The following is a 67,363-nucleotide window of genomic DNA, read 5'->3' on the forward strand; positions in this document are numbered from 1 at the left end:
AGAGACCATAATGTTCTATGTTCTGCTTCTTATAAGTGGCAAGAGGAACATTTTTTCCATAGAGAACATCTCTCTAGAAATTAAACAATAAAGCAAACTGTTTCTGTTACTTGGGTAGTCCTGGAGTGCCCTTCCTGGGGGAGAGGAGACCTCAGCCCTGAGCCCGGTTCCTCCCGCTGCGTCCAGAGCACCCAGTCTTCCTGTGGACAATGGGGGCTTGGATGCCTTAATGGCCTGGTCACAGCTGATGCGGCAGATCCATGGAGTACAGAAGCAACACCTGGATTGCAACTCCCAACCGAGAATTCCCACCTGCGCCCAGCTCCTGATCGGCATGTGAATTATATCTCAATAAAGCTACTTTAAAAATCAGAGATTCCCTAGAGTTCGTAATGACAACTTATTTTCACTTATTTTCCTTTTAAGACCCCACCTGGAGTCTGGGTTCCAGCTACAGGGCACAGCCATGGTGTTTTCTGAAGGTTGTAGAAGGGGAAACCTCTCTCCAAGAGACAGAAAGCATTTGCCTCCTCCTGCTGGCCACTAAGAGAACAATCTAAATCAGATTGAAAAATAGATTGTCAACTGCTAAGCATTTATCTAAAAAAAAAAAAAGAGAGAAAGAAAAGAAAAAGAAAAAGAAGACATGCATGCGATTTAAAAGACACTTCACAAAGCTCAAAAGGGCTTTACAGGGAAAAGCAAGTCCCCCATCCACCCCGGTCCCCACAGCTACTCAGAGGCGAATACCCTTCTCCTGCTTCCTTCCAGAGATACCCTACACACCACACAGGTGCAAGTGTGCCACACTGTCTCGTACCTTGCTTTTATTCTCTTAATATATCTTGAAGATTGTTCCATATCAGTAAAACACTTTTCTCTTTCCAAAGGCTGTGTCCAACTACTCTGAGATCCAACTAATGGGAAATTGAGTTGGACATACATTTAGTCTGAGTTTAGTAGATTATAGTTATAAGGTTCACAGTCAACTTCTAGAATAGTTAGGTGATTGCTAGCATCCTAGTGTAGGGACTGGTTCCCAGAAATACTCCAATCACCCATACCCAGTCACCATGTCAATTCACCTGGTGTCCTGACATAAAGGTGCAGGGACAGAGGTCACATCACTACGTCACCATGACACCTAGGCACCTGACGTGGGAAGAATGTGGGCAGTGGAGGAGAACCCAGGACTGCGTTGTATAGAGCCAGAAGCCAGTCTATGGAAAACTCTTCCAGTTCTCAGACATGTAAAATTACATGTGGAGGATCGAGTTCCCAGTGATCTAGTTACAGCAAAAGTCCACGCCATTGGGAACACAATTAATAGCACAGCGTATCTAATTATAAATGCACCACATGCTACTCTCTTTTTGGGGCGGGAGAATCATGTGCAATAGAATTAACCAGGATGCCTCTGTTGTAGGACACCAACCCATAACAGTACTGTACATAGCAAGTACATCTGTGTGTATCTTCAAATGTTTTATATATCATGACTCATGGGCTTCTGTCTCATACACACCACATTTTGTTCTGACAAAGTCTGCGGCTCCTAGTGAAACCACACAGAAAATTTGTCTTTCCCAAATTTGACAAAATTAAACATTTTAGGTTTACATGACATTACCAAAAACTGATTGCAAAGCTGAGAAAAACTTTTCTAAAATAATAAAACAAAAAACATTTTGATCAAACATGCTAGAAGCCTGACTGTTCTTTCTCTTTATAGAAAATATAAGAAAGTCACTGCTATATGAAAAGCATGCATCCTCAAATTGCAGGAACAAAGGTAGTAAAGCAATACGTCAGGTAGTTTAGTGAAAATTTCTTATTGTTCTGACTTTATGATTATGGTGTTTGTCAGACTCTTTTTTTTTACTTTTTATTTTTTGTTCGTTTGTTTTGGCCACGCCACACGGCACACGGGATCTTAGTTCCCTGGCCTGGGATTGAACCTCCAATCCCTGCAGTGGAAGCTCAGAGTCTCAACCACTGGACCACCAGGGAAATCCCAGTCAGACTTTTAAAGTTTGTAATTTATAGGAATTTATTTTTTTGCTCTAAATAAATACCTGATTTTGCATACATAATTTTATATTCTTTTTTTTTTAAAGAGGTCCCTAAATTTTACAAACTTCAGCCTCCATAAAACTTGAGTTCAGCTGGTCCTGATGTAAAGTGCATTTCTTACATTGGATATCTGTCAAAAAAAAAAAAAATTGAAAAGCTCTGGACTAGGGACTTCCCTGGCGGTCCAGTGGTTACACCTTACAACGCAGGGGGTATGGGTTCGATCCCTGGTCAGGGAGCTAAGATCCCACATGCCTCGTGTCCAAAAACCCAACCCAAAACATAAAACAGAAGCAACATTGTAACAAATTCAATAAAGACTTTAAAAATGGTCCACATCAAAAAAAATCTAAAAAAAAAGAATTAAATTAAAAAAAAAAAAGCTCTGGACTATATATGTTATCGCAAACCTTTCTTCCAGCTCCAGAAGTTTCTAAATCTGTGGGAAATGCACGCTGTCCCCTCCTCTGAGCAGCTGCAACTCTGACAAAAAGAGAAGGAAGTCCTTTCTTGGAGCTTATCCAAGTCTTTCCTGCTCTACTTGGAGTCCTTGTCCCCTAGGGAGGCAGGAAGACAAAATGCCAGTGTGCTAAGTTCCAGGGGGAGAAGTGAAGACAGAAGCCCTGAAGGTATAAGCTTTGGGGGAAAGGGAAGAGAGAGGGGTAGGACCAAAGCCCTAAATCTAGGGAACACAATTGAGGGGCTCTCCCAGTATGACAGTCGTGGTCACCACCTGGAGCTTTCTTTATTTAGCATTTGTTGAGTGCACATATATACTATATGTTCTATATTATCTTTAATCCTCTGCCAACTGAGGCTCAAGTGGTAAAAGACTTGCCCAAAGTCACATAACTCTGCTCTCTCCTGCCCTGCACATTCTTCCCTCCATCTACCTCACAGTTCCTGGGGTTCCTAAAGTTCAGTATGTACTTCCCACATACTGCCCCCTCAGCTAGGGGAGGAAATTCCTCCTCCTTCTTTAGCTCCATGCTCAAGGGCACCTCCTCTTTCCACCTCTCACTCCACCACCAGGGTAATTGGTCTTGCCCTCCTCTGCTGCTCTTAGAATATACCCTTGCAGGACTTGTTACAGCATCGCTGGTGTTACAGCTCCCTGGTGCATTGTCTTCGTGGCACCACCCAGATCTGAAATTTAGAAAACAAATTGTTCATTTATTTATGTTCTTATTAGTTTACTAGAATGTAAGTTCCACGAGGGCGGTGCCTTGCCGGTCTTATTCACCCCTGTATGCCCTGACACAGGACTTGGCACAAGGTGGGCGTTCAATAATTGCTTCCAAGTGCAACCTCTACCTCAGAGTTGTGCTCCACGCTCCAAGTCTCAGAGCACAAGAATGAATGGCACGCAACTGTCCACCAGCCAATTAACGCTGGGCAATATTTGCATATTGCCTTCCTATTGGTGAAATCCGTGGTCTCTAGTTTCCTTCCAGCCAGTGGAAGGAGGGTCATAATATCGGCCTCTGTGGCCACACCCTTCTGTAAAAACCAGATCTTCCTACCCGCTGGAAAGGGGTATGGATGGGGGTGGGGGGCGGAACGGGGTTGCTCAGACCTTTCAGTCCCCAGCCCCTTATCCTCCAACCCCGTTGGCACACAACTCAGTCACACAGCGAGTGTGACCCTACCTGGTATACCTGAGCACCGAGCTGGGAGAGGCTGATGTTACGAAGAGCTGGGGCAGAGGGAGGTCGGACACCAGGATCCCGCTAAGCTGCAGTGATCATCCACACCGCGCAGTCAGACCATCGGGTGGGTCTGTATTACCCCAGACGTGCACATCTCGGATCTAAGGTCTTTGAGGAACCAGAGCAGGCAAAGGAGGTTCAGGGAGCTGGGGGTGGACTGAGCATAGGATAACGCTAACTTTGGACTGCAAATTCCTGGGCCACATCCCGGGAGTCCTACTTGAATATGAGGTTGCCCAGGAGCCTGAATTCTTCATTAGTTCCCCAGGAGATTTTGACACAGGTAGCCACCTCAGAGAAAACCAGCAGTTGGATTAGTTGATTATAGCTGCTTCAAGGACAGCTCAGCTCTACTTGCCCACCCCCTCCTAGGGGTTCCCCAAGTCACTCAGAGGAACACATTTGCAAATGGTGGAGAAGGGAACAGCTGCCAAAGGCCCAATTCCTGCATTTCCTGTTTCCTGTGTTGGTCCTCCTTCCTTTCAGCATCCTCACCTTTGTCACCATCCTCAGATCCTTCCTTCCACACCTTCTACCCTGACACCCAGTTTGGGCCAGGCCCTACCTGCAGAGCCACCTCCTGACTCCCTCACCAATCCCTGCTCTCCAGGACTCAGTGAGGCGAGCCTAGAGCCTTCACTAAAACTATGATCTGGCTCCCCTCCCACACACACTCGCTGTGCAATGTTGAGCACATTCCTGCACCCCTTCATCCATAAAGCTTATGAATAATAGTTTCAACTCATTCATTTATTCAATCCATGTCGATTGAACACCTATGTGCCAGTTACTCTTTCAAGTCTTGAGGATACATCGGTGAACCAAATAGCTGAAATTCCTCATCCTCACCGAGCTTACATTCCAGTGGGGGAGGAAGACAGAAAACACGATGAAGAAAGGAAATAGACAGTGCTAAGATAGATAAGTGCTAAGGAGAAAAGTCCAGCAGAGAAAGTGGGTGGAGAGCATTTATTGGGGTTCACTTTGCAGACACCCTTCCACTGAATTCTCACAACCGTGTTTCAGATGAGAAGCCTGAGATAGAGAGTGTCTAAGTGACTTGTCCTAGGTCATACAGTTTAGAAAGAAGTCAAGTCAGAATTTGAACCCTGGTCAAATCTATGCCGTCTTTAAAAAGTGAGTCTTGACAGTGTGTATATGCCCCTAAATCAATGCGGTAAATGCGGTTGCATTTTATTTCTGTAATAATTCATTTCAGTAATAAAAGAAACAAAGGAAAAGAGCTCTAAGTACATATTATGTTACAGCTTTTATTGAGGAATGCAGTAAACATACATATCACTTTCCTGTATAATTTTAATGGCCTGTGGGGGAGAATTTAGAAAAGCGTCCCAGCTGGCTGAATGATTGAGTTTAGGGAAAAACGGACCCAGCACATGCCTCTCAACTCCCTAATGAGGTCAGTTCCGTTCTACAAGGTGAATCGAGGTCGCTTGCCAGGGCGACGGGCGAGCAGAACCAGAATCGCCAGATTCCCTGTCTCGGTCTCGCTTTAACCCTCCCGGAGACCAAGAGGCTCGAGAGGACACCACGGACCAGTTCCCCGGCGGACCGCCAGGGGGCGACAGAATGCAAAGGACCCGGGTAAGCCGGTAACCGGGCTCCCCCGGGCCGCGGGTGGGAAAACAGATGAAAAGGGTCTGTAATAGAAGGAGAAACGGCAGGAGAAAAGGCAGAGGCTAGGAAGTCTATTCATTCTGCCCTGCCTGACTTCAGTCTGGCACCCAGCAGTATCTTCCGCCCACTGTTGCCGCCTGGACCTCTCTAAAACAAAAGCCTGACTTTGTCACCACTACGCGTGAAACTCTTTAAGGACATCTCCAACATAGTTCACAAGAAAAAAAGCTAAACTTGCAGGACTTGCTTGATCTTGCCCCAGCGTATTTCCAGGCCTACATCCTCTGAAGCGTAATTGAAATACTTTCAATTATCTGACCTCATCATACTCTTTCTCTCCTGTGAGCCCTGAAACGTTTGGTTCCCTCTACCTGGAATATCTTCTCACACCAGGTTTACCTGGAGAATTCTGACTGTCTTTCAGCTAAATATCACCTCCCCTGTGAAACCTCCCCTGACAAGAGAGCACCTCCCTCATACCCACCCCAGTTTGGGGTAGAGGGCCCCTCCTGTGTTGCCATTACCCCGTGGGCTTCCCCTACCACGTTGTGTAATAAATATCTGGACTTGCCTTTCTCTTCCAGCGCCTGTCCCAGAGCAAGGCGAATACAGAGTGCATGAAATGATTGCAGAATGAATGCAGAAAATAGTACAGGGTTCCGGCTCTGCCACTTGTGTGACCTACGACAAACTACCTCGTTCATGTTGTGAGGAGTAAATAGAGAAATGTATAAAAAGTGCTTAAAACAATACTTGGAACACTGTAAGCACTCAAACTTTGACTTATTTTCACAGCTGCCAACGTACGTCATTGCCCCTTTAAGGGACCCTCCCACTTTTGCATCTAAGCGGAAATACCCGCTCAGGGATACGGAAGTGACCTAAGAGCCCCTCAAAAACATGGCCGCGGAAAGTTCTTCCGGAAGCGATCATAAGCATCGCCGTGACGCAGAACGATTTAGAGCGTCCCGCAGGGTTTCCATGGTGCAGCCCTCAGCCCCGAGTTCCTCGGCTTCCTTTCCGGCCAGAGCGCTGTGAGCAAGGCAGGCGGCGAGTCCCTCCCACGATGTTGACGCCGCTTGGGGGAGGGGTTGGGAGCGCAGGTGGCGCTCTAGGCGAGTTCGTTCGCGTCTCTATGGTGCCGAATGCTCTTCGGCTCCGCGCGTCGGGACGGACGTTGCCCCTTTAACCGGCGGAGGGTGGTGCCGACGAGGTCCCGCGAGAGCACCGGGCGGCGGGGGGCGGTGCCGAGGCTGGGGGCCCGTGGCCGATGGAGCCTGCGATGGAGCCGGAGACTCTGGAGGCGCGAATCAGTGAGTGTCCGGGAGGGGCGCGGGCCGGACCGGAACCGGAACCGGGGGCACTAGGCGGGCCCCTTCCCGGCGGGGGCGGGGTACGCAGCGCCCCCTCCTCACGCCCTGCCCCGGCCCGGTAGGGGCGGTGTCCCAAGCCCATACCTCCGATCCTGGGGTTAAGGGAGACCCCACCAGCTGCGCGGACCGGCGATGGGAGCGGGCGCCGCCCACCCTTCCGATTCCTGGGCCGCGACCCAGGGAGGAGTGAGCTGCGCCTGGCTCTGCGCCCAGAACCCCCGGGACAGAGCACCCTCCAACTGTCTCGGGCCCAGACTTTTCCGCGGAGCGGACACCCAAGTCATTCCCTGGACTCCGGGAGGAAGCAAGCGAGCGGCCCCGAGAGCTGCACCTCACACCCGGGAGCGAGGGACCAGGCTCCCCTTGAGCCCCGAATCCTCCACTCACTGGCGCTGCATGGCGTGACTCTCTCCTATCCCTTTCTTGAGCTTGCAACTCAGATTTGCTCGTTCCCCCGCCCAGGAAGGTAGGACCCACTAACCCATCGAATCCCCCCGCGCTCTGGCCACATAGTGAGAAACCCCCAAACCCCACAGGCTTGGGAGGGTCCTGTCTCAGATTCCAGAAGTGATTTCAAGTTCTCTATCACTACCCTCAGTCCAGGCCCTGAGATTCTGCACCCACTACCAAAGACTCGTTTCCTAGTCCTTGCTAAGTTTTCTCCAAAGGGCCCTGCATCCCCTCCTGTGTCTCCTCAGACACGATTTCCTACTACTTAGGCTTGAGTACTAGCCCTCACACTGTCTACCTGACCTCCATGTCCCACACTGCAGAAGATCCTCGGCTCTCATAACCCACTACTGGACTCTGCTCCTGAGAGCACGGCTTGCTTCCCCCTGGACTAGGGACAGCTCCCTCCCAAGTCTTTGCTCCCGTTCAGGTCACATCTGTACCAGGGCCTCAGAGAGTCCTCTGGGTCTACTTTCATCTCAGCCCCTTGACTCCAGGCACACCAGGGAGCTGCACAGGATGATTTGGGATTATGACCAGCCCCTTTTAAGCCAGTCTTGTGCAGAGTTGAATCCTGAGGATGGTCCCAGAAGTACACCGTCTCCAAGGATGTTTCAGAGTCCGTCTGGCCAGTGGAGGGGGAGGGCATGGATGGAAAGGAAGCACTCAGTGGCCATCGAGACTGTTCTGGAACGCCACAAGTGTCCAGGTCTCAGCAATAACTTAGGGGGGATGGGCAGGGCCCTCACTGACAGATCTGACAGGCCGCAAGCCTTGAGCCGTGGGTGCTACGGAACAGTGTCAGGTTTAGCAACGGTGGGGATTTTCTGAGCGGCCAAAGAGTCTGATCTGAAAAACAGACAGGAGTCAGGACACTCAGGTTTGGCAGGAGGCTAGACTCTGATAGATGGCGGCTGAGGTGGTTTTCTCTTTTTCTTCCCCTTTGTGCCCTAGCAAAATGGTAAGCTCTTACCTTGCAGTGACTGGAGGTGAAGAGTAGCTTTTGGTGGGTAACTGATGACATTGTCACCACTGTAGAGTGACAGGGTGGAGTCATGCCCTGTTGTGAAACAAGTCCCTCCTTCCCTGTGTGTTCTACCCTGCTGCCTGCTGGGGAAAGTGCTCCCCCCAGGTAGAGGTAAGAGGGCTGGGAGTTGGGGACCAGGGCCAGAGAGGTTGGTCAGATCTCCTTGGACCCAGAGGCCCTCGCTCTGAACCAGATGCAGACATGTCTCATGATGCCACTACTTCTTCCTCACTGGCTTCTGACTTAGGAGCGGGCTCTAGAACCAGTTTCTCTGTCCTCACTCAGACTCACGTGTCTCTGACACTCTAAGGGACTTCCTGTTTTAGGGTCCCCCGGCTGGATGTCATTGAGTAAGCAATATCCAGCCCCATTCTAGTTTTCTAAGCAGCCTCTGGCCGTGCTGGGGGGCTGGGAGGCTGGGAGGCAGAGTAGATGGGGGGCACCTGTTTCTGGTGTTCCTGGGTGGTCAGCAGGGGCTTCATTTCTCCCAGGGGCTGGCGGGCTCTGCAGGGCTCCTGGAACAGAGATTTGTATGCACAGAGGAAATGTTTCTTTCAGATCTCTGCTCAGCTGTACCTCTGAGAGCCCTCCCAGAAAGCAGCACCCCACACATACTTCTTTATACCTTCTCCCTGCTATGGTTTTCTTTCTTTCTTTCTGTTTTTTTTTAATGCTTTATTTTTCTTTGTAGCACTCTGCAACAGTGTACAGTATCCTGTGTTTGTTTGTTTATCTGAGTAGTCAGTGTTTCTTTTGCTGGGCGATGAGCTCCAAGAGGGCAGGGATTTTGTCTTGTTCACTGCTGTGGTCCCACACTCAGAATATTTATTGAATAAATATGAATTAAATGATTGGCTGCCAGGCACTGGGATCCTAGGACTCCAGGCCTCCCGCCAGAGCACAGGGCCCCAAATAGGCAGGGCCACAGGCCGAGTCCCCAGCCTCCTCCTGACCACAGATCCTTCTGTGTCCCACCTCCTGGGCTGTGCCCTCCACACCCTCGGCTCCATCCTCAGGTTTGGGCAGAACTGACCAGCACAGGGTGACGCTTGGAGATAGGCTGTCGAGAGGTGATGAAGATCCAACTCTGGCTGCCCCACGCCTTACCCTGGGTAGAGTATGCTGTCACCCCAAATCACTTCTTATTTTGCTCCAGCTTTACAAATGGGGAAATGGAGGTTCGGGGAAGTGAAGTGACCTACTTAATCGTTGGGGTTGTTTAAAAATTTTATTGAAATAGAGTTGATTTACAATGAGTTAATTGCTGCTATACAGCAAAGTGACTCACTTTTACACATACATACGTTCTCGTTTTATACTCTTTTCCATTATGGTTTATCCCAGGATATTGAATATAGTTCCCTGTGCTATACAGTAGGACCTTGTTGTTTATTTCTAGCTGTTGTCTCACCAACGGTGGGGGTCGGGGGGTACTGTCTGGCCTTGTTTACCACCCCTTCCTGTTGGCCCTTTCCTGGCCACTACCTACTCCTGGATTCGGATTCCCCCAGAACCTCCCCCTGCCTGCCTGCAGCTGAGCCCGCATCCATTCACTCATTTACTGGCTGTGCATTTGCGGGCGTGTGCAATAGTGGCTGGGATGCGGTGCAGTAGCAGACTTGGGCCCACGATGAAGGTCGGGTCTGGGGGACGCAGCAGAGAGCTGCCTCGGCAGTGCTGCCCCGGGCAGGTGGCGCTGTTAGGGAAGGAGGAAGCGATACCTGAGCCGCACTCCTTCCCAAGGCCCCCCATGCCCTGAGCTGTTATCCACAGCTCTTCTCACCCGCAACCCTTGAGCTGTTCCGAGGCACGTCATCCCCAGCCTGGTTAAGTCCCTCCAGTGCTTCTTGTGTTGCCTCTTCCAGGCAGCCTCCCCTGAGTCCCCTCCTCCTGTTACCAGTTCCCACGGCTCCTTTGCCTCCCTCTGTCACATTCTATTGAGAACCTAGCTGACCTTGGCCCACTTCCCAGCTGCAAAGCTCCTTGAGGTTGGAACTACTGCTTTTTTCCCTTACCTCTGAATCTCCTCTGAGAGTAAATTCCGTGAGAATTACGGGGACACTTCAGGAGCAGAATCAGAGGAGGTGCAGACACGCGTACAGCAGCAGGGGTTGGGACAATGGCGGGAGGGGAACGACCCCTGAGCACAATCTCTAGACGTGGGGCCCTTCGGGGAGAAGCTGCGAGGAGAAGCCCGCAGACGACGGCTCATCTGTGCATTGACTTGACGGACGTCAGTGCTGGGGTCTCGGGGCCGTCGGAGCAGGGAGTCCAGGGGAGGCCTTTTCGCACGCTCAGCCATACGCCCGGGCAGGGAGTGGGAGAGGCAGGGATCCCTTCACCAGGCCACTGGCCCTCTCTTCTCCTCCAGACAGAGCCACAAACCCCCTGAACAAGGAGCTGCACTGGGCCAGCATCAACGGCTTCTGCGAGCAGCTCAACGAGGACTTTGAGGGGTAGGTGGCTTCCCCGTCTTTCACTCACATACTCAGCACCTGCCGTGCACACTCCAGACCCTGGCCTTGGGCAGAGACGAGGATGAGTTGAGACCCAGTTTCCATTCTTAAGTGCTCCCAAATTAACAATGGCAGCGCGCACTTTGTACTCAGTGCCACTGTGTGCCACCCTCTGAGGTGGGTCTTGCTGGGCCCATCTTACAGGTGAAGAAACCGAGGCTCAGGGAGCTCAGCAGTTGCCCCAAGATCTCGTAGAGAGAAGGAGGTAGTCCCGGGCTTGATGAAGCACCCATGCTTTGTTGGGGAGGGCCTCCCAGAGAACTGCGTGCTCCCCAGCTGGGAGGGGCCAGCAGGCCCTTTGCTCAAGGAAGAACCAGAACTGTCTGCATTAGAATCACCTGGTGTGTTTGTCAAAAATGTCCATTTGTGGGCTGCACCCAGACTTGGACTAGACTGGCCGGCAGGGAGCTTGGGGGGGGACGTTGTTAGCAGGCTCTCCCCAGGTGGCACTGAAGTTTGGGGAGCACAGCTCAGTGTGCTTCGCTCCCGCCACACCCCATGAGCATAGGCGCTCCACTCGGGATGCCGTGCAGACAGCGTGACGTGTGTGCTCCCCAGTCCAGCTGCTCAGGGGGGAGTCCCATCCCTTCTGTTAGCTGAGTCTCCTGGACGAGTAACTAGATGCCTCTGAGCCCCCATTTCTGGGACTGTAAAGTGGAGGTGATAGTGCTGCCTGCCTCGGGGGGCTCTCATGGAGGTTAGGCAGGAAAATGGACGTGAGGTGCCTCGCACATCGTAAGTGCTCCGTATGTGTTAGCTGTTACTGTCACTGGTGACAGGTCTTTCATGATCTGGTAGATGATGTCACCATTGCCACCGTGACTTCTCGCAGCAGAATATTCTGTGCACGTTGTCATGTTCTGCTCCCAGGCTGGGCCCTTGAAGGCTGTGGGCATCTCTCCGTACTTGTCCCTACGGCAAGCCAAGGACACGGCAGGTCATAGTTCTCAGTAAAGCCGGCCAACGGGCTGAGCTCACGCCTTTCAAAGGTCCCCGGCCTGCGCTCCCTACCTGCTCCTGCCCTCTTGTGCCACAGTCTCCAGCCCCAATCTGGAGAGGGAGCTGGGCCTTTGCATGTGTCCTGGAGAAGCCGCTGCCGGCTGCAGTTCCAGCGGGGAAGCGTGGCCGCCCTCCCTGGGGTGCCCGGGGCTCTGTGGCTAGTCTGGCTCTTTGCTGTTCCTCTCACCCAGGCCTCCACTTGCCACCCGGCTGTTGGCCCACAAGATCCAATCCCCGCAGGAGTGGGAGGCGATCCAGGCCCTGACGGTGAGGAGAAGGGGAAGCACGGTGCCATCTGTCCCCTGACCATGTGGGTGGCACCGGGGGGGGCCAAGACTGGGGTTTTTGGGGTCCCAACAGGTTCTTCTTTAGAGCCCAAGGGAATTGTGCCCAGATGGCCTAGAATGGGGGTGTGGCCCAGCCCCTGAGGGTCCCATGGCAACCAATGAACCAGTGGGCTGGCCTCCCACCCCAGACCCTGCACAGTTAGGTTTCTTGTGGGGAGGAAGCCCTAGGTCATTCGGCCCAGGGATTCCCAGCTCCAGCTGTGCCTCCGACCTTCAGGAGGCTGAATCAGGGCCCCACCCCAGGCCCGCCGACCAGAACCCCTATAGTATATGCCTCCAGGAATCTTCGTGTTTATAGAGCTCCGTGTTTATAGATGCATTGCGGGGCCGGGCCGGGCCAGCCCATCGATGGCCTCCAGGCACAGGACAGCACAGGGGTGCAAGGGGTGACAGCTGGGCTCAGACCAGAGGTTTCAAAGCTGAGCCAGTAGCAGAAGAGCAGGGAGTGCACTGTTGTGGCCCCCAAGCACGGGTCAGATAGCAACAAACCATACAGCAAAGCTGATTTTAGACAGTGGTAGATAAACAGTTTTCCTTTTAATAGTTATGTATTTGTTTTAACATGTTAGAGTTTGGGTGGGTTTTTTTTCCCTGAAATACATATTAGTCCTCTGATTTCACATACATCTAGCTTAGGATAAGGCTGAGTTTGATGGTGCCTATTTACGTTTCAAAAAATCATCAAAGGAAAATAGTAAGAAAATAATTTATAAGTGGTCCTCAGATGTGGCCAAGCCATGGAGGGACTAAGTCGGTGCTGCGAGTTGGGCATCGCCAGGCTCTCGGGGTGGCCCAGCCCTGTCCCCCAGAGGGTGGTGATCAATCTCAGGGGGTCTCTGAACTTCAGAATCCTCTTTTTCTCAAGAGTCATTTTCCCCCTTCTCACTGCCGGTCCCTGGGCTTCTGGGCCCTGGCTGAGGCGTGGGAGGGAGGGTACCTCCTCTGATCCTCCCTGGGAGTCCCCGCACCTCACACCACCCCCCCCAGGTGCTGGAAACATGCATGAAGAGCTGCGGCAAGAGGTTCCACGACGAGGTGGGCAAGTTCCGCTTCCTCAACGAGCTCATCAAGGTCGTGTCTCCCAAGGTGGGTGCTCCTAGCGCGCGCTCCGACCTGCGCTGTCAGATGGCGGTTGAGGAGGGGTGACTGGCCTCATCCTGACCCGACACAAACACAGACCCTTTCTCAGGGTTCCCTTCATGGCTGAGTCCGGGACGGCTGGGTTTCCAGGAAGAATGCTTCCAGGCTGCCTGGTGGCCGGCCAGCTCTGGAGCTGCTTGGCACTTAGGGAGGAATGATTGCAGTGAACACAGAACACTTCCCCAGCGCGGGCTGCTCGGGCTCTGAGATCTCTCCCTGCAGACCTGGCCACAGCACCCCACCTAGGTGTCTAGTGGAGGGTCTCCCTGTCTACACCTCACAAGAGTGGCCTCCTTGAGGCCTTGGATGCTGAGGCCCCAAACCTGAGTGATAGAGCCTCTGATGGGCCTGAGGAGTCCTCCCCTAGGGCAGGAACATGTTTGATGCCCTTTGGGTGAGAGCCCACCCCTTCGCCCATCCTTGCTCAGACCCATCCCTTGACCAGAGCAGCTGAATGACCCAGCAGCTCTTCTCAGGAGATGACCGGAGTGAGAGCCGGTTCCCTCTGCCGAGTTTGCTGCTGGGAGACTGAATGGAGCCCAGGGCCGAGCGGTTCCACACCTGCTCCTTCCCTGGTCAGCCCGGAGCCTGGTGGCTCCTCCTTGCTGAGGTCACAGTTAAGGTTTCCACGAGCTGGCCGAGAGCAGGCGCCGGGCTCTGGGCCTTACCTGTGCCAGCTCTGCGTCCCCAGCACGGTGCTACTGCTGTCATCCCCACTTAACAGGCGGGGCACTGGGACACCCAGGGCTGGCACAGCTGGTGAGCAGCAGGGCTAGGAGGTGAGCTCAGGCTGGTCAGGTGGGAGGGTCGTGTAGGCTGAGGTTTCTGAAGGAGTCCTGGGGAGGCAGCCAGGTTTAGGCTGGGGTTGGGACTACAGTGAGTGGGGCCGGGCAATGTCAAAGCCTCCTCTCCCTTCCGTCCCCGAAGTACCTGGGCTCTCGGACGTCGGAGAAGGTGAAGAACAAGATCTTGGAGCTTCTCTACAGCTGGACGGTCGGCCTCCCTGAGGAGGTGAAGATCGCAGAGGCCTACCAGATGCTGAAGAAGCAGGGTGAGGCACCAGAGGTGGGGTGTGGCCACCTCCTCCCCTCCTCCCTGGGGCTCTGGCAGCTTCAGGGCCTCTGGCAGCAAGGTCCTAGGTCTGCCCTTTAACTTATCAAGAACATAGAGCCAGTGGGGCCTCTTTATGGTTCTGCCTGAGGCCAGCTTGGATGGAGAAAAGATGGGGTTGAGTCAGAGACCTGTCCCCATGGTATGGCCTCAAAATACAGGTTTCTAACTGCCCCCGACCCCGCACACACACTATTTGACATGGTAGTTCAGGAGCAGGCCCTGACCCCCCAAAGTCCAGCGCCAGCATGCTGGAGAAAGCCTGCCCTCCACCTTCCATCCTACCCTTGCCTGCCCCCATCCCCCTCTCCCCTCCACCCCAGCCCCTGAGACGGTCTCCCCACCGCCGTCCGCTGCAGGGATTGTGAAGGCCGACCCCAAGCTTCCAGATGATGCCACCTTTCCCCTTCCTCCGCCACGGCCCAAGAATGTGATCTTTGAAGACGAGGAGAAATCCAAGGTGAGGCTTCAGGGAGGGCCAGATGAGGACTCCAGGCCCAATGGGGGTCAGCGGGTTCCAGCCCCTGGCGGCCCTGTCCCTGGAGCAGAGGCTACTCTGAGCACGGCCGCTGTGGTGGGTGACGGGTGCCGGGTGTTGAGCCCTTACACATGCTGAGTGCTGCGCACGCAGTGCCCTTCACTTAGTAAACTCAGGCCTGAGGCTGGTGGCCCTGGGGTTGGTTTGAGGGCATTTCATAGGTTGATCAGGAAGGAGCTTGCCTGTTTTTATGTCTGTGACCTTCTCAACAATAATTTTACTAGCTTGTTGTTAAAGAAGCATGTGGTCATGGGCAAGAACTTAAACAGCACGGGAGGTAGGATAAAAAGTAAAAGCTCCTCTTCTACCCAGTCTAGTCCCAGGGGGTAAACGTTGTTGAGTTTCCTGTACATCTTTCCAGAAGAATTCTCTAGCAATAGTAATGTAATGTTTCGCACCATTTGTGGAAAGCTTATTTCTGCTGGGCGCTGCGGAGAGCGCTTACGTGCAGTGTGTCACTTATCCCACGGCCACCCCGTAAGGTGTCAGTAGGTCCTTGCCATCCCATGGAGAGCTTAGTAACTTATTCACATCCCACCACCAGGAAAAGGAGCCAGCACGGGACCCCAGGCCCAAGGACTGCTGTCACAGCCATGTCCCTCTGTCTCCACAGATGCTGGCCCGCCTGCTGAAGAGCTCCCACCCCGAGGACCTCCGAGCAGCCAACAAACTCATCAAGGAGATGGTGCAGGAGGTGATGGCCAAGCCCAGAGTGCAAGGAGGTGGCGGGATGGGATGTTGAGCTGGGCCACTGAGGGAGGTCGTGTGTACGTGTGCGCAGTGGCCCGACTAAAGGGCTGTGACAGCAGAAAAAGAGCTGACCGAGTCAGGGGGACCCTGCGGGCAGAGCCAGGATCAGCATGTGGAAGGAAGAATTTCCCAGCAGCCGAGCTGACCTGCATTGGCTTCTGTGAGGCTGAATACCTCTTCTGTAAAAGTTAGAGGGAAATTAGGCCTTACTATGTTCAAGATATAGTATATTTTACATACATATACGTACAGAGAGAATAATATACATGTATTTTATAAGTATGTATACCTGTGTTGTGGGTGCATGCTGAAATCTTTTTTATTTATTTTTTTATTTTTTTATTTTTTTATTTTATCTTTGGCTGTGTTGGGTCTTCATTGCTGCACGCGGGCTTTCTCTAGTCGCGGTGAGCGGGGGCTACTCTTTGTTGCAGTGCGCAGGCTTCTCATTGCGGTGGCTTCTCTTATTGTGGAGCACGGGCTCTAGGGTGCGCGGGCTTCAGTAGTTGTGACACGCGGGCTCAGTAGTTGTGGCTCGCGGGCTCTAGAGCGCAGTCTCAGTAGTTGTGGCGCACGGGCTTAGTTGCTCCGCGGCATGTGGGATCTTCCTGGACCAGGGCTCGAACCCGTGTCCCCTGCGTTGGCAGGCAGATTCGTAACCACTGCGCCACCAGGGAAGGCCTGAAATCTTTTTTATTGATGAGGGTATGTCATCAAAAAAGTGCAGTCCAGAGACCCAGAGGGCAGACACTGTGGGCTGTCTTAGGGCAGACTGTGTGCTCTGACAGCCCAGAGAAAGGGCAGCCCCTCTCAAGGAGGGCGATTGTATCAGACGGCACAGCACAAGCCCACCTTTCATTCCACAAGGGAGGAGCATGCATGGTGAGCAGAGTGGGAGAGGGATAGCAGGGTCACTGCTGCAGTGGCCTTTCAAGGGGGTCACGGCACTAGTTTCTCAGTTGTACTTGGTGACCGCTAAGGTCCCCTTTCACTCTCAAGTACGGGAACCTCCTTTCAAGGGACAAACACAGAGAGGGGGAGGGTTATGTAGAACCACAGGTGTAAATCTAGCTCCCGGCCCTCCAGAATCACCTGGTGAGTGTGTTGGAAACCCAGATTCCTGGGCCACCCCTAGAGATTCTGATGGGCTCGTGCAGAGGCCTGGGTCCAGGGGGCGTTGGCAAGAGGAGAGGAAGTGAACACAGGGTTGGTCAAGGGCTTCTTGGACCAGAGTGCCCCGTCCTGGGCCCAAGGGGCCCTTAGCAGGGGCTGATCTCACACCCAGCAGAGGGTGGTGTGGGACAGTGCCTGGCTCAGGTCCAGGCCTGACTCGGGCGCTCCGGGGCCGTTTGCCGATGCCTCCCCAGGACCAGAAGCGAATGGAGAAGATCTCAAAGCGGGTGAGCGCCATCGAGGAGGTGAACAACAACGTGAAGCTGCTGACGGAGATGGTGATGAACCACAGCCAGGGCGGCGCGGCTGCCCAAAGCAGTGAGGACCTCATGAAGGTGCGCCCGCCCCCACCCACCCCCCACGCACTGCAGGGCCCCCGCCGGCCCTGACCTGCCCGCCCTGCTGCCCCCAGGAACTGTACCAGCGCTGTGAGCGCTTGCGGCCCACGCTCTTCCGACTGGCCAGCGACACGGAGGACAATGACGAGGCCTTAGGTGAGCTGCAGTTGGAAGGAGCTGCCACCAGGGGGCCCCGTTCTCCAGCAGTGACCTTGGGTTTCTCCACTTTGAGGAAGAAGGAAGCAGAGATCAGGGGCTGATGTGCTTTAGAGACCCTTTGGGTCAAGCCCCTTCGCGGACACCTTTTTTACTGCCCGTAAGCCGCACAGGAGGGAGAATTGTCCCTATTTCACAACTGGGGCTCAGGGAGGGAAGTGACCTGTCCAGAGAGCAGAACGGTGGCAGAGCCAGGTTGGACCGGAGGCTCTCTCCTTCCAGACACTGCCTCCCCAGTAAGAGTGAGCTCGAAACCTAGAGCAAATCCCTCAGGCCTGAGCGCTTCCAGAGCTGGGCCCCGTGGCTCCTGCTAGGGCCACACATCAGGGTCTCGTCCTTGTTTTGTGCCCCCACATCAGCCAGGGCCTCTCGGGCAGCAGTCTAGGTACCATCTCAGCCTCCATTCATCAGGAGTTCCCTGAGCGCCTCCCATGTGCCAGGCACCTGGTCCCCACCCAAGAGGCTTGCTGCTCAGATCCCTCTAAGCCTTGGCCCCCAGGAGGTAACATCGATGAGGGCCTAGTTTGTGCCGGGCACTGTTCTGGGCCCCGGGGGGTATGGCAGTGATCAAAATCAACAGAGCCAAATCCTCATGGAGCTTGTAGCCTGATGAGAGGAGACAGACAGTAAAGCAAGGGTGTGAGCGGGGCAGTTTGTCAGGCAGTGGTAAGGGGCGTGGAGAAAAACAGAGGCGGGACTGGTGGTGCGGGCTCGGGGTTAGAGAGGGCCTCCTGAGGTGAATTGGAAGAAGACCTGAAGCAGGAAGGGGTGAAGCCATGCAGAGATCTAGGGGTCTCCAGACAGCAGAGCCAGCGTGGAGGCCTGGAGGCCGGGGCACACCTGTGTGTTCGGGGGCTGGCACGGGGCAGCGTGGAGGAGACTGGGCGAGGGCAGGTCGCAGAGGGCCTGAGTCTGAGGAGTCGAGGTGGGCTGCCCCCAGGCCCCTCCCACGAGGCTTGAGATGGCCGCGGGGTGCTCATCTCCCCCCCGGAGGCCCCCACATTCTTTCAGCCTGGCCTCTCCCCTCCTGCCTGTTCCAGCGGAGATCCTGCAAGCCAACGACAACCTCACCCAGGTCATCAACCTGTACAAGCAGCTGGTGCGGGGAGAGGAGGTCAACGGCGATGCCGCAGCCGCCTGCATCCCTGGTGAGGAGGTGGCAGGAGAGCTGGGAGGGCCCCCGAGTCGGAGAGGCATGGGGTCCCGGGTAGGGTGCTGGTCACAGAGCTTGGTGGCCCCTTAATATGTGGGAGGCCCTCGCTGGGAGAGCTGGGGGTGGAGTCTGTGCCAAGCCTGCAGCTGCCGGGGAGGCGGGGGAGGAGGTCTGGATGAGGGTCGGAGGGGAGGGAGCCGAGGGTTTGGCAAGGACAGGCAGGAGAAGGAAGGCCTTTCTTTCATTTGACCAGTCTGGCACCTGTTGTGTGGGGCTAGGTCACACCCCCGAGGCTTAGTTTAATTATCAGAAGTGGGCACGGAGGGTTTGATACATCAGCATTACAGGCTCGGCTCCACTCAGGGTAAAGTGACAGCCCTGGGGGACCCCGGGAGAGGTTAGAATTGGCCCTGTTTGGGAGAGGTGGGGGTGGGGTACTACACAGAAACATCGGAGTCTAAGAGGGGCCTTAAAGGATGGGAGGCAATTGGCCAAGAGGGAAGAAGGAAGTACATTCTGTGAGGAAGGGACACTATGTGCCAAAGAAGAGACCTGGCAAGCAGATTCGGGGCAGAGGGAATGTGGCCAAGGAGGGGAAGCTCGCTGCTCCCAGACCCCAGGGACTCTGAGTGTCCTCCGCCCAAGTCTGGCCTGACTCTCCTTTCCCACCCCAGGGAGCACCTCGGCCTTGTTGGACCTCTCAGGTCTGGATCTCCCTCCGGTGGGCACCACTGACCCAGCCACACCCACCTGCCCTGGTGACCAGGCCAGCCTGGAGCAGCCCAGCACCTCAGTTTCCCTACTTGACGATGAGCTCATGTCTCTGGGTGAGGAAGGGACGGGGCCCAGAGCAGGGCAGGCTCTGCTGCAGGTGGGGGGTGATGCCCCCAGCACACGAGGCGGCTTTCAGAGCGCAGTCACGTCAGCGTGTTCCTCCTGTGACTCCTCTGGAGGATGGGGCATAGGCACCAGGCCCATTTGACAGCTGAGGAAGCTGAGGCTCAGGGAAATGAAGGAGCTTGTGCCAGGTCCTACAGTCAAAGGGTGAGGCTGGTGGGACTTCCCTGGTGGCGCAGTGGTTAAGAATCTGCCTGCCAATGCAGGGGACACGGGTTCGAGCCCTGGTCCGGGAAGATCCCACATGCCGCGGAGCAACTAAGCCCCTGCGCCACAACTGCTGAGCCTGCGCTCTAGAGCCCGTGAGCCACAACTACTGAGCCCGCGTGCCGCAACTACTGAAGTCTACACGCCTAGAGCCCACGCTCCGCAACAAGAGAAGCCACCACAATGAGAAGCCCACGCACCGCAACGAAGAGTAGGCCCCGCTCACTGCAACTAGAGAAAACCCGCGCACGGCAACGAAGACCCAATGCAGCCAAAAATAAATAAATAAATAAGTTTATTAAAAAAAAAAAAAAGAATCCACCTGCCATTGCAGGGGACACAGGTTCGAGCCCTGGTCTGGGAAGATCCCACATGCCGCAGAGCAACTAAGCCCGTGCACCACAACTATTGAAGCCCACACACCTAGAGCCCGTGCTGTACAACAAGAGAAGCCACCACAATGAGAAGCCCACGCACTGCAACAAAGAGTAGCCCCTGCTCATCGCAACTAAAGAAAGCCCACGCGCAGTAACAAAGACCCAACGCAGCCAAAAAAAAAAAAATTAAAAAAAAAAAAACAAAAAAAAAAACGGTAAGGGCTTCCCTGGTGGCGCAGTGGTTAAGAATCTGCCTGCCAATGCAAGGGACACGGGTTCGAGCCCTGGTCTGGGAAGATCCCACATGACACGGAGCAACTAGGCCCGTGCGCCACAACTACTGAGCCTGCGCGTCTGGAGCCTGTGCTCCGCAACAGGAGAGGCCGAGACAGTGAGAGGCCCGCGCACCGCGATGAAGAGTGGCCCCCGCTTGCCACAACTAGAGGAAGCCCTCGCACAGAAACGAAGACCCAACACAGCCAAAAATAAATAAATTAAAAAAAAAAACCAACGGTAAGGCTGGCATCACCTCTGATAAGCCAGCCACACCTAGGCTCTGGCGGCCTGAGGGAAAACAAAGGGATTTCCCTGTAGCAGGTTAGAGCCTAGAACTGGGAGCTCCCCAGGCAAGTCAGCATTTCCTCGCCACTGAGAGAAAGAGGTGGGGAGCTCTGGAAGCTCCAGGGAAGCCCGTGCAGGAGTGCAAGGCACTCTGTGAGCCACGCTGGTCCCAGGCCAGGCCCGCGGTCACTCTGGCGGGGTCGGGGCTCCAGAGCCCAGTGGGGAGCAGGCTGTCCCTGGGGAAGAAGCAGAGGGCACCCCGCCGGCCAAGCAGTTTTACAGTTTCCAGCTTTCAGGCGCAGCAGCGCCCGCTGGGAGCGTAGCAGCGGGAGGGCCTCAGAGCCTCCTCACAATGGCCCCGAAGTTGTGAAGGAATAGAGGTGATCGGGCTCTGTCAAGGAGACCTTGCCCTGTCACAGGAGTCTCGGAGGATATGTTGGGAAACTAACTTGGAAGCCAAGTCAGACTGTGTTCTCCTGAGTTAGTTCTGAGGTGAAAACTGTACCTGACGGACCCCGAGAAGCGATGGTGTGCCGGGGTCCCGGCGGGGGCTCCCCTGACTGCGGCCACCGAGCGCTGCTGTGTCTTAGCCCACCCTCCACTCAGCCCAGAAGACGGTGCTGGCGACGTCCCTGGTCCACAGATGCCAGAGCAAGGCTTAGAAAGGCTGAGTGACTTGCCCGACGGGGCACCAGGCTTTGCACGAGGCCCTCAGATTCTGAAGCCTCGCTCGTAGCTGCTTTGACTCGGCTCGTCAGCCGGAAACGGGAAGTGAGGACCTGGAGTGAGGAGCAGGAGACAAGGGGGACAGCGGACCGGGTCAAGCTCCCCTGTGTGGGCCCGTCAGCCAGCACCCCGGAGGAGGCCCTGACCACAGGGTGCCCGGGGGCTTGCCGAGGAGTCCCACCCACCTGCCCCCTCTTCATTCAGAGCCCGGGGTGACTCAGGGAGAGAGGACCCTGGCCCCGCTTGAGAGGTAAAGATGGGCCAGTGACCAGAAAGCGCACACAGGCTCGTCTTCCCCAGCAGGGCCTGCGCCAGCTCCCGACCCCGACCCCCGCAGTGGAAGCGTGTGGCCCAGCCCCCAGCGAGGCACTGTGTGCTTCGCACTTCCTGTCCCCGGTCGCTTCAGCAGAGCCCTGAGCCTCCAGCTTCCTCTGGTTGCTACTCAAAGCAAAGAAAATGTGGGAACCAGAACCAGAAGTGGCAGGGCAGCAGCCGCCCAAGCTCCCCGCCTCGGGGGAGTGGAGGAAGCCTCGGGACCACAAAGGGGGCTCATCCTAAACGGTTCTCTGCGGCAGGAAGGGGGAGGGGGAGGGTGGGGTGAGCAAAACGCACTTCCCGTCGGCCAGAGAGGGCGTCCCCGCGCCGGGCAGGCACCGCATTCAGTAGTGACAACAGTCCTCTGATGCAAATGCTACTGTTGTCTCCGTCTTACAGACGAGGCACAGGAAGGTTGCCACCAGCCCATGGTCACACAGCTGGGTGGCAGAGCTGTGTTTGAGCTCCAGCAATTAGGCCTTGCTCTGTCCACGTCCACCTTGTAAGGCTGTGTGAGGACTGAGACCCATGTCTGCAGTGCCTGACCCGGGGCTGTTCGCAGCCTCCACTGTGCTGTCCTTGCTCTCAGAGAGGCATGTCCAGAGGTGGAGACCCAGCAGTTACAGCCTCCCGTGCCTCACTCTTGCCTGTCAGGCTAGACCTCACTTATTCAGGCTTTGCTACAAACAGGATAACTTGGCTTTTCTTTAAAAACCAGGGTGAACTTGGCTGGGGGTGTGCTTCAGGGCGGGCAGAGGTCAAACTGGCTGGTGACCTAATGCCCTCTACCGACCAGCAGGCGATGAGCACGCCTCTTCCAGAAGCGCCACTGCCCTCCTTTGCACCAGTCAGCCAGCCTTGGCCTGTGCCAGGGCAGACAGGGCCTTTAGAGTCTGCCCAGGCCATCCGCGTGGTGTGCTCAGGGGCCCTGCGGCCCAGCCGGCACCTTGCCCACGGTTCCGCAGATTCTGGGCCGGGCCTGGGCCCAGGGCCCTGTTCACTGCACCGCAGTGCCCTTGTGACGCTCAAAGGGTGTCCCTCCAGTCAGTTTGGATGGGCACAGGATGCTGACCCCAGCCTGCCTGGATCTGTGAGTTTACGAACCTCACGTGGTATCTCCCATGCCCTCTTCCCCTCCCCCCCACCCCACCCCCACTGGCTCCCAGCTGCCCGCTAATGAACGAAGGTGAAGGTCCTGACCTCAGTAGTTGAGTTGTTTTCTGAGTGGCAAGAGAGGAAGTGTGTTTGGGCCCAGGGAATGGGCTCTCGGTGTCTTTGGTTTCTACTGCTCTGCGGCTGGTTCCCTCTAGGGGGGAAGGGGGTGTGTCCCCTTCGAGCTGAGCCTGTCGGAGGAGGGGGTGCAGGGGGAGGGTAGAAATCAGGGAACCCTGACTCAGCACATAGCCGCCCCGGCTCTCTTGCCTTTGCTCACGAATCCAGCTACTTTACCTCGGTCTTGCTTCCCTGCAGGCCTAAGCGACCCCACACCCCCTTCAGGCCCAGGCTTGGATGGTGCTGGGTGGAACAGCTTCCAGGTAGGATGGGCCCATCCCAGGGTTAGAGCAGCTGGGACAGGCAGCCTGAGGGGCAGTGAAGGGACGGGTGGGCAGGAGGGCCGGGGGAAGGGGTGGCCCGGGGGCGGAGGCACCCATCCCAGGATGGAGGAAGGTGGGCGGGCCTCTCCTCACAGCGCTTTTCCCTGCATGTCTCAGCCTTGGGTTTCCCTTGGGTTGAGATGGGGGTTCCCCGTTCCTTTTCTCTTGAGAGTGACTCCGAGGTCCCTGGAACGGGATGGTTTCTCGAGTAGAATCCCAGACCAGGCCTGGCCCACCGATGGCCCTGGGGTGAGAGGGGCGCAGGCCGGTGGGAATGTTGTCCACACCCCTGCTGCTGCTTCTCCAGACGTCTCCTGCCGGGAGGGGCAGGGGCCTCAGGGCAGTGCCAGGTGACCTGCCAGGTGACCGGACGCCTTCTCAGCACAGCCTCACCCACCCACATCCTTTGTATGCCCGACAGTCGTCTGATGGCACTGAGCCCCCCCACCCCACTCCGGCCCCCAGCGTGGACAGTCGGCCCCCGGCGCAGACGTCCCTGCCCACGAGCAGTGGTCTGGATGACTTGGACCTCCTGGGGAAGACCCTCCTGCAGCAGTCGCTGCCCCCGGAGTCCCAGCAAGTGCGGTGGTGAGGGCACGCCCTGCCCGGAGTCTGCCCCTGCCCCAGGCCCATCAGGGAGAGGCCCGGTGCTGGTCTGTCCCCGTGAGCAGCACTGCCAGAGCACCACCGTGTGCCAGGTGCCGTCCTGGGCTCGAGGGACACAGCAGTGACCGCAGCAGGTGCAGGGCCCATCCAACAGGGCGTGGAGAGTATGAGAGGGGACCATGCCCCACTCAACACGCCCTCCCCTAGGCTGGCCTGCCAGCACCTGACAAAGACTGAAGGCCCAGAGGGCTGCCAGGGACGAGGGCATTGACCCCGAGTGGGTGGGGTGAGCAAGAGCTGCCCATTCCAAGGTGAGGAGACCAAGGCCAGAGAGACAGGGGGTGTCTGAGCCAGCCGTCAGGGACAGCCAGGAAGCCCAGCCTTTCCTGTGCCCCTCGTCTCTTGGCCACCGAAGCTTCACCTCTCAATGCACCGCCCTCCAATAAGGGAGAAGCAGCAGCCAGCGCCCCGGCTCACACTCCGGGACCTGCAGAATAAAAGCAGCTGCAGCTTGTCCAGCTCCGGCGCCACCAGCCTCCTCCACACCGTGTCCCCCGAGCCCCCTGGGCCCCTGCAGCAGCCCACACCGACGGAGCTCTCGCTGGCCAACATCACTGTGCCTCTGGAGTCCATCAAACCCAGTGAGTAGGGCGGGGGCACAGCGGGTACCAGCTGGGCTGGGTCAGCTCGCAGCCCCACCCGCCTTGCCTGCTGTCAGGAGCTGGATCTGGGGCAGCAGGTGGGAAGGCAGGGCTCCCCTCCCAGCCCTGCCCGACTCAGCAGGGGGCTCTGGGCAAGACCCTTCCTCTTCCCAGGACTCAGTTTTCTCACTGGTCCCAGGGTGTCACAAAACTACGTTCTAAACTCCAGGGTGACCCAGGCATGAGGACTTCTCATGGATGGCCTCTGTGCCCCTCCCCGGGAAGGCAGGGCCAGGACAGGGGAGGTTTGGGGGGGCTCCCCAAGATCATAAAACCGAACCAGGATAAAGATTGAGGTCCAAGCCTAGGCTTCTCCTGCCCAGGAGCAAAAGGGCCGCTCACGGCACCAGGCTGTGAGCAGACTGATGAAGACAGGCTAGTCTTCTCGGCACTGTCCATCTTGTGAGCTCACTGTGACGAGGGTGTCACACCCCTGGTGTCCCCAGGAGCTAGGTAGTGGTGCCACCGTCTTAGCAGTATGGAGGACCCTGAGCTCAGAGAAGCAGAGTGGCGGTACCAGGGTCACACAGTGAGAGCATGAGGGAAGCTCAGGCACAGCCCTTCACTCGAGCACTCTGGGAGCAGCCGCCCGGCACTTCGGGAGCCCGGTTGGGACTCAGTTCCAGGGTGGGCATCCTGCCTTCACCATCACACTAGAAGTCCACCTGCCTGTCTGGGCCCCGGACTGTACCCCTGACTGCACTGCTGCCCAGGGTCAAGGCAACAGCCTGGGTCTGGGTCTGTTCATTCATCCCCAGCAGAGCAGCAAGTGCCTGGGGTCAGCCGGGCGTGGGGAGCTGGTCGGATGCGCTTGGGCTCAGGCTTGGCACCCCCCCCCCCCACGCCCCCCGCCATCGCCCTCTCCCCTTCTCCTCCGCCAGGCAGCGTCTTGCCGGTGACCGTGTATGACCAACATGGCTTCCGGGTCCTCTTCCACTTCGCTCGAGACCCACTGCCCGGGCGCTCCGATGTGCTGGTGGTGGTGGTTTCCATGCTGAGCACCGCCCCCCAGCCCATCCGCAACATTGTTTTCCAGTCAGCTGTCCCCAAGGTGACATAGGCAGACCCCCCTCCTCAAGGCAGGGTGACTTGGGGCTGGATGGGGAGCCAGCTCTCCAGGGCGCGGGTAGGGCCTCTGTCTCCGTCTCTCTGTCTCTCTCTTCTTGGGGAGTTGGGGGGTAGAAGGGCCCCCAGAGGAGGAGCTGGCAGGAGGCTGGGCCTTGTTCCCCAGGGACCAGGGACGAGAAGCCAGGGCTAGCTGTGCCCCATCCTGCCCTCCTGTCCGCAGGTCATGAAGGTGAAGCTGCAGCCGCCCTCAGGCACAGAGCTGCCAGCATTTAACCCCATCGTCCACCCCTCAGCCATCACCCAGGTCCTGCTCCTTGCCAACCCCCAGAAGGTGAGGGGCCCGGCTGTGACAGGGCACCGCTGTGGGGTGGGGCAGCCTCTTTTCCCCGTCCGACCCTTCTGCCTTCACCATATCTGCCTCAGGAGAAGGTTCGTCTCCGCTACAAGCTGCTCTTCACCATGGGCGACCAGACCTACAACGAGATGGGGGACGTGGACCAGTTCCCCCCACCGGAGACCTGGGGGAGCCTCTAGAACAGAGAGGGGCTGGGGAGAGGAGGGGCAACGGGACTGGCCACCACTGAGCCTGGGTTCCCACGGCCATATTCCCCTGGGTCTGGTGCTTCTCCCCTCCCCCCTGTGGCCCCCTCCTTCCTTGCCCTCTCCCCTGCTGAGCCAAACCCAGCAGGAGGCTAGGCCTCGGTTTGCACTGGTGGGGACCTTCATCACAGGTGGGAGGCTGGAGCTGGGAAGTGCTGCACATGGGCCCCGGAAGGACTTGGGGCCGTGGGGGAGAAGCATGGCTGTCGGGCAAGGGCCAGGACCTCAGGCCCAGCCCTGATCCCAGCCTGGGGAGGGGTCATCCCTGCCTGTCTCTTATGCCTTATGGGAAGGCCCAGCCATAACTTGGGGCCGTGCTGGAGCCGGGACCAGCTCAGGCCTCCTCCATAGGAACCGGGTGACTGGGGGGGGTGACGCCTACACCCCCAGCTCTTTGCACTCTCGGGTGTGTGGTTTGACTCTCTTAGCTTTTCTCTCTGCGTGGCTCTGTGGTCACCGTCTCAGGGGGCCCAGTGAGGGGAGCCCCACCTCTCCCCCACTCCTCCTGGGGGTCTCACTCCACTCTCCTGGCCCCTTTGCTGTCAGGCCTCCGGGGGGACTGGGGGAGAGACAGGTGGCCCCAGCTGGGGGCTCCCAGGCCCCTGGCCAAGGGAGGTCCTGCACTGGAGTTCTCAGTGTGTCTCTTTCATTCATTGGGCTTTGTCCATCTGTCTGTCCATGGGCAGAAGTGGGGTCAGTGTGTGAGTGAGAGCAGGAGTATTTATGGAAATAAAACGTCCTTTTTCCTGGACCAGCTGCTCTCGTGGTCCTTCTGAGGTAGAGGGAGTCAGGAGGGGTCCAAGAGTGGGAGGTCCCCAGGGCTGCCCCGCAGACCTCTCTGCCTCTCCTTGGAGATCGGGCCACGGTTCCTCTCCTCACTACTCCCAGTCCCTATACCGGAAGAGGCCCAGCTCAGGGGCCTGTGGCCACTGCTGAGTCACCAGAGAGGACCCAGGGCTGTGGTGGGCCCAGAGCCGTCCCAGCTGGAAGCGAGCGGCTGCTCGGGCCTGCCAGGAGCCCCAGCTGCTACAGACGCTGAGGGGGAGGCCCCTGGCCACTCACAACTTCCTCTTGCTGCACTCAGCCCTCAAAACACAGCTGCGGTGCAGCACCACCCGAGGCCCGTGCCTCAGCTTCTCCTTCTCCCCAGAGGCTACTCCCAGGGAGCAGGGTGCCAGCTGCAGCTTGTTTCCGGAGAGGCCCACGGACCCTGCACAGGGGGTGGGGGGGTGCCCTGCCACTCCCGGCTGCAGCACAGTCCCCACTGGGTTATCAGTGTTTCTCTGAGAGGCTGGGGTCCAGGCCTGGGGAGTGGCTTAGAGGCTAGCAGCTGAGGGAGCCAACCAGCTCGGAGCAGAGCCAGAAGGAGCTAGTCCAGGGCTTGCTCTGTGGTGGGGAGCCCGCCCTCTGTGCCCTCTGCGCTCTGCCGGGGAGGGTTCCTGCTCACAGACATCTGGGGAAGGCTGCCCGCCCTTTCTCTTCTAGCAGACGGTGGAAGTTCTGCATTTAAGACATCAATTTCCCTTTGTCTAATCTAGTGTTTCCCAGTGTGAACTTGGGCGCTGAACACCTTTACATAGATACTATTGAGAAGTGCTGGAGGCCAGCCTAGCCTGTGTGCTCTTTTCAGTTCTGCAATGATGGCCCTTCTCTGTGCCAGGCCGACCCTTGGAAGCGCAGGGCAAGAGCTTCTCCACGTGGGCCGTGCTGTCGAGGGCACAGGAGAGGGAGCAAGGCCTCAGAGCCGGCATATCCAGTTCCCCACTGCCCCCACAGTGTGACCACCATCCTGCATCCAGGCCCCCAGACACCCTGACCTCTCAGCCACGTGGCCTCCTTCCTGTTCCCCTCCTTGCCCACCAGGCAGGACTCTGCCTAAACCCTTGTGATGTCTCCGAAAGATAATCTCTTGTTGGAAGCTTCTTCCTTTAAATGAAACAAAACCCTATTCCCTGTAGCGTCCCCCTGGGGTCCCAGAAGCACCCTCAGGAGCACGCACTCTACAGGTTGCGTGAGCCTGTGACTGCCGGCTGGGAGCCTGGGCCTCTTCCAGTGGGGTCTCTGGCTTGCTGTGAGACTTTGAACAAGGTGCTTCCTTCTCTGGCCTTTAGCTTCCTTGTTTGAAAAGGTGGGAGGGACCCAGTGAGCTGTAAGGCCCCTCAGAGGCCTTCTGAAGAGTCCTTGGGCAAAAGGGTCCCCCAGTCGGCTTGGAGTGACCCAGATGTCACAGGGACAGGGAGATCCCTTCAGTCTTTCTGACCACCTTTCCCTGTTCCTAGGCCACCCATCCAGCTGTCTGCATGTCTGTCCTGCAAGTGCCTCTTGAGCAGCACCTGTGCCAGGCACAGCCCTGTCCTCAGAGCTCACAGCCTGGCACGGGACCCTTGAGCCAGGAGCATGACCACCGAGAGCTGGGAGGGAGATGCACACGGGAGCTGCTGCAGGAGCCCGCATCTGTCTGAGGGGCTAGAGGGGGGTCTGATCAGAGGAGGGGACCCTTTGCCTTCACCACCTGGAGGAGTCATCCCCCAAATACTGCGTGTCAATCCAGACACAGGTCCAGAGCCCCTGGAGACCTCAGGCTGGAAGGGGGTACATGCAGGAGTGTTCTCTGTCTCTGCAAGGGTCACCCCCACCCCCGCCCACGCCAGGAGCAGTGGGACTTCCCAGGCCTTGAAGGCACACTTCCACTTCTATTTGTGCGGCTGGAGGCAGCAGCTCTTTTTTTTTTTTTTTTTTAAATAACCACAGCACACTGGGCTCGTCTGTTCAAGCAGCCAAGAGAAACAGAAGCCACCGCTCGCCTGGGGAGCCTGTCTCTGCAGTCCCCTTGATGCCCCTGCCCCCATTCTCCGCGGGCCTCCTGGCGGGGGCACGGGCCCAGCAAGGCAGATAAGAGGGGAGCGGGCCCTAGCCCGGCGCCGCTCTAGGCCGGCAGCACGCAGCCCCTCCCTCCAGCTGCCCCGTGAAAATGGGAAACCGAGGCTCAGGGAGCTTATAAAGTGCCTGAGGGCATATGTTAGGGCCCAGATGTGACCAGCAGTCCTGTGAGGTGACCACCCTGACTGCACATCGCACCCCCCCCACACCGCCTCCCGGTCAGCTGCTGTCCTCTGGGGCCAGGGTTAAGGGCACATGCTCTCCGGGGCTGTCAGGATTGCGGTGGAGTCCCCGTGCCTCAGCCCCACCCGGGGTTCCCTGGTAAGTCCTTTTGGCTGGAGGAGGAGGCAAGGAAGTTTTCGGAGCCCCAGAAATGACAGCACACGCCTAGCTGCTCTGGGCAGAAGCCTCCCCTTGGAGGGCAGCAGTGATACGGCCACAAACAATTTCTCAAGTGTCTGAAGTGGGATGTTCCTGCTCAGTCCCGCAGCCCCACAGCTGACCCCTGCTACCACCGCCTCAGCGCCGGCCACTGGCCTCCCTGCCCACATCCTGCTGGAGCTTCAGCAGCGGACGTTTCCCAGACCGTCGCGGGTTTTGGCAGACAATCTGCACTGAAGCCTCTGGGCCCCCCTGAGGCAGCCGCAGGGATTAAGGTGGGGGGTCGGAGTGGGCGGGCGGGCAGGGACCAGCATTTCTAGAGTCTTCAGGCAGTGCCATCTGGTACAGCAGGAGAGCACGTGGATGCTTTGGAGCCTGTCAGATCTGCTTTCTAACTTGGCCTCTACCACTTAGCCGGCTAGGGACCTGGGCCAGGAGCCTGGGTCTGCTCACCTATAAAACCACACAAGGGCTTCCCTCGTGGCGCAGTGGTTAAGAATCCCCCTGCCGATGCAGGGCACATGGGTTCGAGCCCTGGTCCAGGAAGATCCCACATGCCGCGGAGCAACTAAGCCCGTGCGCCACGACTGCTGAGCCCACGTGCCACAACTACTGAAGCTGGCGCGCCTAGAGCCCGTGCTCCGCAACAAGAGAAGCCACCGCAATGAGAGGCCCGCGCACCGCCATGAAGAGTAGCCCCCGCTCGCCCCAACTAGAGAAAGCCCGCGTGCAGCAACGAAGGCCCAACGCAGCCAAAAATGAATTAATTAATTAATTAATAAAACCACATGATACCAACCTCACTGGAGGATGTGAAGTACGTGACAATAAGTGCCATTGAACCCAGGCTGCAGGACACATTTAGGGGGCAACTGAGGCAGGAATGGGGGTTAAAGGGTCTTTCCATTACTGACTTTGCAGGCTGAATAATAAACAGGGCCAGGCACTGTCCTAAGTATTTTACAAATTAATTTATTTAACCCTCACAACCTATCAGGTAGATGCTATTATTCTCAAGCTACCGAGGAGGACAAAGGCTCAGAAAGGTGAACTACCTCGCCCCAGGTCACCCAGCTGGTGAGAGGCTGAGCCCAGCCAGCCAGCTCCATCCACACCAGTAAGCTCTGTCTTGGGTTGGAAATAAACGTCCATCGATGCGAAGTCTTCACTTGCCATTCAAGTCGGCTGTGTTTATTGAGCTCCTGTGACTATGGCATATTGCTAGGCCCCTGAATTCAGCCTAAGCCAGACAAGGCCCAGGCCCTCCTCAGGAGGAGACCCAGCAAGTCATTAGAGAAGGGGTTGGCTGGTGACCTCTGAGGTCCCCTTCCGCATCTGCAGTTCTAAAACTATGATCTCAACATTCACTGATTGAAACCTCTGAGTCCAAAAAGTCTCTGATGACAACATCCTTCGAAGGAACAGCCAATGATCCAAACTTCAGGGCTTCCAACCTTTTCACGATTCAACATCTGAGTGTGCTTGAGCTTAAATATACCCTAAAACATACCCCTTACCCAGCTAAAAGGTACAGCAGCCCCACCCAGGCTGGACATGGAGGAGCCAGGTGCCCTTCCTGCAAAGGCTCTTGGGTCTGGCTGGAGGGGAGTCTGGAGCCCAGATGGGAGGCCCAGAGCTCAGGTGGCCTGATTATACGGCTCAGTTGTTTCCACAGCAGCTGCTGCTACAGCCCACATAGATTGACCCCTCCCCAGGCAGCAGCTGGGGACTCAGGCCCAGGCAAGACTAGGAGGGACAGGGGTAGAAGCCAGGCCTTGCCCTGAAGGACCTTCAGAACAGCTGGGGAAGTGGACAAGCCCAGGCCAGTGTGGTCTGGGCCAGAGGCAGGGCTGGAACAGGATGGGGACACCATGTAGCCTGGAGATTTCCCAGACGGCAGGACAGTGGCACCTGGTGTCAAGTTGCTGCCTTGGGAGACCTCAGTTTCCTAATTCTGCACACAGTAGGTTGTGCCCATTGCGGAGACAGGGGAAACTGAGTCACCACCAAGTTCTGGGATCTGTCCAGTGAGGAAGGTGGAGAGGCCAGGACTAGAACCCAGACATTGCAAAGCGCAGCCCCACATTTTAAGAAGCCAAGTCGGGACTTCCCTGGTGGCGCAGTGGTTAAGAATCCGCCTGTCAATGCAGGGGACACAGGTTCGATCCCTGGTCCGGGAAGATCCCACATGCTGCGGAGCAACTAAGCCCGCGCGCTGCAACTACTGAGCCTGTGAGCCTAGGGTCCACGCTCCGCAACAAGAGAAGCCACCGCAATGAGAAGCCCACACACAGCAATGAAGAGTAGCCCCCGCTCACCGCAACTAGAGAAAGCCCGCGCAGCAACGAAGACCCAACACAGCCAAAAAAAAAAAAAAAAAAAACAGAAGCCAAGTCTATACTGGACTCTGATGTCTCCCTCCATCGAGGCATTCCTCAAGCCCTGCCCCCCTTAGAATCCCCTCCAGGGGCCTTCCAGCTGGGAGAAGGGGAAGTGGGCAGGGAAACCTAGCCTGGGATCAATCCCCTCATCCTGGCCTAAGCCTTTGATCCAGGAGCCTCCCAGCTTCCGGCCAGGATTCCACACTCAGGTTCCCTTCGCAGACCCTCCCCACCCCACCAGGGTCTGCCTGGCTCTCCCTTTGGAGAGTTGGAGGGGCAGCCAGTGTCCAGCACGTGCCCACTGTGTGCCAGGCCCCATGTTGGGCCCGGGGCACACGGAGATGTCTGAGGTGGAGGTCCTGCCCTCAGAAGTGCCCAGTCTGCCCACCCACACACAGTAGGTGCTCAAGTAACCCTCAAACTGAACTGAAACTCCAACAAGGCAAAGTGCAGTAGGTGTGCTAGGACCCTACCCCAGGCCCCTCCCTCTCCCCCCACCCCCCGGAGCTCCTGATGCCCAAGGGGTGCAGGGGTTCAGAGTAAGGAGAGCCTACTGTTTGCCAAAGGCTCTCATCTTGTATTAACTGGCAGTTATGAAGCATCTACTGTATGTCCCAGTGTGTTTTGGGTGGAGAGCCGAAGAAATAACTACTACAGTACTGAGTTTGGGGAGGTCAGAGAAGTATCCATGTCCTTGCCTTACAAGAAGTTAGGGCAGGGACTGAGGAAGTCTGCCGGGCGAAGGGATTTCACAGACAGAGGAAACTCGCGCCTGGGGCTGGAAGACGGCAGGGTGTCAGGGAACTGCTCTGGGAGGTTTCGCTGTGGCTGGAGGGTGGTGGGGACCCCCGTGAAAGGGGCGATGGGAGCAGAAGTATGGGTGCTGGAGGAGCAGGCAGGAGTGTCTTATCCACTCTTCCGGGTGGGCAGGGTCAGGACAGCTGACCCACAGGCCATTAGAGACAGTGAGTCCAGAGTTCCAGGGAGTTGTCCACGGGCACGCTGCAGCAGCGTGGCCCCAGGAAGCCAAAGCCTCCAGCCCATCTTCCAGCAGGGGAGCAGGGGTTGACCTTTAGCTCAAGGTGGCCAGGAGGTCCTTCCGGAAGGGAGTCTAGGACAGCATACTTTGGGAGGCCTAGATGGGCCTGTCCTTGGCCTCTGCCTCCTAAACATGGAACCCTGTTTTCCCTTTAAGAGGGTGCCAAAGTTATTTATACCCAGGGCTTGCAGGCCGGCGGGTGGGGCAGGAACCCAGGAAGCCGGGCAGGCGCGGTGGCAGGGACGGGCTTACCTGCTTCCCGCCACCGGGGCTGGGCGGGGCGGAGCGGGGAGGAGGGGCCGCGCGCACAACCTGTGGATCGCCAGGCGGCCGGCGGACCCACACTCGCCGGGACCGTGGGGGGGGGGGGCGACCTCGGGGGGCCCGGAAGACGCGAAAGAGCGAGAAAACAAACTTGGAGAGAGGAGTGACCTGGGGGCCGGGGGCGGAGTCGCCAGCGGGGGAGGAGAGAGTGAGCAGCAGCGAGAGCGCGGCTGGCCCAGGAAGCGGAGAGCGCCGCCCACCCACCCGGGGTGAGAGAGGCAGCGCGGGCAGAGGCAGGCTGGGCCGGGGGCTGCCGGGCCCTCGACCCCCACCGTGACCCCGCGGCCCCCAGCCCGCCCCCAAGATGATGAAGAGGCAGCTGCATCGCATGCGGCAGCTGGCCCACACGGGCAGCTTGGGACGGTGAGTGTCAACCCCTTCCCTTCCAGTCCCATTCTCACCCGGCAGGACCCTAGGGGAGGTGGGAGGTCGGGGGGAGACTGAGGACAGCTGGACAGCCACCTTCTGACTGGCCACCTCTTTTCCTCCCCTCTGAATGCCACCCCCTCTCCCAGCCAGAGCAGGAGGGGCAGGCGCTGGCCTTTGGGGGAAGGGGCACCCCTACCCGTGATTGGAGGGTGGGTGGAGGATCAAGGATGCTGGGTCTTCTCTGTCTCCATGAGCCCCTGAGTGGACGGTCCTCCCTGGCCTCACTTGTCCCCTCTGTACAAGGGGGGGACTGTTAACCATCTCTGGTTGCCTGCGGGGGAGGGACGGTCAGGGCCCCAGACCTTGCGGGAGCAGCAGAGATAGGGTCCTGGCAGCGATGGGAGGAGGGGCCGCCCCTGCCCTGCCCTGCGCCTCTTCCCGCCGCCCTCCAGCCCAGAGGCCTCCTTGCTTCTCTGTCTTGTTTCTGCTTTTCTCAGCCTCAGATGGAAACATCCCCACATTCCCACCACAGCCCCTGAGCTGGTGGTGTGGAGGGCGGAAATTTGGGGAGCTCCCAGGGCCTGTCTTCTCTCCTCTTCCCCCTGCGCTGGGAGTTTCTCATTCTCTGGGCTCAGGAGAGGGGACTGGGTGTCCACAGACCTGCTCTAGTCACACACTGGCGCAGATGCCTATATGAGCGTGGGCAGTCAGGCCACCTTGCTCTGAGCCTCAGTGTCCCCAGCGTGTCCCCGGGCAGGGGCCCAGGACCTGCCCACCACCACAGTCCAGAGTCCTTTGTGACCAACAGCCCAGGAGTCTGAGCTCGCACACTTCCTGTTCTTGGGGCAGCCCGGGGCTCTTCTCCCCAGGTCAGCAGAAGAGAGAGGCTCCCCCAGTCCCCGCTTCGGTTTCGGCCGCCCTCTCTCAGGACACAGCCCTGGGTGGAGGAGGAAAAAGCCCGGTATCCTATTCCCGCCCCCACGGAATGTGTTCCGACTGGGATGAGGCAGGCGGGCCACCCAGGGCGGCCTGACTGGGAGGGACACTGGAAGCAACTGGGGTTCAGGTGCCCTGTTTGCAGTTGGGGGGCAGGAGGAGGCGGGGGTTTCCTAACCTGGGCCAGCTCAGCAGAAGCTGTCTCCCCCTGCAGCACCCCGGAGACTGCCGAGTTCCTGGGGGAGGACCTGCAGCAGGTACGTGCCTGGGCCGGCAGCGGGTGGCAGGGCAGGCCCATGCAGGCTGTCAGCAGAGGGCCAGGCAGGGATGCCATTGGGGGCCCGAGTTGAGTCATTCCCACGCTGTTGGCAATGGGGTCCCCAGGAGGAGGGAAGAGAAAGGTAGTTCCTGCTCTGGGGGAGAACAGGACAGTGGGGCGTGGGGAACAACAGCCCCCCACGATCCATAACCCCTGGACCCCCTCCCAGGTGGAGCAGCGACTGGAGCCGGCCAAGCGAGCAGCCCACAATGTCCACAAACGGCTGCAGGCCTGTCTGCAGGGCCAGAGCGGGGCGGACATGGACAAGCGGGTGGTGAGTGGGGGTCCCAGGGAGGAGGGGCCTGGGCAGGACACCTCTGTCCAGCGGGGCAGCGAGGTCGGGGCTGGGGTCTCCCCACTAGTCTGAGTTTCTGGCACCAAGGGGGTGGAGACTGCTCTGTCCCAAGGCTCCTCCGGCACCCCACTCATGAGGTCCTATTTCTTCCCCATCCCCTTCTTGATGCCGCCCGCCTGCACCAATCTTCTGAGCCAAAGCCAGGCCTCTGACAGCACCTGAACCTCTCTGTCCAATCAGCACCCAGAGCAGGTGCTCACAACTGGGCAGTCTGTGAGGGCTTCCTGAAAGAAGTGGCATTTGAGCTGGATTTTTGAGTGTTACTACTCACTGGTGTTAACCAGCAGCCAGTATTTATGGACTGATTACTGCTAGTCTGTTACTAGGATACCTCCATGCATTGCCTCACTTAATGCTGAAAACAACCTTAGGACGAGGCTGCCCTTATTAGCACTGTGTACTGAGGAGGAAACGGAGACGGAGAGGTAAAGTGACCCACTCAAGGTCACACAGCTAGTAAGAGGCAAAACTGAGATTCGAACTCTGGTCTCCCTGACCTAAGCTGGTGCTCTCTACAACGCTAGGTAGGAATGTGGGGGGCAAACTTGTAACTGGGCAACAATTCCGTGTGGCCAGAGCAATAGGGAACCGTGGAGGGTTTTGAGCTCCGCAGGGGCTAGGTCAGCCACAGATGCCCTGCGGCAAGGGAGAGGGCCCACTCTGAGGTTGTGTTCCTGGCTCCTCCACCCTCCCTCTAACTGTGAACTGGGGCAAGCTCCATGCCCTCTGTTTTTAGCTTTCCATTCAGTGATGGGACTTGGTCCATCACTCCTTCGTGCCCAATCAAGTGGCTTCTGGGACGGGGCAAGGGGGCCTCAGATGGGTGGGGGCTCTGTACATGGTTACGGGGAGCTGTCACCTCCACCGTGCCTTGTCCTCATCCTGCTTCTACTCTCACCTGTGTCCGTGGCCCTCCTGGGTTCCCGCCTCCCCTGTCCACGCCCAGGGCCTTGGTGGGGATTCTGCCCCCAGGAGACTCGCCATGTGCTCAGGCAGGGGCGTGGAAGCAACCCAGTGGGTGAGCACATGCGCTCACGCTCACAGCCGGCCCCGCCCTTCCCTGCAGAAGAAGCTTCCCCTCATGGCTCTGTCCACCACGATGGCCGAGAGCTTCAAGGAGCTGGACCCCGATTCCAGCATGGGGTGAGCACGACAGGGACCTTGGCCCTCACCTGGAGATGCCAAGGAGGGATCTGGGTCAGGAGAGGGTCCCAGTCAGGGAGGGCATCCACGGTGGAAGGATGACCAGGCTGGGGAGAGTGTCCAGGTCAGTGAGGGCGGCCAGACCTGCGCGGGCGTTGGGCTCAGTGAAGACGAAGGAGAGATAGACGGGGGGTGATGGGGAGGGAGGAGGACCCCCTCCCCGGTCTCTCCGGAGTGGGGTGAGGGGCTGTGGGGCCCGGCCCACTGGGTGCTGTGTCCACAGGAAGGCCTTGGAGATGAGCTGTGCCATTCAGAACCAGCTTGCCCGCATCCTGGCCGAGCTTGAGATGACCCTGGAGCGGGACGTCCTGCAGCCACTCAACAGGCTGAGTGAGGTGACCTTGCCCCCTCCCTCTGCCCCCAGCATCCCCAGCCTCCAGCTCCCACCTCCGCAGCCCGCTGAACCCTTCCTGTGCCCGCCCCCAGGAGGAGCTGCCAGCCATCCTCAAGCACAAGAAAAGCCTGCAGAAGCTGGTGTCTGACTGGAACACGCTCAAGAGCAGGTGGGAGCCACAGCCTCTAGGTGAGGTTCACGCCTACTTCAGCCTACGGATGTGGCCACAGAGCTTCGAGGCCCTTCCCCCACTAGGAGGACACTGCAGGGCCCACTGAGTACAGTGTGTGTCCTTGTGCACACGCCTGGTCCTTAGGAAGACATATGGGGACAGTGCGTGTGAGGGTGCCTCTGTGCGCGTATGTGCATGTGCTTGTGCCAGCTGGGGTACCCAAAAGCCCGGGATAGCCATAAACAATGCTCCAAGATCCCTGGATGGCGAGAGGGGCCCCACCCTCCACTCTGGAGGTGCGTGGCCCTGATCACCAAGCCCACCACCAGGGGGTGCGCCAGAGCACTCTGCCCAGGGTGGGCAGAGACTCAAGGCCAGTTCAGCTCTGGGATTTGCATCTATAAATTCCGGAATCCTATGTGGTCAGGCCTATGGAGGGGCCCTTGGCTCTGGACACGCGATGGGGACAGTAACCTCCCCACCTTGGGATCATCCCCAGGCTCAGTCAGGCAGCTAAGAACTCAGGCAGTGGTCAGGGCCTGGGTGGCGGCCCCGGCAGTTACACCACCACAGCCAACAAGGTGGAGATGCTGAAGGAGGAGGAGGAGGAGCTGAAGAGGAAGGTGGAGCAGTGCAAGGTGAGGGCACTTGGGGCTTCCTGGGTGTGTGGTGGTGGCAGGGGTGGGTGCTGTCCCCATTTCTCAGATGACGAAACTGAAGCTCAGAGAGGTGACGTGACTTGGCCCAGGCCACATAGCTAGGAAGCAGCAGAGCCGAGATTTGAACCCAGGCTGTCAGGCTCCAAGGCCTGTGTCCTTAGCCATTACCTTGTAGCCACTTCTGTCTATACCATGCGCATAACACCTGGGAGGCAGAGACGCCTGTTCACCAGAATCTCAGTGTGTTTGCTAAGTGAGTGAATGAATGAATGAAGGGTGGGTGAACAAATGAGTGGTGAGTAACACAAGGCACTGTGCTGAGGATATAGGGACACAGAGAAGAGGACTAGAAGCTATAAAAGCCCCTCAAGAGTTCAAAGGGGTCCCTGCGGGCTGGCCCCAGGAGCAAACCGTAAGCAGAGAGAGGAGAGCTGGTTGTGACCCTCCCCGTACAGCTTGGGCAAGTTGCTATCCCCTCCAAGCTTCCCCGCTGGGCCCCAGCCTCGCTGGTATAAGCCCTCCCCTCTCTGTCCCCAAGGACGAGTACTTGGCCGATCTGTACCACTTTGCCACCAAGGAGGACACCTATGCCAACTACTTCATCCACGTGAGTCCAAGACCAGGCTCCTGCCACCTGGAGCTCAGGGGCCACTGAGACCCCCTGTGAGATGGTGGGAGGGAGGAGTCTGCGTTGGTGGCCCCTGGGGGAGGCTCAGCTTCCCTCACTTCCCCCGGGGGTGCCCCCTTGTCCCCATAGCTCATGGAGATTCAGGCCGATTACCATCGCAAGTCTCTGAGCTCGCTGGACACGGCCCTGGCTGAGCTGAGGGAGAACCACAGCCAAACAGGTGGGGACGCAGGCAGGCCCCGACTCCCACCCTGCTTGGGGCACGTTAAGAAGCTTGCACTCCATCACGAAAGGCAGCAGGGAGCCAGGGATGAGTTCTGAGCAGGGGAGCGCTCAATTAGATTCGCGATGAAGAGATTGCTCCGGCTGCTGCGTGGAGGATGGAATGAAGGGGCAGCACTGGAACCCTGTTAGGAGGCAGAAGGGAGGTGACGGTGGCCCGGACTGGGGTGGGGGCAGTGGAGGTGGGCGGATTCAAGAGATGTGTTGGATGACTTCAGGATGTGTGGCGTGGGTGGTCAGGAGGGAGGTGGTAGCCCCTTGAGAACGTCTGGGGATGCCCCTGTCTGCCCTGACCTGGATGCTCAGAGGTGGGAGGACCCTGGGCCGCTGATCTGTCTCGTCCCTGCAGACCCCTCCCCCTCGATGATGGCCGCCCCCTTCTCCAGGGTGTATGGGGTGCCTCTGGGAACCCACCTGCGAGAGCTGGGCCGGGACATCGCCCTGCCCATCGAGGCCTGCGTCATGATGCTGCTTTCTGAGGGCATGAAGGAAGAGGTGGGACTCACTGGGGTGGGTGGGGAAGGAGCACCAGGGCCCTCACTCGGTCCCACACCTCCTACACGCTGCCCGTGCTGGGACCTGTAATCTCACCATTAGCGTACAGGTGCCGGGAGAAGGCGTGGCCTCCTGCTGCTGAACTGATACCACCTCCCACTTAACGATGCTCACGTGGGCCGGGCACTGTGCCATCAGCCCTTTGCGCTCCTTGTTGCATTGGATTATCCCAGTAACCCTTGGGGGTAGCCCTCACTGGCTCCATTTTGCAAGGGGGAGGCAGAGGCCAATGGGTAGACGTGCCCAGCAGGTGAGAAGGTGGCCGTGAAGCTGGAGACTCCACGTGAGTCACAGCCACACGCTGCCCTCATCCGTCCTTTGCACCTCGGTTGTGCTAGTGTATCGGCTGCTTTCCTGAGGACAGACCCTTAGGAGGTGGACCACACCCAAAGACAGACCTCGGCTTCAGGACAGTCCTGCTGGGCCTCCTATCTCCCTTTCACTCCTAACCAGACTCCTGTCTCCCCACGACTTTTCTGAGCTCCTCCCGGACTTCCCGTTTTGCTCAGAATCTTAGACCTTGAGAGTCGAGAGGAACCACGAATACAGTGGTGTTCACTCTGCCCACCAGCCCAGTGGGGCCCCCGAGGCCTACTCCAGGCCATGAGTGGGCCAGGGCCTCCCAACTGGGGTGTCCTGCCCCGCCCACCCCTCCGTGATCCCCACCTGCCCCCTCTCGCACCTCAGGGCCTCTTCCGTCTGGCCGCCGGGGCCTCAGTGCTGAAGCGCCTCAAGCAGACAATGGCCTCGGACCCCTGCAGCCTGCAGGAGTTCTGCTCTGACCCCCACGCTGTGGCAGGTACCTGCTCTGAGGAGCCCTGGGTGGAGAGCCTTCCCCCCAAATCCCTTCCCTGAAGCTGCCTGAAATGATCCCATGATAGTTTGGCTTAAGGCCTGATAATCTGCCAAGAAGACATCTGAGGAGACATAGGAGTCCTTAATGTTGAGGTCCATGGTGAGCCCCCTGAAACGTGTGTATGTTTTCCTGGGGACAAGATCACTAGGCTTCATCATTTTCTCAAAAGGGCCCGTGGCCCAAAGAAATGATCAGACCTAGACACGTTAGTGTGAACAAGGGCTAAAGGTTCCTAACATGGAGAGAGCTGAGGACTGGGGGTAAAGTTGGGGGCTTGGGGGGCTGCATCTGAGCCCCCGCCACCACTCCAGGTGCCCTCAAGTCCTACCTGCGGGAGCTGCCGGAGCCCCTGATGACCTTTGACCTCTATGACGACTGGATGAGGGCAGCCAGGTGAGGATGGGGTCGGGGGGCGGGTGCTGGGGAGGACGAGGCTGCAGAGGGGCCACTCAGGGCAGGCTCACCAGGTCTCTCCCCCGTCCACAGCCTGAAGGAGCCAGGAGCCCGGCTGGAGGCCCTCCAGGAGGTGTGCAGCCGCCTGCCCCGTGAGAACCTCAGCAACCTCAGGTGAGCCCCCAGCCCACACCCGGCCTCCCCAAGCCAAGGCCCAGCTGCCACTTCCGGGCCGTGGGCTGGCGTCCTTGTCCTAAGCAATATTTCTGAAAATACCACTTTGAGGTATTAACTGTATTTTTTTATACTAGACATCGAACTGAACACATACCTTGAACCTTGAAGCCACACCACCCGGCTTTAAATCCCACCTCTGCCACTATGTGGGCCTAGGCTAGCAATTTAACTCTCTGTGCCTCAGCACCCTCGTGTGGAAGACTTGGAGCATAACAGTCCCTACTCTGTAGGGTGGCTGGGAGGTTCTCAACTTAGTGCCTGACACGTAAGGTGGTGTTCAGTAGGTCAGCTAATGTAACTAGTAAAAATTTTCCTAAATGTCCTGTGTGGTGTCTTTGCCACTCTTTGGCAATCCCAGGCTGGAGGAGTCTCAGGTCTTGGGGGGCATCCATGGGTGTTCATGACCCAAGATGCCCTGCCCCTGGTCCAAGTCCCCCTCCCACGCCCCAGGTACCTGATGAAGTTCCTGGCACGGCTGGCCGAGGAGCAGGAGGTGAACAAGATGACACCCAGCAACATCGCCATTGTCCTGGGGCCCAACCTGCTGTGGCCCCCTGAGAAAGAAGGGTGAGTGGCCACAGGTTGGGGGGAAGGTGGCAGTTCCCTCCTCCCCCCAACATCTGCTGCTTATTTTTCCCCTGGGCCTCAGTTTCCCCATCCTTGGAGTAGGTTGAGCAGCTCCAATTTTCAAGGCTGCTGTGAGGAGCAGCCAAAGGGATCATGGACCCCATGGGGCTTTGGAGATAGGCATTCTGGGTAAAGGCAGTAATGGGGTGCTTGGTGGCCTGTTACGGGGAGCTGGGAGCCCAGAGATATGATTCTAGCGCCCCCCCGCCCCCCACCTTCCAGAGATGGGCCTGAGGAAGTCACTCTGGACCTTCATTTCCTCATCTGTAAATTGGAGAGAAACTAGACAAACATTGAGGATTTTTGCTTTGGGAATTAGATGAGATAATAAACGGAGAAATGCTTTGTAAACTGTAAAGTGCTGTTTTATGTGAGGGGTTGTTATTCACCTGATCCTTGTGTCCCCAGTGCCCAGCACAGGGCCAGAGAGTTGGGGTCACTAGACTTTGCTAAATGATGACTCACTTTCACTTTCTTTTTGTCCCAGGGACCTGGCCCAGCTGGACGCGGCCTCCGTCTCATCCATCCAGGTGGTGGGCATGGTCGAGGCTCTGATACAGAATGCAGACACTCTCTTCCCTGGAGGTAAATCTCCCGCCTTTGTGAACGTGTCCCTTTTTGTGCCGTCATCTGCCCAGCTTGGTGCCCTCCAGACTCAGCTTCAGTCCCTGGCAACCCTGCAAACTCACCACGAGGCCTGGAGGAAATGGCTTCTCCACTCTGAGCCTCAGTTTCTCATCTGTAAAATGGGGATGATGATGCCTGCTTCGTGAGATTGTTGTGAGGCCCACCTGGGAGTGGGAAGGCGAAACATGGTCCAGACAACATCAGGGGAAAGGGAAAGTGGTCCCGACACCGGCTGAGGCGGGGAGGCCTGCAGAAGCTCTGTAAGTTCATATCTGCTCCCTTCTGTCTGCAGATATCAACTTCAACGTGTCAGGCCTGTTCTCAGGGCCTGCACCCCAGGACAAGGTCAGCGACAGGCCAGCTTCTGAGGAGCTTCTGTCGATTGCCACGCCCACCCCGGCCGCTGTACCAGCTCCAGCTTCAGCCCCTGCCCCAGCCTCGGTGGCTCTCAAGGAAAGGTAAGGACTGACGGGTATGAATGGCCCCTGTCCTGGCCTCGAGATGCCCAGCCTGAGGCACCATCTCTCAGGGTGTCCAGTAGCATTTTAGGAAATATTATATTTTCATCCCAAATACCAGGTTTTCCAGTTTGGACTGGGTAGGATAGAGACCTCAGAGGCGTATTCTTCTCAACCTCTGATGTGTTCCCTTCTGTGTTATATGGTTCTTTACTGAGCACCTACTATGTGCCAGGCACTGTTTCAGACCCTGGAGATTTAGGGAACTAGGGAACTGATCATTTTGGAATGTGTAAATTCTGTACCTTCCAGTCTTCTCTTTGGTCCTTTAAATCGGAAGGTTTAACATGGTACCATGTTGCCTCCGTACCCAGCGGGTATTGATCAGTTATCACAGACTGCTGGGGCCCAAACCATGAATTTCCTCAGATGAGCAAGACAGACAAATGCTGCCCTTAGAGCTCGCATTCCAGGGAGTGGGGAGACAGAATCAACCAGAACACTGATGAAGGCACAGTATAGTGTCAGGCGGTGATGTGTGCTACAGAGGACAGTAGAGCAGGGTCAGGGGGTTGGGGGGTCGAGTAGGGAAGAGGAGTCAGGCCAGGGGGGCTCAGAAAAGGCCTCCCCAAGGAGTAGCCAATGGAGCAGAGCCAGGAATGAACCCTGGCCTCCTCCCCCACTTCTCGTCCATTCTCTGGCTTCTAGTGGCTGGAACATCCCGTAAAGATCACTTGGAGGTTGAGAGCTGAGATACAGGGGAGGCCCTGCTTTCTACCCCACATCTTGGCCACATGAGGGACCTCAGACACTGCCGCAGTGTCACACAGCAGCCAGGGCTCAGTGGATACAAACTCTGGCCCATGCCAGAAGCATCTTATCAGATCCCAAGCCCTGCCACAAAGTGGTGGAGAACAACTCCTGGGAGGACCCAAACTCAGCCTGTTGGCTGGGGATCTCCCCAGGATTCCAGGAGTCCTCTGGGAGATGGCCAAGGCTGACCCTGACCCTCTCCTTCCCTCGCAGGGCAGAGTCTGAGGCACCCCCCAGACCAGCCTCCCCCAAGGTCAGTAGGAGCTCCCTGGAGGCAGCCGCCCCAACAGAGGACATGGCTCGGAGGAGTGAGTTGGCTGTGGGAGGAGAAGGGGGGCAGAGGGTGGGCAGGGAAAGGGGGCGGGCAATCCCAGACCGTCCCATGTTTTCAGACAGCCAGGGGAGACCAGGAATCCAGGTGGCTAAGGGCCCAGGTTTGCTGCCGGACACTCTGGGTTCAGATTCCAGCTCTGTGACCTTGGGCAGGTGACTTCACCTGTCTGTGCCTCAGCTTCCTCCTCTGTGTAATGGGACAATAACTGCACCTGCCTTGTAGGGCTATTTGGAGAATTAAATGGTGCTGCCTGGCCCATACCCAGCACACAGTAAATGCTCGATAAAGGTCAGCGATTGAGTGTTGGGGGCGGTGGAGTTCAGTCCCTCAAGAAGACCAGGGATCACAGAGTGAAGAGGGAGGATGGGGTCTTCAAAAGACAGCGAAGGAGGGCAGTGGCGGTGCTGGTGGTTTGGTAGCCTCCTTCTGAGCCCCTTTGGTGCACTCACCTGTTCAGGTGGCCTAAAGCCAGGCAGGTGAGAAGGCCGAGGGTTCAGGTGGAGAGTCAGCCAGGGTAACTAGGACACTTGGGACACCCAGCCCAGGAGGCTCTAGAGTTTTCCACCTGGATGGGAGTAGGTGGGGCAGCGTCAGGAGCCTCTGGACCAGCAGGAGCTGGCAGGTCGCACACGGATCTTCTTACAGGAGGGGGCTTCTAGCCACCTTTCCTGGATGGGGTGCAAGCAGGATGTGTGCTCACTGGAGCACAAGTCAAAGGATGGTCACAGCATCACCTGCGCTGGTCCTCACGTCAGCCCTGGGAGGTCAAGGTTGTCATCTTATCTCACCGATGAAGAAACTGAGGCTCCCAGGGGGCAAGTGATTTGCCCAGGTCCTCCAGTGGGTGGAGACAGAGCTAGGACCAGGGTCCAGATGTCCTGCCCCACCTAGCCCCTCGGCTGCCTTGTGAGGTTGGACTGTGCAGGGAGATCTGAGCGCTGGGGTGGGGCAGTTCCGGTGGGCTTCTGAGAGGAGGTGAGGAGGACCCAGGTGGCAGGTGGAACAGGCAGCAGTTCTTTATTCAGCAACTCTGTACTGAACACTTACACTGTGCTAGCCAGCTGGACATCAGCTGGCCTCGCTTAGTTTACATTCTAGTCAGGGAGACAAGCAATAATCGAGCAAAATTAAAACTGACAAGATCATTTCAGAGAGCAAGAAGTCCCGTGAAGAAAATACGACTGGAAAATATGCCAGTAACTGGGGCAGGGCGGGGGAGGGGCCCTCTAGCTGAGGACAGACGTGGACCGAGGCCCGAATGGTGAGCAGCCAGCGTGGAAACTGTTCCCGGCAGAGCGAACGGCAGATACAGCAGATTCAGAGATCCCAAGGTGGCGTCGAGCTTGGGGATTTGCCGCAGGTAGTGTAAACGCCTAACCGCCCCTCTCCTTCCTCCACAGCCAAGCGCCCAGCGCCGGCCAGGCCCACCATGCCGCCCCCCCAGGTCTCCAGCACCCGCGGCTCCCCTCCAGCCCCACCCCCGCCCCCTGGCTCTGGCAGCCCTGTGACCCCCCGGGCTCTGCCCCGCCGTCTGGTTGGCAGCAGCCTCCGGGCCCCCACGGTGCCACCCCCATTGCCCCCCACTGCCCCCCAGCCTGCCCGGCGCCAGAGCCGGCCTCCACCAGCCTCCCCCAGCCCGGCCTCCCCGGGGCCAACCTCCCTCATCCCAGTCTCTCTGAGCGCACCTACCGATGAGGACCTGGGGGCGGCCGCAGAGGAGGGAGGGGCCCCTGAGGCTGCAGGCAGGGCCCCCACTCCCCCAGTTATCCCCCCTCAGCCCCGGCCCAGGAGCCTCGCCTCAGAGACCGACTGAGCCGGCGGCTTCTCCCCGACAGCCCTCAGCATCACTCCTCCCCACCTTGTCCTCCCAGGACACAGCCTTCACCCATCCCAAGGGGGTGAGGGCCTCCAGCCTTTGCCTACAAGTGCCTCGGTGTCCGCTGGGTCGGCCCTCACGGCAAGGAGGACTCAGGACAGTCCTCCACTTCCATACCTCTTACTCTTGGATCCACCCTGGGCTTGGGGGCGCCCCCTCAGCCAACTCCCCACTCTCTGGCAGGGTCCCAGGGGAGCCGCCGGAAGGAAGGAGAGGCTTGCCTGCTCCTACCGGACTTTTATTTTTCTCTTGCCAACATATTTTTTTGTAAGGCTGGTAAATAAATTATTTTGGACAAAACTGGAGCAGCTGCCCAAATGATAGTTTTATTTTCTGTTCTTGAAATAAAGAAGCCACTTTGATAAAGAGGAAAAAATTACCTGTTCTTTGCCTCCTTTCTTTTTTCTTGTCTGAAATAATAACAGCCAACATCTTTAGCGCTTACTCTGTGCTACACATTGTGCTTTTCTATGCATGATTTCCATTTAATCCTCTTCCAGGGAAGTAAATCCCATTACCTCTTACAGGTGAGGAGACTGAAGCTCAGAAAATGACCAAGGTCACATGGCAAGTGAGGCATGGACCTGGCCCAGGTCTGCCTGATTCCAGAGCCTGGATCTGTCCCTCACATCCTGAGCAATTTAACTTCTTGGAGTTTCCTTCATCTGTGAAAACATTTTAACAACTTCCACCACAGAAATGTTGGTTTGAGGATTAAAAGAGACACACTTGTAAAGACCAAGGCATCGCCCTTGCACACAGAAGTGCCCTATAAGTGATGACTGCTGTTGCTGTTTCCCCCAACCTGTGGTGTTCTCTGCTCCTGGAGAAGGCAGGGAAGCCCCCCCCTGTGGAGCAGGGATGGATCTGTCCTCAAATATTCCCTGAGGCTGCTCTGTGCCAGACTCTGGGCTAGGTCCCAACTCAGCCCTACGCCCTAGGAGCTCCTGGGAACGGACGGGCAGGAGAACTGACAATTAGAATCAAGTGTCATGGGGGTTCCCTGACGGTCCAGTGGTTAGGACTCCACGCTTTCACTGCCGAGCACGCAGGTTCAATCCCTGGTTGGGGAACTGAGATCCCGTAAGCCGCGTGGCAAGGCCAAAAAAAAAGAAAAAGAATCAAGTGTCATGGCACTGGGAACCCATGTTAGCCCACTTAGGGGCAAGCCAGTTAACCCAGACTGGTGTGTGTGCGTGTGTGTGTGTGTATGTGTGTGTGTGTTTATGTGTGTAGGGTGGACGTCTAGAAGGCTTCCTGGAGGAGGTGGTATTGAGGGGGAGTCTTTCAGGAGCTGGCCAGCTAAAAAAGGGAAGAAGGAAGAACATTCCAAGCAAAGGAGACCACCTATGCAAAGGCCAGGAACAAAGGCCCAGGGCACTGAGGAACAGAAAATACCAGCCTCAGAGCCTGAGTGACAGGGTGTGGCTTTTCCCAGGTCTTTGAAGCTCCAGCTGCTCCTGGGGGTCAGACACGTCTTCAGAACCTTCTCAGAGGTTGGCAGACAACCTCAGAGTTGTGACACATTCCTCCCCAAGTGGGGACCTAGGCAGCTGGGTCCCATCACTGCCCTGGGCAACTGGCTACTTCTGCTCTGTCTCCTTCCCGCTCCAGGGTCCTTGGGTGACAGGCTGCCTCTAGCCCAGTGTCTCTCCACTCTGGCCTCACAGTAGAATCCCTGGGTAATTAAAAAAGCAAAGAAATTTTGAAATGCTGGGTCTCACCCAAAACAATTAAACTAGGATTTCTGGGATCCTGCCACACATTGGTATTTTTAAAAAACGTTTCTCAAAAGTCATGGAACTGGACTTTCCTGGTGGCGTAGTGGTTAAGAATCCGCCTGCCAATGCGGGGGACACGGGTGTGAACCCTGGTCCGGGAAGATCCCACATGCTGCAGAGCAACTAAGCCTGTGCGCCACAACTACCGAGCCTGCGCTCTAGAGCCCGCAAGCCACAACTACTGAGCCCGTGTGCCACAGCTACTGAAGCCTGTGCGCCTAGAGCCCGTGCTCCCCAACAAAGAGAAGCCACCTCAATGAGAAGCCCGTGCACCGCAAGGAAGAGTAGCCCCCACTTGCCGCAACTAGGGAAAGCCCACGCACAGCAACGAAGACCCAAAGCAGCCAAAAATAAATAACTAAAATAAATAAGTATATTTTTAAAAAGTCATGGAACTGTACATTTAAGATCTACACATCTTGTATGTATGTAAATTATATCTCAAAAAAAAAAAAAAAAATCTTTTCCCTGGGGACTCCACTGCACAGCCAGAGTGGAGAACCACTGGTCTAGACCAAGGGCTCCAGCGTCCGAGAGGACACCGTGTGCCTCTCTCCCCAACACACCCACACTCTTCTCAGGACTTCGCTCGGAACTGGTGTGATCACGGTTCAGAGGGCAATGAGATTTGACCCAAAGATAATATCTCCTTTAGCATCTGTTTTCCTCCTAGCAACCAGCTGTCTTAAGCTTCTGATTGGCTGGGGAACGCGGAGCGGGCCATATTTTCTACTTGTAACTCCTTATTGGTCAAAAGGAGCGTCAGTCTCTCAGCCTCCCATCCCTGCAAGAGGCTAGTTAGGGCTTAAGCTCAGCGACTACTGGCCCAGTGGAACTAAGGGGAGTGACGAAGGACCAGGCTAGGCCATCATTGGTCCTTTTCCCTCGGTGGCGGCTGCGATTCCGCCCTTTTCTCCAGGTTCCCTTAGCTCGCGGCCCAGCGCCTCCCCGAGACTCTAGCCCCCATTGGCTGCGGGCCAGGCCGTGACCCCGCCCCCTGGCCCTTCCGGAGCGCCGATTGGCAGGTGCCGGGAACCGGCCAGCTGCGGAAGAGCGCGCCGTGCTCGCGGAAAGAGAGCGGTGCGGCGCGTGCGTGCGGGCAGCCAGCCGGCTGCATGGCGCGCTGCGAACGGCTGCGCGGCGCGGCCCTGCGCGACGTGCTGGGCCGGGCGCAGGGGGTCCTTTTCGATTGCGACGGGGTGCTGTGGAACGGCGAGCGCGCCGTGCCGGGCGCCCCGGAGCTGCTGGAGCGGCTGGCGCGGGCTGGCAAGGCGGCGCTGTTCGTGAGCAACAACAGCCGGCGCGCGCGGCCCGAGCTGGCCCTCCGCTTCGCGCGCCTCGGCTTCGGGGGGCTGCGCGCCGAGCAGCTCTTCAGCTCCGCGCTGTGCGCCGCGCGCTTGCTGCGCCAGCGCCTGCTCGGGCCGCCGGACGCGCAGGGCGCGGTGTTCGTGGTGGGGGGCGAGGGGCTGCGGGCCGAGCTGCGCGCCGCGGGGCTGCGCCTGGCGGGGGACCCCGACGAGGACCCGGGCTCGGCCCCGCGCGTGCGCGCTGTGCTGGTGGGCTACGACGAGCACTTCTCCTTCGCTAAGCTGAGCGAGGCCTGCGCGCACCTGCGCGACCCCGACTGCCTGCTGGTGGCCACCGACCGCGACCCGTGGCACCCGCTCAGCGACGGCAGCCGGACTCCCGGTGAGCGCGGGGCTGGCGGGGAAACTGAGCTAGGGGGCGGCCTGCGCTTATTCCTCCACTCCTGGGAGTGGGGTGGGGAAGGGGCGTCTCCAGGTGACAGGTGGGGAACAGGAGGGATGTGAGGGCGGTCCCCACCCAGCAAGAGCCCAGTATGCTTTTATGTCCACATGTGGTAATTCTTGCAGCCCTCACCCTGTGAGGGGCAGCAGTGGGGTCCCGGTTTGACAGATGAGGAAACTGAGGCCCATTGTGGCGCAAGGAGTTGCAGGCGGAATCCAGGGCCCCGACTCCCAATCCTAGCCTTTCTGAACCAGCCTCAAGGGCTCCTGTCATTTTCCCCACCCGCCATCGGGGTGAGGTCGGAGAGTTGGGGACAAAGCCTGGAAGGATAACCCCCCCGTTGGAGGTTTCAAACAGGCGTTTCTAGCGGCAGGTTGAAGGCAGGTGTGTGGGGAGCACAGAAGGTGGATGGAGTTTGACCTGAGTTCCAGTTCCAGCTCCAGGGCTCTGTAATCTTGTTAAGTTACATAACCTTTGAGCATCTCTGCCCTGGGTGTAAAATGGGAATAGTAACCATGACAGTTTCGCTGAGGAGAGAGTGATCAGGATGAGTGCCTGCTACACAGTAGGTGCTCAGATGATGTAAATTGTATCCAAGACCTCTCCTATTACAGAGCTTTATGAAGCACCTTGGTGTCTGTTATTTAGTTTCAGAATTACTCTGGAGATGGAAGTTATTGTCCGATTTCCCAGTTAAACTGAGGCTAAGAGAAGGGAAGTGAGCCACCCAAGAGCAAGAGGATCTGAACTTGGGTTTTCAGGCCACCTTACCCCCAACCTCTGAACCCCACCCCCTCCATCCAAGGCACTCTTCACTGCTGTCATTTGGGAATTCAGATCTGCAGAGAAAGCAGGAGCAAGTGAGGCTCCTACATCTTGGAGGGTTCAAGTTAGACAAGAGCAGATGGTAGCAGAGGCTAGCTGACAGTAGTGAGTGTGTGTGTGGACAACCAGTCAATAAGCTGAGGGCAGGGACAGATCTCCATTGCTCACTCCCTGCTGGCCGCTGACTCGATTGATACCGAATCCTAGGAGGGCAGGGTGGAATCGATTGAGGAGTAGGCACAGTATTAAGATGGGTGGCAGGGAGGTCCTAGAGCTGAGGAGATCTGGGAAAGCTTCCTGGAGGAGGCATCTTGCAGGACAGGGCACTAGGGAATGGAACAGGGCTCGAGCCATGGCAGAACCAGTTCCAGGCTGAGAATCTTATAGTTCTAGGCCTGTCTTAGCTTTGCTGCATGACCACTTCAGTCTCAGTTTCCCCATAAATCCAAGGTGAGGGCGCTGGTCAGGGCTCCCAGCTGCAGTAGTTCATGCCCTAGGCCATGCTATGCAAAGTGAGTTTCTTTGGAGGCCTCAAAGCTCAGGTTAAGGTTGTGGGTTCAGAAGCTCCTCCAGGGGCTCAGGAAGGATGGTGTGGAGGAGCTGGGGAGAGACCAGGCCCTGCCCACGCGTGCCCCTTGGGTCTCAGCACCCACCTGGCTTTGCCCGCCGGCTCTGCTGGTCATTCCCACAGCCAAGAGGGGGAGACAGAGCTTAACAAATACAGCACTGCTGTCCTGTTTGGGCACAACTGAATCATGCAGCTTTGAAAGTGGAATAAAAACACTAATAAAGGCCCCAATATGCATAAAATCTGAAATAATGCTAATCTCACCCCAGTTCCCCCTCTGCAGTCCCTATGGGTCTCCTAAATTGTGTGTTTACCTATTTACCACCTGGCAGCCACTTGAGCTGACAAATAGAAATGCCTGTTGTCTTAGGAATACGTCACCAGCAAAACATATGCCAGCCTTGGATGACAGGATGTTGAGAAGAGTGGGATGTAGTGGTCTGAGGACAGAGTTAAGTTCGTAGACTCCCCTGCTTGGATGCTCGCTCACCCAGGGTACGGATCCTAGTTTCATTCACTGCTCTATTCCCAGTGCCTAACACAGTGCCTGGCATATAGTTGGGCCTCAGTAATATTGGCTGAGTGAGTGAGGTGGGACATGGGGGGCCAAGAGGGATCGGCTCCGACCTGGTAGGAAAGGAAGATGCTGGGACTTCCCTGGTGGCTCAGTGGTTAAGAATCTGCCTGCCAATGCAGGGGACATGGGTTCAAGCCCTGGTCCGGGACGATCCCACATGCTGCGGAGCAACTAAGCCCGTGTACCACAACTGCTGAGCCTGCGCTTTGGAGCCCACGAGCCACAACTACTGAACCCGGGTGCCACACTGCGCCTGGAGCCCGTGCTCTGCAACGGGAGAGGCCACTGCAACAAGAGGCCTGCACACAGCAATGAAGAGTAGCCCCTGCTCGCTGCAACTAGAGAAAGCCCCCGTGCAGCAACGAAGACCCAACACAGCCAAAAATAAATAAATAAATTTATTTTAAAAAGGAAAGAAATATGCTGACAGAGCTACCATTCTTTTTTTTTTTTTTTTTAATATTTATTATTTATTTATTTATTTATTTTGGCTGCGCCAGGTCTTAGTTGCAGCATGCAGGATCTTTAGTTGCGGCATGCGAACTCTTAGTTGCAGCATGCACGCGGGATCTAGTTCCCCGACTAGGGATCGAACCCAGGCCCCCTGTATTGAAAGCATGGAGTCTTACCCACTGGACCACCAGGGAAGTCCCCAGAGCTACCATTCTTGAGCTGAGAAAATCACTTTGGGGTGACACAGTTGAGCCCTTCCCATCCTGGAAGGAATTTCTAACTAACAGGGCAAATGGCTTTTCTTCCCTACCCAGTTCTCAGGAAAACAAGCAGGCAAGTTCTAGGTCAGAGGTCAGGGAGACCTTCCCAACAGGGTTGCTCTGGGCCAGCTCTGCCTTGATCCTAAGGAAGTTCCTCCTCCTCATCGGGGGGCCACAGGGCTGAGGATTCTTCCTGTTTGTGCACCTTCTGTGTCTTCGGCTTAATCAAGTTGAGTGTCATCCCCTGTGAGAAGGGAGACAGGAGGCCCAGAGCATTTGGGGTCAGACCAGTGGAGTACTGATGTCTAGTAACTGGAAGAGTCTTGATTTATGCCTTTTGCCAATTTCTGTGATGTAAGTACTCCCCCCACTGTGGCTGATTTCAGCCTACCAACATGAAGTCACTTCTCATCATGGGGTAGGGAAGATATGTACACACCATTCTGTAATATTTCCATCATTAGGATGCAAGTAACCTCAAGAGCACAGATAATGGTAAAATAATTAGGAAGTGATGAGTTTTGAGAATTTATTACCTTTGTTTTAAACATATTTCACTTGATTGTTAAGTTTATATAAGTTGACTTTTAATAGTGGCTTTGTTTAACCACCAGCTCATTTCAGAATTCCTGAAAATGAAACATTCAGCACTCCCAAGCCAGTACAAGCTGGCCCTGCACGTGTCTGGGTCAGACCTACCTGAATGCATATCCTTTATCTGCCACTTATTAAGCTGTGCAACCCTGGACAAGTTACTTAACGACACTGAACATCAGCTTTCTCATCTGTAAAATGGGCGTTCATGAGCTCCCACACAGCCCCTGGCACTTTAGAATGTGCTCATCATTAGAGTGAAGGTAGAACATTCTGGCACAAAGATGTACCCCTGAGACGGGCACAGTGGACTCATTGTGTGGGACAGGATGGTACTGGGCTGGGAATTAGCCTTTTCTAAACAGTCCTCCTATTGTTAAACACTTGGGTGCGTTCCACAATTTTGCTTGTTATAGTTACTGAGGCCACGGACATCTTCAAGCATGTAGCTGTTTGTCTCCAGTTTGAATTCTCGCCTTGTGATCACTTTCCCAGTGGAAGCTGATTGGGTCAGAGGTGCGAACATTTCTGTGCCCTGCTGTGTTCCAAAAGGGCTGTGCCAGTTTCCGATGCCAGGAGCACACATTCTTGTAGCAATGACCACAACTGCTGTTCGTTAAGGGCTTTTCTGTTTCCAAAGCATTTGCCCCTGTCGTGCTCACAGCACCTCTTTGAAGGTAGGCATTACTTGGATCCCCCTTTCCAGTGAGTCTAGGGAAACTCAGAGAGGTTGGCTTGCCCAAAGGCGTGTGGCTGCCTGGGTAAAATTGTGAACCGCACGCAGGGCTGACTGAGCCAGGCCCGGTTACATGCAGTGGCTCATTCAGGCCTTACAATACCCACATGAGATACTGCCATTGATATCCCCATACAAGAGATGGGAAAACTGAGGCACAGGGAGGTTAAATAGCCTGCCCAAGAAAGGTGGAGATGGGGTGTGAATGCAGGCATCTGGTTGCAGAGTCTGTGCCCTTAACCCCTACACTAAGACTTGGAAGTAGGTGGCCTTTTAACTCATTTCAGTGCCTAATTTGACCCCCGTGCCAAGCTGCCTCGATGGGAATTCCAGTTTCCGGGCCTGGATGCTTTCCCTGCTGCCACCCGCACTGACCGAGTCTCCATGTCCCTGCAGGCACCGGGAGCCTGGCTGCCGCCGTAGAGACAGCCTCAGGCCGCCAGGCCCTGGTGGTGGGCAAGCCCAGCCCCTACATGTTCGAGTGCATCACAGAGCACTTCAACGTGGACCCCAGCCGCATACTTATGGTGGGCGACCGCCTGGAGACCGACATCCTCTTCGGCCACCGCTGTGGCATGACCACCGTGCTCACGCTCACAGGCGTCTCCTGTCTGGAGGAGGCCCAGGCCTACCTGGCAGCCGGCCAGCACGACCTCGTGCCCCATTACTATGTGGAGAGCATCGCGGACATGATGGAGGGGTTGGAGGACTGAGCCCACCTGACCAGCAACTGCGGCTGCAACCCTTGCTCACCCTGTTCCTGTAGATGGAGGTGATGGGCCAAGAGCTGCATTAAGGGCTACCAGCTCCCTGGCCCCAGTTTCTACCTTGGTGGGGCTGGAACCCAGGGAAGATGTCAGGGCCCTCGGACCCCCTTCCAGCAGTGGCTGGGCACTCTGCCGTCCCAGAAGCTGCCCCCTCCCTGCCACTGGTTTACCCGGGCCTGACCCAGCCAGGTGGCCTTATATCCTGCCCTGTGACCTCCACTTGTTTAAATCTGGGCCCTGCTGCCTTGTGAGGACTTACCCCAACCCTGAGCACTTAATCCCCTACCTCCTCCCTGGGGCTTCTAGGGCTCTACCTGCTCCTGGGTCCTGGCCCTGGGTTCCTATTGACCAATCAGAGGTCTAGGTAGCCAAGAATCATCATTGTCCTGAGCCCTGAATGGACCGATCAGAAGGCTAAGTTAATAGTGACTCGTTGCTCTTGGGTCTTGAGTGGACCAGTTGGGAGCCTAAGCGACAATGACCCTTTCTTGTCGTAGGTCCGGGGTAGACCAATCAGGACCCTAGGTAATAATGACCCATTAGTCTCTTGGATCCTGAATAGAACAATCCAGAAGTCTGAGAGACAGTGGCCTCTTGACAATCTGGGTCTGACTGGACCAGCCAGGGGTCCAGATTTCTGTTCATAAATAAGGGTCCAAGTGCTGAAGACACCCCTCCTCCACAAAGGGGGCCACTTGGTGGCTCTGGGGGCTTCTGTAGCTGAGAGCCCCACCCCTCCCTGATCATGGTACCAGACCAGTGTTGACGGTGGTCACAGCTTGGGAGGGGGGCTTTTGTGGCCCGCCCCCCGTGCTGTCAGTGTTTGCTGTGCCACCTCTCCCCCGTGCCCACCCCCAGCTATTTATTATTGCGTGCCAGTGATGGTGGGGATGGGGGCTGGGCCTTCCCTGCCACCTCCACCCCTGTTGTAACCAGTCCTCCCGTACTTAATAAAGTGCGAGTGGGAGTGTCTGTGGGTTGAAGTCTGTGTCCAGGGTGGGGCGGGGGGAGGAGCCCCTGCCTGAGCCTGCTCTCCCCGGAACTGGCCCACCCGCTTCGTGAAATGATTCACCCCAGTTCCAGAGTATTCTCTGTGTGCAGTGGTACCTTAGCACAATAGCACTTTATGCCTCACTGAGTCTTTATATACCAATCTGTTTCAGTCCTTCAGAAAATCCAGCAAGCTTGCATTACTCATCCCACTTTACTCCTTGGGGAATGAGCATCATAAAGGTGATGTTGAGTTAAACACGAGGGCACACACCTAGAAAGTGTGATCACCTGCGGCAGGATCTGAACTTGTGTTGGCTGACTCCGGGAGGCTGCAGCCCCTCTCCGTAGAGACTGAGGTGGGAGACCGGTCCTCACCCTCCAGGAGCTCAGGTGAGATGCGCACCGCTCTCCATTTCAGGCATCCTTCACACCTGGGCTGCTGCTGTGAATGTCTGCCCTGCTGGCCTCGAGCATCCCCAGTGCCTTCTGCAGAGCAGGTGCCCATCTGTGAGCTGGCTGAGGGTAGGACTTCGAGGTCTGGAAAATTCTCTTCAGTGTGATTCTTCTGGGGAAGAGGGAGTACTTGACTGAGCTTGGCTGCATCAGGAAGTGGGAGCAAATGTGCTCTTGTGGAGACTTCTGGTTGTGACAGACTTGGCTCAACCTGGCTAAGGCATAAGAGTTTATTGGCTGCCCCATGAGGTGGTCCAACACCCTCCGGGTGCATCCCTCTCATCCTCTCACTCTTCTGGGCTTTGGGTGTGAAAGCGGTTGCAGCCATTATGTGATCGCAAAGCATGGCCCAGTATATTTCTCTGCTTGTGAGTCTGCTTCAGAAAGATGGGAAGAGCTTGTTGGGGTTGTTTCCTCCAGACCTCTAAAAGTTGCAAACCAACAGAAAAAGTCTAAGAACAGCACAATGAATACCACATGGCCTTCACCTAGACTCCCAGCTAATATTTCAGGAAGCTGATGACACCAATCCACAAAATGAAACAACTCCTTCACATTATACCCCCTGGTTTCAACAGGTACCTAGTTTTGCCTCCCTCCTCCCCCACCCCTGCATGTTGACTACTTTCTTGGTGACCAGAGGCCTTAGGGGTACTTTCTGTTGTCCCTGGCATAATTTTTTCCTCTGGGGGTGGCTCTGAAACAGTGGGCAAAGCTCAGACTCACTGAAATCTGAGCTTGGTCTAGCATCAAAGTCCCACCCAGCACTCTTTTTTATTTCATCTTAGCTATTACAGATAAGCATAACCACAGGACTGTAAGTTTTACTTTTTTTGCAATTCCTTGTGCATCAGTAAGCCAGCTCCCCAGGACTTGGAGCCATGTCTAAATTCCATTGGTAACGTTAACCTTTTTAAAAAAAAATTAGTTAAGAAAGCACATAATTTTGGGACTTCCCTGGTGGTCCAGTGGTTAAGACTCCACACTCCCAACGGAGGGGGCACGGGTTCGATCCCTGGTCGGGGAACTAAGATCCCACATGCCACACAGCATGGCCAAAAAAAAAAAAAAATTTTTTTTTTTTTTGGCCGCGATGCGTGGCTTGCGGGATCTTAGTTCCCCGACCAGGGATTGAATCCAGGCCCTTGGCAGTGAAAGCGTGGAGTCCTAAGCACTGGACCGCCAGGGGATTCCCCCACGTTTACCTTTAGACAATGCAGCACAGCTGCTGCTCATACCATGGGTGACCACGTGACCACCTAGGACTCAAAGGTTCCTCATCCCGCGCCGTTTCACACTTTCTCTTCCCAAACCACACGTTTCCATGAGCCAGGGCCTTTGTAGCAAATCCCACTTCTCTGACTCCAACTGAAAGGGCAAACTGTTTCCTCTGCCCACAGAATACAGTACTTCTGACACCAAATGCGTGGGTTTTCTACATCAAGCAACTCACCAGTTTTCTGCAGACACCAACTGGGTATCCTACAATCTATCAATAATTCAATTCCGACACTACCTGGAGTTAGTGCAGACCCCACAGGTTAAGTGCTCAGTCCCCCAAGACTTTCCCCCACTTCAATGCCAGTCACAAGTGTCAGGTCATCACCTGGCACTCTGACCAACTGGCTATAAATCGGAGGCTCCCGCAACTCCCCTCTCAGGTCTGATCATTTGTTACAACGGCTCACAAAACTCGGGAAACACTATGAATACAGTTTTATTATATAATAAAGGATATGATAAAGCTTACGGATGAACAGCTAGATGAAGACATATACATAGCGTGAGGTCCTGGAGGGTACAAAGTGAGGGGCTTCTGTTCCCGTGGGGTTAGGATGTGCCACCCTCCCAGCATGTGGATGTGTTCAAACCAGAAGCTCTCCAAACTGTGTGGTTTTGGGATTCTTATGGAGGGGATTCATCACATAGGCATGACTGACTGATCGTTAGTCTCTAGTCCCTCACCCCTCCCTGGAGGATGGGGGGCGGGGCTGAAAGTTACAAGCTTCTGATCACTGCTTGGTCTTTCTGGTGACCAGCCCCCCTCCTGAAGCCATCCAGGTACCCACCAAGAGTCACCTCATTAGAACAAAAGAAGATCCTATCACCCAGGAAATTCCAAGGGATTTAGGAGCTGTGTCAGGAACTGGGGTCAGAGACCAAAATGTTAGAACAAAAGATGCTCTTTCAGGCACCCATATCACTTAGGAAATTCCAAAGGATTTAGGAACTCTGTGTCAGGAACTAGGGTCATGGACCAAATATACATTTCTTATTATGTCACACTCCCCAAATTTTAATTTAGAAACGTTTCAAACCAACAGAAAAGGTGCAAGAACAGCACAATGAACACTCATGTGCCCTTCACCTAGATTCCCTCTTGTTCATATTTGTCCGATTTGCTTCATTGCTCTGTATATATTGGGTTGGCCAAAAAGATCGTTCACTTTTTGGCCGATCCAGTATCTTTTGACATTTTTTTAACTGACTCATTCGAGAGTCTGTTGCAGATGTGAAGACAGTTCATCCCAAATCCTTTAGTTTGTCTGTCCTAAGAGCAAGGATGAATTGTGGATTGTGGTTGTGCAGAAGAGCAAGGACTGTCTACATGGCTACAATCCATGATCATGCAGGAACCCAGATCTTTGATTTCATTGAGCCACTGAATTAACCTACCATGGAAACCTCCTAGCTCCAGACTGCTTGGTATGTGAATTTTCCTTAATTTTCAAGCAGTTTTCGTTGAGATTTCTGTTATTTGCACCCCCAAACTCTCCTGATACACAGGTCCCAAGCACATTACAGAAAACATTAAAATGTACCCACAGCCCCCATTAAATATATTTGTGGGGAGTTTTTGCTATACATTTTTCCAAATATTTTTATGCTTTTATTTTAGACATTATTTGGCTATGGGGATCTAATTTAGGAGTGACCAACCTCTAGGGAGAACTGGGCACACTTTCGAAGAAAATTCAACCCACAAAATTGTTTTCAAGGTAATACAATTTTTATGATTACCAAGTGTTAGGTTTGAGCACAGTAAACATTCATTAATTTCAACTCTTCAGTCTTAGAATTTTGGGGCCAACACATTTTTTTCTTCAAGTCTCAAATATTTTCTAAGCTTTTAAAAAACTCTTAGCTTCCTGTGAGTCTATAATTATTTCACCCTCCCCCCCACCAAAAGTTTAAAAAAAAAAGACTCATGCCTGAGCCCTGGAGGGCTAATGAATGACAGGGTCTGGACCCCACCCAGACCTCATATGAGAGGAGGAGTGGTTCCCCAAAGGCGAGCTGGGGCCTGTGTTCAGAGGGGGACAAACACCAGGAAATAAGCAAAGGCAGGGAGGTGGGCTCCAGCACAAACTGGTTGGAAAAGTATCTGAAGTTGGGGGCATCCCCCAACTAGTCCTTCCTTCATGGAGCAGGAGGAAAAGATCATTTTGAGGTCCAGGTATCCCCGGACCACAGTGTTCTTTCCTTGGCTCGGCAGATGAAAGGGCTGCAGCGCTAGCTCCGTGTGTGACCCTGGCCACATGGCCACACTCTCTGGGGTGGTCTCTGCATCATTAAATGAAGGAGCTCTGGAGCTGGCTCTGACCACCCACACTTTCCCCAGCTGGGCCAGCCAGGTTGCCTGGGGGTGTGGATGGTGTCTCAGTGGGCCTGGCAGCCCTCTCCACCACGGCCAGCTGGAGGAGGCACAGCCTTCATGGGGGCAGGGCAGGAGAGTCGGCAGGCTGGGAAGGGCCATGCTGGCCTGGATCCCCTGTCTGGACAAGCTCAGCTCATTTCTCATGGTGGAAGCCAAGGTCCAGCCCATAGCACCAGCCTGTAGGATGGAGGAATTCCAGAGAGTTCGCTGCCTCTGCGGCAGGCCAGTGAGGGGGAGGAGAGTCCCTGGGGTGGGTGCCCTTGGCCTTGGGGGGTGCAGGAGAGAGAACTGACGTGCAACCCCTCTCACATCACTCCTGTAATCCTCCAAGCAGCCAGAGGATTACACTCCTGCTACCCTCCAAGATGGGTAACATTCCCACCTTCCAGGCCTGGATACAGGTTCAGGGAGGACAAGGACCAAGGCTAGAGTCACAGCCAGGTAGCCCCCAAATCAGGACTTGCCCCTCTTCTCTGATTCTAACATCGGCTTCATTTCAGGGCCCCAGAGCAGCTTCCCTGTGCAGAAGTTTCACCCAGGTGGCCTGCTTCAGGAGGGAGGTGAAGACGAAATGAGATAATGTATGAAAGTGAGGCGCCGGGCACAGGGCCTGACAGATAAGTGGGCGCCACCAATAGGAGGCCCCAAGATGGGGGCGGGGGCACGCAATGCACCTTGTCCCTTGTCCCTGCCTCAGGAAAACTGCGGCTTCTGTTATAGGGGACACTGGACTCTGGAGAGACTCCCCACCGCAGCCTAGGCAGGAGGGGACTGCCGAGGGACAGGGGGGTGGTGAGAGGGAGGCCTCCCAGAAGTGCTGACCCAGGAAGGTGAACTCAGCCTGGGAGAAGAGATAAGAGGAAGGCTAAAACCTTCTCAGACTCTATGAAAAAAATAATCATCTATTAAGTACAACAGACCTGAACTCCACCTTGTACTAACCTCATGCAGGAGAGCAGGGCTGCACATCCCCAATTCACAGATGGGGAGACTGAGGCAAGCAGGGAGAAGCAGCTTGCCAGGATGCCCTGGGGAGGGTGTGGCAGGGCTAGAGCCAGAACCCAAGTCTCCAGACTCCCAAAGGGGCCTTTCCGGGGGCCTATACACCCTGTCACCCTGCCACTCCATCTCTCTACCAGCCCTCAACAGGCCAGATGCCAGAGAGGAGTAAAGCAGCCCCTCATCCAACAGCAAACACTTCCTGGTGCTGGACCCGTCTTCCAGGTTGGGGGGAGAATGGAGGAGCAGCTCCTGAGGCCCTGAGAGCCCAACTACTGGGTGGGAACAGCCAGCCAGTCCCACCTGATGGCAGTCACAGCAACGACTGCGTCTGAAGCACCTCTGGCCTTGGTCCTGGACTCCTCCTGAAATGCCCCCACTCCTTGACCAGGCAGAGAGTGTCTGTGGGCCTCGGAGGGGAACACAGAGGAAAGGCAGTGGAGCTAGGCCCCACCCACCCCTCCCTAATGCTGAGGTCTGGGGGAGGCCCTGGAGGAAAAAGTGAAGCTCTGTGGTTGGTTTCCGTGGCAGCTGGCTTGGTCTAGGAGGAGGGATGAGGGGCTCGCAAGGGGTGCGACCCAACCTCTCTGGGCCTGCCTCTCAGCCCCGGGCAGCCCCTCTCCTCCTGTGCCAGCGTGGGTTTCAGGCATCTGGAGGAAGGTGGGGTCTGGGGAGGCAGTGCAGGGCAGGGCGGGTTTGCTCCAGATGTGAGTCACCCCTGGTCCACATCTTCTTCCCTCCTCAGTGCTGGTGATTTCAGAGGGGGACAGTGATGTGAAGCAGGTCCTGTTGATAACTCTCTTAGCAAGCCCCCCACCTCACCCAGTGCTCCCCGCGCTCCTCCCTCTACCTGGTTTCTGAGTGTGAGGTGAGCACCCCTCCAACCCACCTTCAACTCTGTTGCTGCAGTGATTTTCCCTGCAGCCTAAATCTGGCCTCAATACTCACTCTTCCTACAACCTTCGGTGGCTCCCCAGCACCCTCAGATAAAACAATGCCCAAACCCCTCAGTGAGGCCCTTCATGATCCAGGTACTGCTGGCTTCCCACCCTCATGCCCCATATTTCCCCAGCACACCCTAAAATCCAGCCATGCCCAGATGCTCACCGTTCCCCAGACTTGTGCCTTCTCATTTCTGAGCCTTTGCCCACACTGGAATGCCAGTCCCTGCTTCTTCACCCATCCTTCAAGACCCACCTTCTTCCCATTCTGGACCATCCCACCAAGGTGCTCGCTCATGACTTCCCTCAGAGCCTGCATCATGCTGCTTCTTAATTAGGTTCATGGCCAGATTCTGCCCCAACAGTGGGCTACTTGAGAACAGGGACTGAGGGCTTCATCTTTGAATCCTCTGAGGCCAGCTCAGGGCCAGGCACATAGTAGGTACTCAGTAAAATATCTGCTAAACAGATGGGGAAAGGGAAAGCTGCGCCGGGTGTCAGAGGGAGAAATGTGAGGAGAGTGGATGGGGGTGCACAGACCGGGGACCCCATCCCCTCATGGCCTGGCTCACCCTGGGCCCCCTCCCAGGCCTGACCCTCTCGGACAGGCCAGAGGCTGTCAGGCAGGGGCTCTTGGAGGATCCCCGGCAGACCCCTCGGGAGGGCAGAACGAAGCCTGAGGCCTGAGCCCTGAGCCTGGGCGGCAGCCTCAAGCCTGGCACCGGCCCAGCCTTTCTTTAGCGCTAGTGAGGAGCACGAGCAGCAGCCGCAATCTCTGCTTCCGGGGGAGGCCCAGGCGGGGCCAGGCCTTTGTGGTTAATGGGTCCTGGGTCCTGGGTCCTCTGCAGAGGCGCCCAGGGCGGGCCACGCCCTGGCCCCTGCCAGGGAGCAGCCTCACGAACCCCAGATCTAATTCTTGAAGGACACTGCACCTCCTCAGCCGCCTTCTATGCGGGACCCCCTGAGCTCAGCTAGCTGGCCCTGGCCCTCTTCCCGCCAACTCTTGGGCCTAGCTCATCCTCAAACTATTTTCCACTGGCTTCCCTCAATCCTTGCCACAGCATAATTTTGGGAAGGGGTAAGAGAATGGGAGGTGGAGCCTGGACCTTGGGGGAGTGGCTAAGAAGGAATGGGGGGGGTCTCCACTCTGATTGGTCAGCTCTGCTCCAGAACTGGCTTCAAAATTCCATTGACTCCGCCTCCCGTGGCCCCCATCTCCTTTCTGAGTTACAATTGGCTCAGCATCCAGGGGGCGGGACTCACCCGGGTCTGGTCCAGTTAAAAGGGTGGGAGCGGGCTGTGGCCCATCTCTCCAGTAGAGTCTTCAGACAGCTGGTCCCGAAGTCCCAGGAACATCCTCCTCTCCTCAGTCATGGCTTGTGTGAGTATGGGGACCCCACCCCAAGGCCCAGAGATGGCGTGGGGGCAGACAGCCAGTCAGAGTGAGGGCAGATCACGATCTGGGTTCTAGTTCTTGTGGTGTGGCCTTGAACAAGTGTCTTTTCTGGGCCTCAGTGACCGTGTCTGTAAAATGGGAGTGGGCTCCATGGTTCCCCAAGGCCTTCTCTGGCTTAAGAATTTTCTGGATTCCTCCAGGGTCTGACAGCACAGTTATTTCTGCCAAGGGCTGACATTCTGCAGCTCTTTAAGTGGGAGTGGGAAGGGTGTGGCCGACTGGAGGTGGAGTGGGGCATTTTGAGGGCGCCCAGGCCACTATCCCTTCCCCCTTCCCCCCAAAGAGCCTCCTGTCCCCTCCCCCCTGCAGCTGTCCCTGTCACTGGGCCAGGGCAGAGTCACCCTCTGCTCCAGAGCTGTAAAAGTCGCCAGGATCTGAGACAGGCTGCCGGGAGGGAGCCTGCCTGGGTTAGCCGTGGGCGGGTGATTCTGTCCAGGCTGGTCAGGTGGGGGCTGGGGTAATTCCCGCTCAACCATTCCTCCAAGCTGGGGGTGGGGGGTGTGATAAAGGAGCAAGAAGGCAGCAAGACTCTTCTGCAGGCCCCTAGGGAAAGGATTCAAGTTTCTGGCAGGAGGAACCACTCACACCAGTTAAGCTTTGCGCTGGCTCTTGTTAACCCCGAGCCAGCCAGGTTGCAGGCTCCCGCCCTGGGCTGCTCTCCCTTCTTAAAGGGGTCTAGCTGTGCTCCTCAGGGGTCTCCTCTCCAGCCCCTGGCCCTCTCTGCACAGAGGAGCTTGAAGGGGATGGTGGCGGATGGCCCAGCCCCAGGCCTCTTCCTCTCCAGCAGAGGGGCAGACGCCGCACTCACCTTCCTTTGCCCCCAACTCGCAGTGTGACGCATTTGCAGCCTGGTTCTCTCCATCTATTCAGTGAGGCGATGGAGCACAGCACTCCACCTCCCAGGCTACTCTGCATCTAAAATCCCTGGGCTAAACCGCAGAAACTTCTAGATCCTGTCTTCTAGAACCTCAGTCATGTTCCAGACAAGAAACTGACCCAGTTGGGAGCAGGGACTTGCCCAGGACCACACAAAGAAGGAGAGTCTAGAACTTGCAGCCGGGTTCCTCAGCCTTCGGGTCGGCCTGGTCAGAGCAGGCCTGGTCTTCCCGGGGAGGGGGGCGGGGGCACGACCCCCCACCCTCCCACCCTACGTCCTCTAACCCGGCTGGGCGGGGTCTTGTCTGCGCAGGGTCTGGTCGCCAGCAACCTGAATCTCAAACCTGGGGAGTGCCTCAGAGTGCGGGGCGAGGTGCCCCCTGACGCCAAGAGGTGAGGGGACGACGGCGGGGGCGGGGGCGGCGGGCGGTAGGGGCGGGGGCTGGAGCTCGAGGGTCCCGCCCCGCGTCTGGCAGGGGCGTGGCTGGCCGGGCCCGGCTCCTCCCTCCGGCGGGGCGGGGTTAATGTAGGCGGCTGCTGAGGCTACGTCTTCTGGGTGAGTCACTTCCTCCGCGGAGCCTGGACGCCCCCACCGTTGTCGCCCCCTTAAACTAAACCAGCTGCGGCCTCGTCATCTGCCTCGGCTGGCCTTCCCCTCCCCACTGCTGTGGGCGGGACCAGAGGCTGAGGGGGGCGGGGAGAGGGAATGAAAGGGTGTCACCCTCGCTGCCCGCCCTCTGAGGTCTGTGTATCCTGCTCTCTTCACTCTCGGCTTTTCACTCCTTCGGCCCTTCCTTAACTCATCATTCATTCGGCCAGCTGGCCTAGTTTCTCCGCAGCCTTGTGAGCTTGGACCAGTCAACCAACCGCCTTGAGCCTCGTTTGTTAATCAGTTAATGGAGGGGGGAGGTTGTGTGGAGGTGAAATGCTGGGTCATCTCACACGTCGATGACCAGCTGACAGTATAAAGAGCCGCACGCTTCATATGCACTGCTCATGTCATTCTTTCTAAACCCTCAGAGGGAGGCCTTGCTGTTACCTCCACTCAGCAAATGTATTATTGTTATTCGTTCATTCGCCCCACGGTTACAGAGCACCTAATGTGTGTCACACATCATGCTGGGCACCAGGGATACAGAGATAGACAAGACAGACAGGACACTTGCCCTCCCAGAGGTCACCATCTGGAGGGAGTCTCTGACCTTGACCAAACGGGCAGGGACACAAATTCATGTCTACAAGAGTCCTGGCTGTCAGCATAGCAAGACCCTTAAGAGATACTTCCGGTGGAGCCCCCACTGTGCAGATATGGAAACTGAGACCCAGATGAGGCAGGGACTTGCTCAAGGTCACACAGCAAGGAGGTGGCAGGGCACAGCTAGAATCCAGGTTTCCTGCCTCTCGGCTCCATGAGTTCCCCCGGTGAGGTCCATTAACGTGGACTGAGCGGCACAGACTGGTCGGTCTGAGGGGGCTGCAGCGGGCGGGGGCAGCCTCAAGCCCACCCGTTATCCCCTAGCTTCGTGCTGAACCTGGGCAAAGATGGCAACAACCTGTGCCTGCACTTCAACCCCCGCTTCAACGCGCACGGGGACACCAACACCATCGTGTGTAACAGCAAGGATGACGGGGCCTGGGGGGCTGAGCAGCGGGAGTCCGTCTTCCCCTTCCAGCCTGGAAGTGTTGTGGAGGTGGGCTGGGGCCTGGGGGTGGGGTCAGGGCCCTGGGTGGGCTGGGGCAGAGCTGGGTTGAGTGGCTAGAGACCTAGGTCCACCCTGCCCCCTTTCCCTCCCTCCCCATCTCCCCTCTCTCCCCATCTCCCCTCCCTCCCCATCTCCCCTCTCTCCCGTCACCTGCTGTGTGATCCTTGGTGAGCATCATCCCCTCTCCCAACCTCAGGGCCTCACCTTGAAGCGGGGCTGTTGTCAGGGCTACGTGAGGAAAGGGCTCTGGGAGGGCCTAGGACTTGCAGGCCGTGGCTGCAGGGCCGAGGCTCCCGCTGTGGGATCCACACGCTCACTGCCCCTCTCCACCCCCAGGTGTGCGTCTCCTTCGACCAGGCAGACCTAACCATCCAGCTGCCTGGTGGATACGATTTCAAGTTCCCCAACCGCCTCAACCTGGAGGCCATCAACTACCTGGCAGCCGATGGCGACTTCAAGATCAAGTGCGTGGCCTTTGAGTGAAGCCAGCTGGCCCATGGCCCCCAATAAAGGCAGCTGCCTCTGCTCCCCCTGAACCAGCCTCCTGTGTGTGTGGGTGTGGAAGAGGAGGGTTCTGCCGACTCCCCCAGGCTCTGCCCCTTCCTTCACCTCCATTCACTGCCTCGATGCTTGCATACCTTTTTTTTTTTTGGCTGCACTGTGCGGCTTGTGGGATCTTAGTTCCCCGACCAGGGATTGAACCCAGGCCCATGGCAGTGAAAGCGCCGAATCCTAACCACTGGACCGGCAGGGAATTCCCTCGATGCATACCTCTTAAGTGCTAGTGACATCTTGTTCCCCTGGGTCTCCTGGGCTGAACAGAGAGCTCAATACACAGCGAGGGGCTCAGTACTAAATAAGACCCAGTCACTGCCCTCAAACAGCTCCCAACTCACTGGGCCCCAGCACACAGTAGATGCGCAAAAGATGTTGAAATAAACGAAAACGGGAAGAGAGGCAAGGACAGACTGATTCATGCCATGGTATCTGGGGCAACACAGGGGGAGGTGAAAGGAATACCTGGGGCCCCTCTCATTTGTTTTCATGAACTAGGAGGAGATCTGGTTCAGACAGTGCAGGGAAACCAGCTGTGTGCCCCTGTGGGCCTTAACTGACCTCTCTGAGCCTCGGTTTATTCATTTATACGAGGGAGATGATAGCACGGAGCCTACCGTGGGACTGTTGTGAGGATGAAATGAGGTGTGTGACGGAGGATGAGTGTAGGGCCTGGCACAACGTACACACGCAGTGGATAGTGTTTCCCGTCGCTGCCGCACTACCCCTTGAGATCTTATCCCCCGAATCTGAAGGGGAGTAAACAGGCTCTGAGTGATGACTCCCTGGTCTCTACCAGGCCCAGCTGAGCCTTCTGGGGCTCCCCAGGCATCCCAGCTTTGTGGCGCCAGGCCGCACACCTCAATGCTACAGTGTAAGGGCAACCAGGGTGCTAGTCTGGAAACTCAGGTTCTGTGGCCCTACTCAGGACCCTCAACCCAACACAGGGAAGATGGGCTTGTGCGATGGCCCTGGCACCACCTGCTGGCCCGTTTCTGTATAGGAGGAATTGGGGTCGGTGGCAGGATACGCCAGCCCCTGCAGAGAACCTCGAAGTAGAGGCAGGTGGGCCGACTTGAAGCCCCGCCTTCAGGTTCTCAGAGGCCTCCTGCTGCACACAGCCCGTTCCCTGCACGGCAGAGTGCGGGAGACTCACTCTGCCTGAGATGAGGCCTCCATGAGCCTCTCCTCTGCTGGTTTCCAGAGGACGTGTTTTCCAAGACCAGCCAGGCTCTGTTACCTTGGAGGGCAATCACACTCACTTGTTGCAAGTGATGGGACGTGAGCTGATAGCTGGGCAACGCTGCAGACCGACCATTCCCCTGCACCTTTTCCTTTCTGCTCCCTGCTGTAGGGCCCCCTACCTCCCTGGGAAACAGCCCCTGGGAACTGAGCCAATGTTCCAGGAAGGCTTGGAATCGGGACCTCAGTAGGCACCCCCAACCCCCAAGGCAGTCTCCTGAGGTATGTGTGGGGTGGGAGCTTGGCAAATCTCACTCTCCAGGACAGCCAGCGCTAGCTGTGGAACCCTGGGTAGGTCTCTTCCACCCCCCAGTCTGAGTTTCCTCATCCATAAAATGGGGGTCATTATTTTCACCTGGCCCTTTTGGGTGGATGACTCCCATCTCAGTGGGTCTGCTGGAGGGCACATCTCTATAAGAGGGCCAAGAAGGATGGAGTGCAAAGGCTGGGAGCTGCCGTGAGCCACACCCAATCTCCAGGCTCTCCTGGGGCACCCAACTGGCCACCCAGAGAGAAACAGTTTTGGAAGTCTGGCTGTGGAGGGGCGCCCTCTGCTGGACATCAGAGAAAGTGTCCTCTTGATGGCCTTTCTCTGATCCCACTTATTCTCTCTACACGGGCGGAACTCAACGATACTCCAGGACTGGGACTACAGCCAGGCAGAGGGAAGCCCTGGGGCAGATAAGGAGAGAGACCACTGGCAGTGGAGGAAAGAAACTGGGCTCGGAGTCAGACAGACTTGTGTCCAAACCCCAGCTCTATCACTGTGTGCCCTTGGACCAGTTAATCAACCTCTCTGAACCTGTTTCCTCGTCTATCAAATTGCATTAGTACTAGTATCCACCCTGTGCGGCCGTTGCAAGGATTAGCTGATATAACGTAGAGAACTACACTGTGCCTGGCACGTAGTAGGAGCTCCGTAACTGTTGGTTCCCT

The 67,363-nt window shown here is 56.7% G+C and overlaps 3 protein-coding genes across 8 annotated transcripts; all 3 read left to right on the top strand.

Moving 5' to 3' along the window:
• The first annotated feature begins 6,336 nt into the window (after nucleotides 1-6,336).
• On the top strand, nucleotides 6,337-26,954 carry GGA1 (golgi associated, gamma adaptin ear containing, ARF binding protein 1). Of its 3 annotated transcripts, none has more exons than XM_068560366.1 (17): nucleotides 6,337-6,733; nucleotides 10,642-10,726; nucleotides 11,977-12,052; nucleotides 13,120-13,218; nucleotides 14,200-14,323; nucleotides 14,742-14,842; nucleotides 15,534-15,614; nucleotides 17,038-17,178; nucleotides 17,256-17,337; nucleotides 18,438-18,545; nucleotides 19,225-19,377; nucleotides 23,104-23,168; nucleotides 23,650-23,816; nucleotides 24,282-24,475; nucleotides 25,417-25,586; nucleotides 25,824-25,934; nucleotides 26,027-26,954. In XM_068560366.1, the coding sequence occupies exons 1-17, from the start codon at nucleotides 6,691-6,693 to the stop codon at nucleotides 26,135-26,137; spliced, it is 1,911 nt and encodes a 636-aa protein (XP_068416467.1). In that variant the 5' UTR covers nucleotides 6,337-6,690; the 3' UTR covers nucleotides 26,138-26,954. The 3 variants fall into 3 exon arrangements, with proteins under 3 accessions (XP_068416467.1, XP_068416468.1, XP_068416469.1); XM_068560367.1 differs by lacking the exon at nucleotides 6,337-6,733 and adding an exon at nucleotides 6,765-7,259; XM_068560368.1 differs by lacking the exon at nucleotides 6,337-6,733 and adding an exon at nucleotides 9,297-9,382.
• Nucleotides 26,955-33,427: 6,473 nt separating this feature from the next.
• LOC137774618 (chronophin) lies at nucleotides 33,428-54,685 on the top strand. 4 transcript variants are annotated; one of them, XM_068559682.1, is made up of 18 exons: nucleotides 33,428-33,571; nucleotides 34,728-34,770; nucleotides 35,002-35,106; nucleotides 36,254-36,330; nucleotides 36,614-36,725; nucleotides 36,817-36,893; nucleotides 37,396-37,534; nucleotides 38,094-38,162; nucleotides 38,313-38,403; nucleotides 38,815-38,960; nucleotides 39,708-39,819; nucleotides 40,188-40,269; nucleotides 40,363-40,443; nucleotides 40,957-41,073; nucleotides 41,621-41,718; nucleotides 42,053-42,218; nucleotides 43,245-43,339; nucleotides 53,181-54,685. In XM_068559682.1, exons 1-18 carry the CDS (start codon nucleotides 33,513-33,515, stop codon nucleotides 53,495-53,497), a joined length of 1,986 nt encoding a protein of 661 aa, XP_068415783.1. In that variant the 5' UTR covers nucleotides 33,428-33,512; the 3' UTR covers nucleotides 53,498-54,685. The 4 variants fall into 4 exon arrangements, with proteins under 4 accessions (XP_068415783.1, XP_068415782.1, XP_068415780.1 ...); XM_068559681.1 differs by lacking the exon at nucleotides 53,181-54,685 and adding an exon at nucleotides 45,425-45,562 and having other exon boundaries at nucleotides 43,245-43,350; XM_068559679.1 differs by lacking the exon at nucleotides 53,181-54,685 and adding an exon at nucleotides 44,766-45,309.
• A 7,163-nt stretch (nucleotides 54,686-61,848) lies between these two features.
• Nucleotides 61,849-65,166, top strand: LGALS1 (galectin 1). Its single transcript, XM_068559684.1, has 4 exons — nucleotides 61,849-61,976; nucleotides 63,241-63,320; nucleotides 64,447-64,618; nucleotides 64,967-65,166. Exons 1-4 carry the CDS (start codon nucleotides 61,968-61,970, stop codon nucleotides 65,111-65,113), a joined length of 408 nt encoding a protein of 135 aa, XP_068415785.1. The 5' UTR covers nucleotides 61,849-61,967; the 3' UTR covers nucleotides 65,114-65,166.
• The last annotated feature ends 2,197 nt before the right edge of the window (nucleotides 65,167-67,363 follow it).

The sequence above is a fragment of the Eschrichtius robustus genome, chromosome 13, assembly GCF_028021215.1.
Source record: "Eschrichtius robustus isolate mEscRob2 chromosome 13, mEscRob2.pri, whole genome shotgun sequence".
Classification (NCBI taxonomy): domain Eukaryota; kingdom Metazoa; phylum Chordata; class Mammalia; order Artiodactyla; family Eschrichtiidae; genus Eschrichtius; species Eschrichtius robustus.

Excerpts from the sequence above, each read along its gene's own strand:
- GGA1 (XM_068560366.1), top strand. The coding sequence starts at position 6,691 with ATGGAGCCTGCGATGGAGCCGGAGACTCTGGAGGCGCGAATCA. Across the intron at positions 12,053-13,119 it reads AGGCGATCCAGGCCCTGACG|GTGCTGGAAACATGCATGAA; the intron begins GTGAGGAGAAGG and ends CACCCCCCCCAG. Across the intron at positions 19,378-23,103 it reads CGATGAGCTCATGTCTCTGG|GCCTAAGCGACCCCACACCC; the intron begins GTGAGGAAGGGA and ends GCTTCCCTGCAG.
- LOC137774618 (XM_068559679.1), top strand. The coding sequence starts at position 33,513 with ATGATGAAGAGGCAGCTGCATCGCATGCGGCAGCTGGCCCACACGGGC. Across the intron at positions 39,820-40,187 it reads TGACCCCCACGCTGTGGCAG|GTGCCCTCAAGTCCTACCTG; the intron begins GTACCTGCTCTG and ends CCACCACTCCAG. Across the intron at positions 40,444-40,956 it reads GAGAACCTCAGCAACCTCAG|GTACCTGATGAAGTTCCTGG; the intron begins GTGAGCCCCCAG and ends CCCACGCCCCAG.
- LGALS1 (XM_068559684.1), top strand. Across the intron at positions 63,321-64,446 it reads GTGCCCCCTGACGCCAAGAG|CTTCGTGCTGAACCTGGGCA; the intron begins GTGAGGGGACGA and ends GTTATCCCCTAG. Across the intron at positions 64,619-64,966 it reads AGCCTGGAAGTGTTGTGGAG|GTGTGCGTCTCCTTCGACCA; the intron begins GTGGGCTGGGGC and ends CTCCACCCCCAG.